The sequence below is a fragment of the Rhipicephalus microplus genome, chromosome 7, assembly GCF_043290135.1.
Source record: "Rhipicephalus microplus isolate Deutch F79 chromosome 7, USDA_Rmic, whole genome shotgun sequence".
NCBI classification, from domain to species: domain Eukaryota; kingdom Metazoa; phylum Arthropoda; class Arachnida; order Ixodida; family Ixodidae; genus Rhipicephalus; species Rhipicephalus microplus.
The window spans coordinates 87,085,682-87,157,770 of NC_134706.1; the positions used below are offsets into that span (position 1 = coordinate 87,085,682).

General features: G+C 45.8%; 1 protein-coding gene across 4 annotated transcripts; it reads left to right on the forward strand.

Moving 5' to 3' along the window:
• The first annotated feature begins 9,116 nt into the window (after window positions 1–9,116).
• On the forward strand, window positions 9,117–44,179 carry LOC119179149 (protein argonaute-2-like). 4 transcript variants are annotated; one of them, XM_075869426.1, is made up of 7 exons: window positions 9,160–9,291; window positions 11,319–11,484; window positions 15,213–15,424; window positions 27,793–27,899; window positions 37,826–39,780; window positions 42,588–42,717; window positions 43,343–44,179. In XM_075869426.1, exons 3-7 carry the CDS (start codon window positions 15,301–15,303, stop codon window positions 43,997–43,999), a joined length of 2,973 nt encoding a protein of 990 aa, XP_075725541.1. In that variant the 5' UTR covers window positions 9,160–9,291; window positions 11,319–11,484; window positions 15,213–15,300; the 3' UTR covers window positions 44,000–44,179. The 4 variants fall into 4 exon arrangements, with proteins under 4 accessions (XP_037287327.2, XP_075725541.1, XP_075725543.1 ...); XM_075869428.1 differs by lacking the exon at window positions 15,213–15,424; XM_075869427.1 differs by lacking the exon at window positions 11,319–11,484 and having other exon boundaries at window positions 9,182–9,291.
• Window positions 44,180–72,089: the final 27,910 nt, after the last annotated feature.

Below are 72,089 nucleotides of genomic sequence, written 5' to 3' on the forward strand. Positions count from 1 at the left end.
GCGCAAGCCAGGCGTTTTTTTATAAGCACCAAATTCAAGGCAAATTTTATTGCAGCTCAAGTCACTGATACTCGTCTTTGTAGGTTATTTAATCAGAAACAAGCATTTTTTTATTTATTATTAACGTGCGTGGGTTTCCTTCCTCCTCAATTCAAATGAGTGCGCGCGTGCCACTCCTCTAGTCCGTCGGTGGAGGTAGCTACATCCTACTACTACTACTACTACTACTACTACTACTACATTACGGAAGCACGACCCACGGCTTAAGGAGCTTCGCCCCTAAAAACTTTATTAGCAGGTGTGTTTGGACCCCCCGGAGTATCTGGACTACTGGGCAGTCCCACACCATGTCTACACGGCCATGCCTCTCACCGCGATGACATCAGCTGCCCGAGTCACCGCAGCAAGCTGAAACGCCGGGTCCTCAGACGAGAGGAGGACTTACCAGTCCTTCCATCTAGAGATGGTCAGGCTGTCCCGGCGGGGGAGGATCAGCAGGGCAGCCGAATAGGATGTGGGAAAGGGTGGCGTGAGGTTTGCCGCAGAGGGAACATTCAGGGAAAGTGCCACAGTAGCGGGACAGCTGCTGAGGGGAAGAAAGAGTGTCAGTCTGGAGACGTCTCCATAGGATTTGTTGGTAGTGCGTAAGAGGGGTATTTGGAGGAGGATACGTCTGGTGGTTCAAACGGGGTATTTGCGTGAGCTCTGCAAAAGTGTGTAGCTGCTCCTTTGACAAGCCCGAATCGAGGTTTTCCTCAGCCAGGCAAATCAACCCTCGGGTCAATTTATCGGCTGCCTCGTTTCCGGTGGGTTCCCCGAATGAGCCGGCATCCACTGGAGCTCTACCATTTGCGGTAAACTTTTTGTGGGGGTTTTCAACGACCACCAGGCTTGAGGGTGTATCCTTCCCCCTGGCAGCTTTTGTACAGCAGCTTTTGAATCAATAAAGACGCACTGTGCATCGGATTGTGCAAGGGCTAAGGCGATGGTGGTCTCCTCTGCCTCCTCAGCGTTACAGCTTGAGGAAAGGCGTGGAATCAGGGGATGGGGTAGAGTTGCGTTGTAGGCAACTGCTACAGCTTCCGGTGCTGTACAAGTGCTGTCTGCCCAAATGGCATCCTGAGCTTGTCTGTAACTTAGTGAAGGCCTTTTGCGCGGGCTCCACGGCGAGCGATGCGATGCTGGGGGTGAACACTGCGAGGCAAGCGTTCGACTATTATAGAGGCATCAATATGTCGAGGAATGGTCAGATAGGTTGGTTGATTAGCGGGTATGTTTATGCGAAGGCAGGAGAGAATATGGCGGCCAGGGGCACTAGTGGAAAGTCTTACATACTGTGCCTGAAGATGTACCTCAGCTAGCTCACAAAGGGTGTCTTGCGTGCCCATTTTTGCGGAATAGAAAAAATTGCTCTGTGCAGTGGATCTCGCGATGAAGCTGCTCTATAATTACCAAACGAACATATAGGGAGCCCTCTCAATCTGCCAATAGAACAGACTTGTTCTACATCGAGCATAAAAAGTATTTCCGGAAGTGCTCTGAATCTGACAATGGATGACACCATGAGCTGAAATGCTCCTTATTTTATTAGAATAGCCACTTCATCCGACATTTTGCAGTGTAGCGCTATTCAGCTCTTGCATAAAACCTGTGAGCCTCTAGTATTTTTAAAACAACCAAGAAATTGTCGATGCTTCTATTACGCTCAAGGGCCGAGTGCCAACCCCCTCATGATTGTATACCGGTACTTGCAAGTAAAACTCTACAAAATATCCATCTTATGCTCATTTATTATTATTATTATTATTATTATTATTATTATTATTATTATTATTATTATTATTATTATTATTATTATTATTATTATTATTATTATTATTATTATTATTATTATTATTATTATTATTTGTAGTAGTAGTAGTAGCAGTAGTAGTAGTAGTAGTAGTAGTAGTAGTAGTATTCACGAGTGGAACACAACGGGACTAGATTGTTAATAGGTACTTTAAAATTCTATGGCATGGATTCGCCCAACTTGCGAATGACATTGTGGAATCCATGCCGTAAGGGGCCAAGAGACGTTTGGCAGATCCCACGTACCTCGGGAATCGACGTTATGCGAAGAATGCGGAGGGAAGCTGACCGTGTTGTAATTCTTTTATCTAGCGACACGTTATGAAATGACCCTAAATATATGTCAAATGTTGCATGCGCATGCATATGTTGAACAATTGCAGATGTTTATATAACAAGTGAGCAAGCGCAGACCGGTTGTTTGAACTTGCGCGACAGTGTCAACGGGAACATCAGTATTAGCAACACTACAAGTGATAGGCTGATATGAAGCGCTAGTGCTCGCGATAATGGTAGCCCTTGGCACTGCTACATAAATCAACTTCAGCGGATGGCACCTAACTACAATTGTCGTTAACCCGATATGACGGCTGTACAATACGGGTACATGTGTATTTTTCTAAAGCTGCATACCCAACACAGCAAGCATAATTGACGTTTCACGAACGTTACGGTCTGTTTGAAAAGCAGTTCCGAGACCTGGCATGGCTCTATGGTAAAATACTTGATTGCCACGCAGAATGCGGGGGTTCAATTCCTGCTGAGACAATGACACTTATCCTTTGCATTCGTCGAGACAACGATGCCAATGTCAGCTTTTTCTCTACACTCACGCGTTAAAATTACTACGTGTGTTCTCGCCGTTCCTGGGTAGATACTAAGTGTCGATCACCTGAGGCACGTACCCACATAAAAGTGGCACATACCCACCCGCGCGTATGTGCCACTGTTTGGCGGGAAGTGTATGACGACGTACGCGACGGGATTGTGACATTATTCCTGTCTTGACCAGTGCGTCATACTCGTCAAACCATCTTACCCTCCCATACAAATTTTGGTTCATGCGATATTAAGAGGATGGTCACGAGACCACCCAGACGTAAGTGGTGAGATAGATGAACCAGGTACGCAGATAGACGCCAAAATTGCTTGCAGTACGCAAACTTAAAAAAAAAATGCTTCGCATTTAGGAGCAATCCACGGTTTTATGCGGCTAACAAAAAAAGAACGGTATGACGTCTGGCACAGTGAATTGAATCAAAGCAACACAATTTTGAAGTTTATTTTTTTTATTGAGAACCATACAACAGTAAAGGTCTTCGCTCATTTTTTTAAGTGAGCATTACCACTGTTCGCAGCGCAAGCAACCAAAATATGAACGAAAACCCGGGAAATTTGTCGGAATGCAAGCATCTCGTTTGCTACGCTGTACAAAACAAATTGAGCAACAGCAAAATCGTATTTTGTTTGAGAATCCCATAATCGTAAAAGAAACCCATAAAATGATTTCTCGCGTTTCCATGAGGGGGTAATTATTTTTCAGAATATGAAATAAAATCATGTCAAGTGTAGAACTATACGAATACTCACTTGAGAAAGTTTGAAATGCTTATGAAAACATCTTAAAAGCAATCTTCAATTATACGCAGGACAGTTATAGCAGTAATAGTAAATAGGGTGCCGTTTTGCCCAACGTAGTAATCACGTGCGCTTAAGTTATGCAAATGTCTGTGAGTCTGGAACTGCATTTTTGTTGGGTTGTTTCGTTCGGTTATTTCTGTTTGAATTCGACCCACCGATGCTTAATTATTTTCCGGTCTGTCCTTTTACGTGAACCACGTGCACAAATTGTTCCCTAGTATTCGAAACTTACTGTACAATATGTGTCCTGGATGTGGGCCTGATTCAGTGTTTGTGTAAGATATACAGATGCTCTAAAGTACGGCTATCAATGCCGTTCGGATGGTTCATGCAGCCGTCCAGAAAGTAAGAGTGACGAATTTTCTGCCAACTGGGCCATTCTTCATCCTGTGCTCTGCCACATCCCATGTAGTGCAGTTAATTACAGTGATCTGGGTCAGCAGTAACAAATGGCGCCATTGTTTCAAGATTTATTGCCGCCATCGTTTTTGCGAGCCTACTCCCACAATACTCGTTCTTTTAATTTAAGCAATCAGTGAAAATAGAGTCGGGTGTTTTTGAGGTTTATAAGCTCACACATGCAACAATGTGTATGTGAAATATGCATGTTCTTTCCACAAGCGGTGCAGATTTGTAGCAATACAAACAATTGTTTGATGTTGCCATATACTTTGGTTTAACTAAACTCGGAAAGACACAAAGTAACGATATTTTTCGCAATACAGTTTTAAATGATGTACGAGCTCGAGGTATCCAAGGGAATACTTTTTCGTATGAATGTATTAACGACTAAACTGCTAACGAACTGCTAGATGTGTGAATGATCAGGAACAGTTGCAATCACACGAAATCCCGCACTTTGAGGATGACGTGCAAGACATGAAATCAGGTCTCGCAATAAAATCCTGCACACGCAGTTTTCGAAATCTAAAATAAACGCTACTGTAATATTAGGAAATGAGGTAACTTGCGTCAGTAAACCGACAATGTGGCTCTTTGCACCATATGCGGTATGCGGCTTCATTTATACCTTCGTTTGCTAAAACTGCGCTTGTTTCAGCTTATTAACTAAAGCGTGTTTCTCTTCCATGCTTTGTTTTTTTTTTTTTTTAAGTTACGACTCGCGTTTTCATCGTCTTTCTGTAGCGATCAAGTTTTCAGTTCTGTTTACTGTCCAAGTTTTGCGGCCTATGCAAATCAGTTTTTTGTTGTTTTTTTTTTGCAATTTTCTGGGCGTCACCGTTACCATTTGCAGACATCTTGTGATTCACAGCAATATTTCAGACATTTACAATTTTCTGTTTAACAATGCCCTGCAAAAAAAATAAACAGAATAAAAGCTCTTCACAGATAGAGTACACTATAGTTTAGGAAATTGCATTCGCTATTGTCCGAACGTCCTCTGATAAGAGCACGCGGCCGGGAAGCAGAAAGTACCGTGCACTATTGTGTAATAGCCACAGTTTCTTTTTTACTCTATGCGGAGTGAAACTCGTGGATGCAGTCCTTTGACGGAGAAAAGTACACAGTGTTTTTGTTTCGTACATACTTTCAGTGCTACCTGCATTATTTTATTCGCTCGGTTGCAAGAGTATGATTTCTTGCCCTCCCGCATTTCGTTCTCTTTCCTCGTCGCACTTTCTTCGAGACGAGGTTTGTTCTATAGAACTTCGAAATTCTCGTAACCCTGGAGCTTAATCTCTCCTATTAGCTATTAACGGACTTTTAATCAATAAGAAAAGAAAACACAATATATACTTGTCACAACACCTCATTATCACTGCAGGTTAGCGGAACAGCTTAGCATACTCATTTACATCAAAAATGATAAAACCGTAAACAGAAACGCTGCACTGTCCCATCTTGTTTAGCAAGTAGATTTTGTTGTCATTCAGCGACACAGTTCGGTGACTAGCACACATGCCTTGAAGACTAGCCATATACCATGCTTCCACGATCTCTCTTGTTTTCTGATCAGGGCGAACGTATAGAACATCAGTCTGATAGAATGAAGGACTGATCAAGGAATACTGGAATGAAGGAATACTGGAAGACCAACGCGCACATAGTATTGCTACAAGTTTTTCAAATGTGGCCACTGCTATGTCGATCGAACTAGCTGATTCTTGAATATAAGGTCAAAAAAACACTCGACCAATTTGAACGTAAGGCCGGGAACACATGTAGTAATACATTATGTGCGTTATTCTTCAAATTAGTGCAGTCCTTCGTTCAATCACACTGTAGTTCTGTATCATCACCCTAGTCAGACAACAAGAAAGGTTGTAGAAGCGTGGCATATCTATAGACTTCAATACATGTGTGTCAGTCGCCCATTCGTATCACCGAATGATAACGAAATCGACCTGCTAAACCAGATGCGACAGTGCAACGCTAATGGTGAAAGTTTTATATTCATGTAAATGAATATACTATGCCGTTCTGCTCGTGCGCAGTGATCATGAGGGGCTGTAACGAGTATACATATATTGTGTTTTCTTATTGTATAAAGGTCAGTTGATAGTCTGCGCTGGTTCTTGTGAACCTTTCGTTTGTGCCTTCGTGTTTTGTTTCATGATCCTGCTTTCATTATCCTGCTTTCAAAAGTTTCATTAACGTGCTTTCGCTTTGGCTTTGCTGTGAGTGCCACGCAGGCTTGGAATTTTCTTTCAGCCTTAAGTTTTTCTCGTTCTATATTTTTTTTTTCGTTCGAGCTTCTTTCTGTTCTTTAAAATCATTTCAGCTAAACCACAGGTCAGCTCTTTGCGCGTCGTTTTCTCGCCAGGTGCGGGAAAACATAATTCCACAACTCCACAAAATAATATGAACGTGCCTGGTTTGTGGAAAGCCTGCGCCATCTGTTTGGCGGAATCGAAAGAGAGCACTCGAAGCATGCAGAAGCGGCAAATAGGGAGCGCTTCAGATTACAAGGAAAAACGTATGGATGGAAGTTGAAATTATCTTTACAAGACGCAATACCGTACCGCAAAGAATGTTAACGTTCCCTTTTAGTATTTTTTCTGCGTTTCATTCACAATATTCGATAGTAGTGACCTCACTCTTTTGATTTGTGCTGCTTTGCACTTTGTGGATCGCTCGAGAAAGCGGCGCCACAGACAGGAACACGTTTTTCATTCCATTTCGTTTTATTTTTTAATTGCAAAAATGACATAGTACGTTGCTCGGCATAGTTTATATATTTGCTATGCCATTTGCATCTTTGTATCTCTTAAAATATCCTTGGGCCGGAGGCCCTATACACAAGGAGGTGGATAGCAACACTGTTTCGTGCCACACACGTACGCGTGTTAAATCAACGAAAACCAGCACCTCATCAAACCAAGGATTCTATAGAGAACGTTGATTTACTACTTCTAATGTGTTGTACCAATGGTTGTACTAATTGGGACATAGATGTGAAAAATGCAAAAAGGACGAAAAGACAAGTTGCCGCTGGCAAGAATCGAACCCACCACTGCAGACTGCCCGTTCTTTCCTTACAGCTTGATACCATACATGTCGGCGTTATGCCACATGTGTTTAGATTTTCATTTTATAGCCATCTTTGATTGTACTGCCACGCGGTAGAGTCATATTCCAGTTATCTCTTTTTACACAATTAGTGAAACGACGGAACTTCAAAATTTTCAAAGAATGGTACCGTATTATTCAGAAAAAAAAAAAAAGAGTGCGAACTGATCGAAAAGAAATATTGGTAAGTGTGGTACATTTGTTCTTTCGCTATTGTTTTTTCTTACGGTTGCGAAATTTTGAATCCAGACGTTACCGGCTGCAATGCATGAATTGTAACGTATATGTGTCGTGATGTAACTGAATGACGTGATTCCTCTTGCAGAAGATACCGTTAAGATTTAATTATTGAGATATCACTCACTCAGCAAGGGCTTATTCCAATTTTTCATGTGAATGGTGTGCGCTTCTGCGAGTAAATAGATTGCTAGAGAAGAAATATTCTACTGAATGCCACTGGTGATATTTCACAAAGCCTGCTAAGCACAAAAAAATCACTGCATATCCACGGAGTGAATGATGATGAGTGGGGCGAAGCGTCCATCCATCCGCCCGTCCGTACGTCCATCCGTCCGTCCGTCTGTCCGTCTGTCTGTCTGTCTGTCTGTCTGTCTGTCTGTCTGTCTGTCTGTCTGTCTGTCTGTCTGTCTGTCTGTCTGTCTGTCTGTCTGTCTGTCTGTCTGTCCGTCTGTCCGTCCGTCCTTCCATCTGTTATACAAAATCGTCAGCTATACGAAAACCACTAACGCCGTTTAGAGATAATATTTCCATGGGCATATACACGCATCGCCATCTAGTGAGCGATTATTGAAAATAACTAGAAGTGGCTATTACAACAACATACTACTACGAAGGACATTACCCACATCCTAATGAGCATTGCCCCAAAAACAAAACATGTAATAAAGCACGCACGGCAAGCCAAAGCAACTAAATTTGGGTCACCCAGCGTGCTGCTCACTACATTCTGCGCATGCCGTATGCTCGTCACACCACTCGTATTCAAGTTTTCTATTATTAAACCTATTATAATCACGTCCCCTCTAGATTATCAAATAATTTTGTTGTAACGTGTTCTTCTTCACGCAGTCAGGCGTGTAAAGTGTAGGTTTTCGTACACATTGATATTGCGACGAGAAAAGAACCTTGCGTTACTGCGAATAGTCAACCGAAATCAACAGAAGGACGAAAGAAAAACAAGTATTTTCTAACCTTTGTTGTTGTTGCTGTTGTTATTGTGGCATTTGCTTTCTGAACCATGACTTTAAAGAGGCACTAAAGAGGAAACATGGAGGACCCTTATAGCTTGGCTTTAGGAGTTTGACGCGATAGAGATAGCAACACGCACACTAATTCACTCGCACACAACTTCATCGGATCAGCTCGAATTTTCGCTCACGGCCAAATCCTGCCTTCTCGCTCACCACCAACTCCGGCTCCGGAAATCCAGCGAAACGAACTCTTACACGCTGTCACGTTAAAAAACAATCATATAAGTGAATCGCTCTCGCACAATTACAATATCACCACACTTCCTGTGAAAAGACGATGGCTAAGCGAGAAAACAGGCAAAACTAAAATGTCAGTGGCGTAATGACCTTGAAATTCCCCCACCACACGTCACGACGTAATAGGTTTCGACGGTGTCTACTAGGTACCACGTAATACCTAAGCAGTAAAAGTTCAATGCATTGTCCTCTGAGAAGGCAATATACTTACCATACCTAGTTTCAGCAAATTTCGTTGCACCGACGTTTCCAATATATGAAAAGTACGCTCTCAAATTCGTGGAACTCCGTTCGACAATTTTGTAACGAAGTTTCTAAATCAAAATCGGGCTTTGATTTTTCCTTTGCTATCAAATGTATGGTGGTGAAATTATTGGCGTTGGAGTTCTCAGAGTAAGATTTGTCGATCTAAAGCAATTCGTTTCTTCACATTGGTGTCCCTTCAATACGAGCTCAGTTTTCGTCCCGCTTGGAAACGGCGAACAAGAGCGGAAGTGTTTTCTCCGGGAGCGCAATGCAAACGTGGCGCCATCTATCTCGCGCAGCAACAGCTCACGCGGAGTACGACAACCCCACCCGTCGTCATCGGCGGAGTCAGCAACGGCGCAGGCGGTCGCGGCGAGTGTAAGAGGAGGCCGCAGACAAGCACAGCTGCTGCAATCAGCAGCCGCTTAGAGCAGCATGGCAGCGCGCGGTCCCGGTCGGGGCGGCGGCGTCGGGCGAGGCGGAGGTCCCAGACGTGGAAGGGGCCGCGCTAGAGGTGAGACTTCTTTCCAACCAGATCACTACACAGGCATCCGATCACACGACGAGGCACATGTATCGTGCGATGACGTGGCGTGTACGGTCTATTCAGTGCAGCTCGTTCATCGTAGCCACAACTGCAGTGCAGCTGGAAAAGTTGGCAGATCCCACCTACTGTGTTAATCGATGATGTGCGAAGCACGAATGAGGAAGGCTCACACATGTCACCTAAAATGAGCACAACGTTACGAGGCGGACGTAAAGTATGCCTTACATGGTCATGTCATGATTTATGTTTGGGTGTATCATTTGCTTTCGTCGTCTATCCACGTCACGTGATACCAAATTTAGTAGCACGTGACATGATATGTGGAGCTAGCTAAACGGCCGCGAGCACGCTATGAGCGCAGCATGTAGTCATGTTTTACATCACACGCATGTCATGATTAACACGTTTGGACGTGTCATTTACTTTCGTCGTCTATTCACGACACCTGGCACCAAATTTGGTATATGTGGAGCTAGCGAAACGGCTGCGAGCGCGCTATGAGCGTGGCATGTGATGTTTTACATGACACGCATGTCATGATTATCATACTTGGACGTGTCATTTACCTTCGTTCACGTCACGTAATACCAAATTTAGTATATGCGGAGCTAGCGAAACGGCTGCGAGCGCACCATGAGCGTGGCGTGTAGTCATGACCAGTCATAACCTGAAAATCAAGACACGCATGTCATGATTTTCACGTTAGGGTCTGGTGTCATACCATACCATTTTTGCAAAATTTGGTGTGAACGAAACCATGTAAATTTGGTGTGAACGAAACCAGCTCGTGCCATGTACTGCGCAATGGAAGCCGATATTATTCAAGAAAACGTGTCGGAAATGCATTGAAAAGACACCTCGCCCCTTCCTGTCCCCTCTGTGTAACAGCCAGTTATTCTACCTACAAATTATGCGTGGAATGCCGAAAAAGTGAGCAAAAAATTTGACTCACGCAGTCTCTACAAGCACTTTAAATAAAGGTTAAACTATAAACAACATAACCAAAATTTTTATTATATGAGCAACAACGATCACAACATTGTAATATGATCGGAACCCTCATGTGTGACTATAGTGTAGAGCACTCAGCAGGTGTCGAACACCGGCTGAAATGTGTTGAACAATAGCATTTTACCTGGTTCGGCCTTTAGGAACTACAAAAGAAACGCTTGCTACTTGAATCGTTCGAGTTAAATGTTGACGCTTTACTGTGTTAAGCAAAGCGCCTGTATTGCGTGTCCGCTTCTTGCGAGTTCATTCATCGCTATTTTTCTCGTCATCAGTGTGTACCAACAAGCCCGAACTTCAAAAATGCTTTCTCAATAATCCCCAATCTAAGATAACACTAGGTGTCATTACTCTACCGTATATAACCAATAACGCTATGAAACAATACGTTATTGAGATAGATAATACTATAAAATCTAAATCCAAATACGAGGCCGTAAAACGATCACTTAATCTTAGATCCGCTAGGCCGTAAGCATTTGAGGACTCCGAAATACCGCGCTATCAATGGCCTCATCGAGGCAACTTATTGGTTGCGGCTCGATGATAACGCGCTGATAAGGGAGATTACGCCAGCATTATTACGCCAACGCGATTACGCCAACGTGGTAAAACGACGAGGCTGGAACCCTCGAACTGCTCCACGACTGAGCTATTCATATTTTGCCTTACCAAGAGATGCACTGCCAAAAATTGCGTGTATTTACGGACAGAAAAGCGGACATAGTGTCCAGGAAATAAACACACTCCGGCCCTTCGCCAATATCAAGGATACAGCGCACGTGATGTTTCGCTGAATAGTCCAAAAAACAAGCGGCTCCTCCGTCAACAATAAACTAGACGAAAGTATTCATTTGCAATACGGATGACCTCCAGAAGTTTATACTAATATGGCCGTCGCATACCATCATTGCATCCATCGCGGCGACGTGTTCTGCAGCGCTTTCATTCTACGAAACTGTATTTGCTCCCCAACGGTGGTTTAGGCGGGCATCGCGGAAAGAGGAACCATTCGACCGTGGCGCCATCGTCACTCATCTGTCGGTAGTCACTACTCTAGTCACTATCTCGACTACCCTCCTCGAAGGCAGGACGTACACACGGAAGGGGACCCGGCTGGCGTTGCTTTTTTATCTGTTCTGCATCTTGGAGGTGAGTGCCTCACTTCTCATTTACTCACCGTTTGGGTTACAGCTCGTGCCAAAAGCACAACAACCGCACTCCACGGTTACCTAACACACACTGCCTTTATTTTACAGTCGCCTTGAAATCCTAGATGCCAGAGTGGCGCCCCCTGGCATCCTCACATCGCCAATATGCTCACAGCTCGTGCCAATAATGATCTGTGTCATGTAGTACCTACGCAATATCTCAGATTAGGCCGCTTCGAATAAAGTCGAGGCCATAAACGCAGCGCTCCTTTGTCGATGTCGTTTTCGCGCGGCTTGTATCATGCATGCTTTTTCTGAGATGGAGTGCGTACTGAGAGCAGAAAATACAGCATTTACGGAAATCGCGGATTGATTGCGTTGGTCGTGTTTACATTTCGAGCGTGACATTTTAATGGCGCTCTGATTACTTTCCACGGCAGTTGCAATGCTCTATGCCGACAGTGGTCGGGCTTGTCAGGACTGTAGTGCAGCCGTGTAATGTGTGCGCCTCCCTTTATGCTGGCGGCGTTAGGTGAGCCTCTGTTTACGGTGCCAGTACGCCGCTGCGCAGTAAGGCGAGAGGATATCTACCGTGAAATCTCGGCGCGCTGCAGCCTACCGGCGTGTTCTCCCCGTCGGGCCGAAGTTCATCTCCTCTGAGTCGTCTAATAAAAGGTGGCTGAAGGGAGGTAGCACCGAGGTGCGAGCAGCCACGGAGAACTTTTATCTAAAGAAATCTAAAACAGCATGCGAATTCGACCCGAAAGCTAGAAACCACGACTCATAAAACGCGTTCTAAAAAATAATAAAAAATGGCAGTGGCTTGGCTCAGCTATGCCAGGATATACGTAGTGTTAGAAAAGGTTCAGCTGATTATTCTTAGCTTTCCAGATATCACGCTTACAGCTGTTCCTATGACACACACACGGTAAACGCATTATGTGGCACATGTATATTTATTTTGCCGGGCAACTACTTAGGGATCCGATGAGTTAAGCTTCTTCGCTCTACTGCACCGTTGAGCGGCATTTGCACTCTCCTTCTCCATGGCTATACCACAGTGGCAAACACCAGTCAGAGGCGCTATCAAGCGGCTCCAGCGCAGTGTCAGATGGCAACTGCACAGGGAAGGCGCGCGCGTCGGCGTCCGTATGTCTACCAAGGCTATGACGGCCCTCCACTGGAAAGCACACACCGGCAGCGGCCGAGTGCGAGGGAGTTGCCGGCTCCGGTGCGTGACACCACTGATCGTCTGCGCAGCGCATCGAATTGCGCGCACACCGGCGGCGGCGGTGTATCATTGCGCATGCGCAGACCACTGCCACGCGAAATTGGCTCAGCGAGGCCAGTGTGGCTAACGCTACAAAAGAATCTGCGCTTCGCCTGCCGCGGTGGTATAGTGGTTACGGTGGTCGGCTGCTGACCCGAAGGCCACGTGTTCGATGCCGGCCGTGGTAGTCGCGTTGTGATGGACGGGTAGTGGTAGAGGCCCGTGTACTGTGCAATGCCAGTGCACTTTAAAGATGACCACATGGTAAAAATTTCCGGGCCCCTCTAGCACGGCGTCCTTCATAATGACGATATCATTTTAGGACGTAAAACCCCAGGAATATTTTTTAAAAATGCTAATCTCCAATTTGGTTAATACAAAATTTTCTGTGTACAGCAATCGTAGAATCGTAGTGAATGAAGAATATGATCCATATGAATTTTTTTTTCATACAGAATACATGAGTAAACGAGACATCCAAACCTTACTAGGGTGCATTTAACCTCATGCAGCTATCTTCTGACAGTTCGAATAGTGTGCTTATGCAACACTGGTAAGTGACACCTATGCATGCAAGAACTTATTACCTGTGCGATAAGGTTTGGAAGGGGAAAGAACACCACAATTAAGAACAGGATATATTGAATATATTGAAATCAGAACAAAAAAGGATATGTTTTTGTAATGAACCAATAGAGCTGTATCAAAGTGACAATTCCTGCTATTAAAGTGACAATGCGATGCTACCTCCCATTGAGTATTTGCAGCAATGTTTAGATGCACAGATGAAAAAAAAAGGAATACGAAGACACTGCTAACTACTGGCGTTTATTAAAGCCTTTGCAGATTATATGCCTGGTGTTATCTCCAGTTAAAGACTGCTGGTCAAAGATTGGAAAAGTGAAAAAAAAACATTCAAACCATAGTGGGGCACTTACATGAAGGTAGTTGATTCTATCAAGGTGAAGCTTCATTGAAAAGTTGTGTTCTTTTTCTTCAGTTCTGTTCCAAGTTTGCAGAGTGGGCGCTACTTAATATCTTTTATGTCACTTCCACCTTGAGAGGACGGAGTTATTACCTTAATGTTCTTAATGAAATAGAATCAATTCATTTTTAACTTGGAAACAGAGTTGATACCTTAATATTATGACTGAAATAGAATCAATTATTTTTTTCAATTGGAAACAAATCATACAACTTATTTCAGCAGAAGCTTTTAGATTCACAAAAGCTTTGCTTTTTTACACACTCTCAAGTCTATGTACTTTCGTCATTACTAGCTTATAAATAGTAAAATGGTTTACATGATGGGTTGCAATAGTGCCAACTTTTGTATACTAAAGCGGAAACCTCTTATTCTTTTTAGAAAGAACTGAAATATTACAGGGCAAGTAATTGCTTCAGGTGATTAGTGTCAAGATGTTTTTGAAGCCCATATACACTTACTTTTATATTTTGTTGCATATATTTGATTAGACACTCTTGTTATAAATATACTGTTTTTCAAGTTCTGTTAGTGTTATACCTGGGATATAATTATTATTCACAGTGCAGCAGAGGGCACAGAAATAAATAAAAATTGTGTTTTTTAAACATGCTCATGGACTAAATTCAAATACAATACAGTGAATCTGATAATTTGTGAAGATCGATTTCATGTGACAGATCCAATGGCAAGCTGTCTTGGCTGCATTTTTTTTACTCCTTGAGTCAATTGTTACTAAGTTGATATATATTAATATGTAAATTTGTGAGCTGTCAGCATATCAAGGGCTTACGAGATATGTCAATCGGACCGATGCCTAAGGAGTAGCTGATGGTACAATATTATGCCTGCACTCACATCTGGGCTTTTAAGAGCACAGACTTCCGGTTTATCAAAATCAGGTGCATGCCACGGTGCCATGATGTGCATATCATAATTTATGCCAGGTAAAACAGCGCTTCATTGTAGCTTGTTGAGTCATATATGAGCACATATATATTGTTTATTACATTGTTTTAAACAAGGATAGCCAACATTGCAAACACACTCGTCATTGCTTCAATAGGATGCCTGATGAATCTTTTCTGGAGCATTTACAACCACTAGTGTGGTTATGTACACCACCTGAAATTCCAAGGTTCAAATGCAGCCGCAACTGATATTTACTGCATCTTTTCATTGAAATTTTTCACTTGTTGTGAAGCTGCCATTATTGGCAACAGATGTACTGTTGTACTGTCTCCTTAATGCTTACTCAGAGATTTCCAAAGTGCATTCTTGCTGTTGCTGAGTTACCATAGGCAGGGAATCACATGTGGCTCATACCCACATCCCACAGACAGTAGTGTGCAGGTATGCACACATGTCACGGATGAAAAAGGTTTGACATCGTGTTAGACAAGCATGTCATGTTATTTATGTCACGAGGTCATGACACAGCAGTTACAATGTCGCACTATTTATTCTCTTATAGGCGCTGCTTCTATTGTTCTTCGGCCAGCTGTCACCTCTCATGCTAGCACCACTATGATTGTTCATGCCACAAGCACCTTGGTGACCTGATGTTGCATGAATTTGTGTCACCATATCACCAGCAAATTATCGAGCGCCATCATTTTTGCTGCATCCTCCACTGCCAATTCTGGACGGTTCAGTGTTCAGTCCCGCAGCATGGAACAGTGACAGGTGATAAAGCAGCTCATAAGCACACCCATATTTTTGTTGCATGAGGCTATAGCACTACAGTCAAGATTTTATACTCATCTTTAATGTTCTTTCACGTTAGTGAATGTGAAACAAACCTGTACCATGTACGTGATGTTTACTTTGTTGTCATTATTGAGTTTAAAATTTTCTTTAGACATCGCACATTTAAAGCATAACCTTCAAAAGCTGACCTTAAAGACCCGCATTTTTGCATTGAATTTTACACTAGCAACCTCGAGCCGTAGTGAGTGCTTACATTCAGTGCTGGCAACCTAGTAAGAGTATTGTAAACATCGCTGCACATTTTTACTGTGTTCGACAGCATACCAAATTAGTCAGCTAGAGCACAAAAAGTCATAACACCACCCATTAAGGCATCCAAATTTTCGTTCGAAATTTTACATTACTTCAGTGGGTTGAGCGGCAGTGCCATGAAGGAGTTTGGATAAAAAGTCAGCGACTATACCTTGATTTTGAGAGCACATGCTTAGGCCACTTTTCAACTAGTAAGATCAGACCCATCATTCCCAACTTGTATAACAATTAAGAAGTTTAATCTGTGACGAGTAGCAGCTTTCCTGTTGCAAAGCAAAGCCTCTAGCTGAAATTTCGTAACATCATTTTCAAATATGATTGTGGCTTTCGTAAGTCTTTTCATGTGACCCTAGACTTGGTGGCCTTTTTGACTGTATACTTTTGTTACTTGACATATGCTTTCAGGTTGAGACATTGTTTCCATATTTTTCTACAGCTCTTGATAGGGCTTCTCACTACATATTTTATTAACACAGCAAAACATTCCTCCGAATGTGCTCACTTGGGTTAAAGACTCTCTTTTGTGCAGACCTCTGTTTAGATCTGTTAATAATGACTTTTCTTCTGCTTATGGGACATCTGCTGTATCCCAAGGAAGTGTACTCAGCGGAGGCCTGTAGCCAGAAGGGTGCCCAAGGAGTTTGTCCTCCCTCCCCCCGAATTCGCATGTTGTGGGTTGTCCTACTGAGCATAAGCAATGAAGAAAGTCATTTTCCATGGCCATCAACATGTGCCCCCCACCTAAAAACATTCCTGGCTACGGGGCTGTCTCTTTATGAGCTCGTTATTTCTTCTTGTTCATTATTTGTTTGTTTTTACCTCGCATTGTCTACATGTGTATGAAATACAGTGTTTCAAAAAATGTGTCCAATATTCTTTAAAATTAGAGAAATGAGGTACTTGAGTGCTAGTTATGGCATTGCCCTTCCTGTGAAAAAAGGAATCTTCAGATAGGCACAAACATTAATTGCGGTAGTAATTATGGTAATTAAGACAATTACCTTTTTACCTGTGATAGTAGCTGGTCAAATCGGATGGGCAAATTCAAGTCCTTTCTACAAAAAGTCTATAGCCACTTCGAAATTTAGAAAAAGCAGCCACTGATAATCACCATGGAGTGTTGCAATCTGCCTAATTTAGCTGTGACGAAATGAAAACCAATGCACCAGACAGCACATCTACCATTCATTTCGACAGCACCCTCAGTGTTTCTCTAGCCGTTATCAACCGTCAATTTAGACATTTTGCTTTATGTCTGCTTATCGACGCTCACTTAGTCTTCTCCCCCAATGCAAGATAAACAGTGTCGCCATGGAGGGCATTGTCGAAGTGAATGGTAGATGCACTGTTAGGTGCGTTGCTTTCGGTTTCGCCAGCTGATTGAGCAGAATGTATTGTTCTGCGGTGATTACCTGTGGCCACTTTTCCTAAATTTTAGACTGGCTATGGATTATTTGTAGGAAGTGGTTATATTCGCCCATTCCACCCGACTGGCTATTAGCACTGGTTAAATAGATAATTGTGTTACTTTATAGACTTACTGCCGTAATTAATGTTTGTACCTATCTGAAGATGCCTTCTGCCATAGGAAGGCAAGGCCGCATGTAGCATGCAAATGCCTCTTTTCTCTAATTTTTAAAAACATTTGACACATTTCTTGAGTGATCTGTTGATGTTATCTCTAATGAGTCATTCAATGCCAAATCATCCAACGTTTTTTCGACCATCATGAATGTGGCTGATAAAACTTCCACATATTTCTTGAAGTGCGAAACTCGTCCTGGTCATTTATTTTTGTTGCCAGAAATTTTCCCGCCCTATTTATGAGAGCCTATTGTTTGGTGCCAAGTAAGGTAAGAGGTGTCAAACAATTTTTTTCAAAGGAAGTTTTTGGAATGCACTCGATAAAAGACATTTCTGGCAAGGTAATAAAGTTAATTAACTTTAAAATAATGACTTAATTATGTACATCGATTCTTTGAGGGCTTTTCACATGAGCAATATTGAATAAAGTAGCCACATTTGGGATTTTTTTCGAGAACATCATAAGTTCCAAGGACACAAATAAAATATGTGCTGGTGGCCTGTCAACATGCTACAAATTAAAAATAAATTAGGCACTAATGTTATAGCGATACTCTGTAAAAATTGTGAGTGTCACTTTGTTTGAAAAACCTCTGTATTCAGCATCAAAAACTTGCCGTGGTGGTCGGACTACAAATATGCACAAAATTTCATTTTGAAGCTCTATGGACAAGCTAATTAAAGGTGGAATTACTAGAGAGTAGTATTTTTAAACTTGAAAAATAATTTTCTTGAAATATGTATCTGCAGCAGCTTTTCGCCTGCGTAACTGAAACGACATGACGCACTCGCAAGGGCAATCTTCTGAAAATTCCTATTGACCTGGAATACAGAGAGCGAATTTGGTGCTTTCTACAGAGTAATTGAAGTAGGAATAGGGTTATCATCTGCATTCCATTGCCAACGGAGGGGTGCTACAAGGACTGGGTTCAGTGTGATGAGTTCCAGCTGAGCCATGCAGGTTTATAGATATAAAGTCAGACATCCTGCTTTTCTGGGGAGTTCTTCAAATGCAGTAGGTGTGTTTTATACACTTAATAAAAATATTTGCTCATACTCAGTACATATGTCTTATAGCATGCTAGTAGCATTGATGCAGTACACTGATAAATGCTATCGTAAAACAACCGCTTCTTATTTTTCCGGCTTTCTGGAGAGCACCCTGCTCCCTGACACCCAAAGCCTATTATATGAATACAGAATCGAAAAAAAAAAACTTTAAGTTAACAACTGGCAGCCAAGGCGATAGTCTCATTTATGTTGTGCGTAACGGATAATTGTGTACTGTACTTTTTAACGGCTTGATGGCTCATCTGGGAGTCATCACCAGTGGCATAGCCAGGAAGGCAAGAGGAGCTGCTTAACCCCCCCCCCCCCCCCAGCACAGTCCAGGTATTTTTTATCCTAAAGCCGTGGATTGTCCATTTACTGTGACTAGTTCATGACTGCCTAGTTTATTGATGAATCAGCAGAAGGCGCTAGTGCGAGTGACAGACAGACAGACGGACAGACAGATTCACGGTTACCAATAAAACCCTCTAAATCTTTGCCCCACACATCATCATTCACTTCGTAGATATGCTGTGATTTCTTTAGTTCTGCATGTGCATACCTACATGCACACATACAAACACACAAGAATTCACATAAAGTATGACCGAAGTCCCCTTCTCCTCACATACCACCCCCACGCGAAAACTATCTTTTTGCTACGCTACGGGTCTCCACACTCTAGCGACATTCATTGTAGCGCAACTCTGTTGGCAAGTAAGTGCAGATGAAAGCCCCATTCTAATTTCAATTGCTCCGCATCAAGCTTGCTGTGTGTACCTCAGGTCTGTGGAAGTCTGTTGGAGATTGCCCTTGTGAGTGCTTCATGCCACTTGAGTTAAGTAGGGGTAAAGCTGGTGGAGATACATAATTTCAAAAAAATACTTCTCAAATTTAAAAAATAATACCCTTTAGGAACTTCACCTATATCGAGGTACTACATAGAGCTTCAAAATGAAATGTTGCTCATATTTTTTGTCCGACCACCAAGCAAGCTCTTTTGATGTTGAATACAGAGCTTTTCCCAAAAAAAAAGAGTCATTCACGACTTTTTAGACTATCTGCGAAACTTCGGTGCGTAAATTATTTTTCATTAGTAGCATGTCAAAAACGTCACCAGCACATATCTTATTTGTGTCCTTGGAATTTGCCATGTTACCAGAAAAAAATCTCAAACCTGGCAACATTGTTGAATATTTCTCGTTGGAAAAGCTCTCGAAGAATTGATATACATAAGTAAGTTATTATGCTGGAAATGCCCTTTATTGAGTGAATTCCAAAACAACTTTTGAAAAAAATTGTTGTTTGACGACTTTTAGCTCTGTCGGCGCCATACTACACACTCTCATAACTAGGGAGCAAAATTTTTGGCAATGGAATTAAATGACCAAGACGAGTTTCAAACTTCGAGAAACGTGAAAGTTTTTTTCCGCCATATGCGTGATAGTAAAAAAAAAGATGGGTGATTTTGCATGGCATAACCCTAATCCTTGTATTGTTTAATACATTGAATTACTCATCTGCCCCTTTTGCCTCAACTAATATTCTTAGCCAATATTTTGGTGTGTTTATGAAGTTGTTTGTGCTTTCAGCCATTTCATTCTGTGTTATATGTATTAGTATTTATTATGTGTGATCATTTATTTTTGTGCTGCAAGCCAGTGCCTCTAAAAAGGCATATCGTTCTCGCACTGTTTTTTGCTCTGTACTCGCCTGGTGAGGTTGTGCTGACAGAATGATTTTCCTCTTTTTTAGAAAAGAAGTCTGCACAATACTGTTACAATAGGAAAACTACACAGGTGTTTGGGTATTTGAAAGTTATGATATTCCTTCTTCGTATTTTGAATTCCAGATACAAAGCCCCCAAAGCAAAATTAAATTTTTTACAAATTTTTTCGCGCAATTTGTAACATGTCTGAGCTGTATTTCGTTTTATGATCATGGGAAAATAAAATTCGATTTCAATGAACAGGAAACTTGTCCTTGTTGGTTTTTAGACATTTGAATTTACTTCGTGATTTTTTTATCATGTTCAGGTGCAGTAAAATGATCTGAGGTAATGCTGCCACAGGATTAGTTGGAATAGTGGCTTGGGAAATTTTGAATGACCTTGTACTCACAGAAGAAAGATCTGCTGATGATTACGATCTGCTGATTGCATTGCGGAGATATCCGTGATAGTTGAATGGGTTGTACATTCTATGTGTTCTACGTGTTCTCTGGTGTACTATTTTCTTTTTACGGAAGTAGTTGGCAGCATGTTACCTACGCCGTTTTACGTAATCAAGGGAAAATATTTTTTGCAGTGTGGCATCATATCACTTTGTCATCTCTCACTGACTGTAAACAGATAAGTAATACAAAACAAGCACGAAGGTTAACTAGACTACGTCCCCTTTGCCATCCTACATGAGGGGAGAGGTGAATAATAGAGTAAAAAAAGAGAGAGAGAATGCACGATATACAAAGTAGAATGAGATTCACATTGCACACTACACACACAGTACAGGGTTTCACATGCAGTCGCTCAGTGATGTTGCCTTCAGGAATCGTAGAAGGGCTCGTGTGGATTTCTAGGCTCCTTTACTTGAAGACCATGCCCGCAAGATCGTTTCCTGAGTAAAGGAACTAACTGTCAACTTTAAGTGGCTGTGGTGATGACTCCAAGCCGGGCAACGCGTTATCGACATCCGTCTCGTCTTATCAGCACCGCCAGCCACTTCTCGCTTTGTCAACATTAAAAAGCCTGCTATCGGGATTGTCATTGGATACGCGCAACGATCTCTCTCTCTCTCTCTTCTGGACAGTTAGCATTGCTTGGTGAGGATGAAGCTCTTTATTATTCATTCGAAAGGTCTTTCTGTTTGCAGTTTGCAGTCATATATGCTATACCGATACCTCTTATCCACGCCAGTAACGGCGAGCTATTTACCGTGGCATCGAAATACACGCAGCTATACGTTATTCGCACATGACTACGCTTACTCTGCTACACTCGGCTACACGTTATTCTGTATTGGTGGTTGCGCGCTCGTGTCCAAGTGCACGCAGCGGTGCTTTCCTATGCGGCGCTTGAGTTGATTGTCAGCGAATGAGAGGTGTTGCTTGCAGCCCAAAGATGATATGTACGTTCTGGGCTGCCACATTTATGCAACAGGCCCGTGCGATAGAAATGGAGGCACTCTGTACCTCCATAGAACACGTTTTATGTTCTCATATCATCGCCAGGTCAGCTCTTTATCAACTGGACGGAGAGAGTGGACATTTCAACCCTTGATATCACTACATATAGGCTCGCCACAAGAGTTCTGTTTTTCTGTCATCTTCCCACAGCTCTCCTTTTAGCTTCCGACTTGTCCGTACGGCAGCTTCGTCATTGAAGCTCCCCATTGCCGCAATGGGGTAGTTTGCTAATCTAATCACCGAACTTGTCATAGAAAGACCGTTTGGTTGTTTCTTGACTGAAGCATAAAAATTAATTTTAGTTGGAACACCACGTGGTGTAAATCATGTCTTCATGTGGAACAAAGTGATAATTTCCTGAAATTCCTGATTATTTTCTGCTGTGTGTTTAGAACAAATGTTCGACGATATTTAGTACGATGTTCACTTCTGTGGGAGAGGTTTGAGCAGACAACTAATTGATTTTGACTGTAAGCTCGAAAATTTATACACTTGAGGTGTCCAAAAGAATCTTCAACTTCAAGTGTACCTGTCGTAGTCACTATTATATTTATTCAGACATTCATATAAGGCGCACTAATGAAATGAAAATATGCTAGCATAGAACATCGCAGAAAAACTTCCGGAGACGTATATGATAAAAAGTTGTGGCAATATCATTGGACTTCAAGCATTTTACACAAACACCTTTGCATAATATGCAAATGAAATTTGGCATGGAAACAAACAATATTTTAGAATAATATTCCCTGCAAACAACACCGAGACGATATTCAGGGAAAGTCGGGAGGCTCAGACGGGACATGATTTTTTGTATTGAAGATAATTTTTCTGTCCAACCGCTTCACCTTATTCAATGCTATAAATCAGTGCCATATTTTTTTAGACTGTTGCCAAAATGGCTGAGATAATTGGCATGGAATGATCCCAGGAGGATGTTCTACAATGTATTATAGCATTCACTGTTTTTGCGCTACCGTTTTAGATATTCCGGTGATATTTGACAGATAGATGCACATCCAGAACATGTGTGCTGTGAAAATATTCTTCAAACGATATATCCTACCGCCTTGGCTTGAAATAATGGGTTTCAACCAGCTTCAATCATTATAACTTCTTTCTCGCACTCTCCTTTAGGTTTGTGACGAACACTGGTAACTATTTCCACGTCTGATAGCTCTGGGTAAATACTGAAGTCCACGTGGGTCGTTTAATCTTCCGCGAGGCCGCTTTGCTTGTAGGGAAGGACTTCTCTTTGCCATCCTGACCTGCCTTTGCACGTTCCTTTTTGGGGGTAGCAGTTTTCATTTGGGTGTGTATTCCATTCCACATTCTCCTCATACACAATTCTCATCCTCACAATTCCGATTATCGCTGAGATGTCGCGCCATCTTTATCCAACTGCCCAACATAGCGTACTGTTAAGCCATTCTGATCGTTGAAGAAGGGCAACGAGAACATAGCATCGGATAGAATAGAATATCACTCCAGTCCTTCTTTCCTGCCGAACATTCACTGCGCCGTGAAGACCACAGAATTGTAGCCGTTGCCTTAATATATATATATATATATATATATATATATATATATATATATATATATATATATATATATATATATATATATATATATTATAGTGATTAAGAGCGGCAACGATGCTTGCGCGCGGCCAGAGGGACGAGAAGGAAGACGAGGTCAGGTAAAGAACAGTGACCCTACCTAACGCCTGCTTCCTCGCTCATTGGCCACACTTTCCTATTCCCCACATTATTGAAACTGGAAAACAGAGGTAAACATGAAATCGGCAATTGAAACTAATTAATCAAATCACAATATTACGATAGAATATGATGAAATTTCCGCCCACAATCTAAGTTCTAATCTAAGAGTTTCTTCAATAACAGGTAAGACGATTACATAGTTCATGTAGAAACAAAGAACATAATAGCCACAGACGTGTCTGTGAATAATGATAAGGCTATAGTAGGAATTGCCTCTGATTACCTCGGTCGGTCATTCTCAGCAAGACTGCCAGACTTAACCCCGGTTTTCGAAGCTGAGCTTTTGTCTAATATTTTGGCGCTTCGAAAACTGCCTTCAAATTAAGCCAGTGCAGCCAGCAATACAGATTTTTTTCGTTGTGTTCCGCTCTCGCAGCTTCGGAACAGTCAAGATCCCTATTGACATTGCGCACATTAGTTCCTCGTCAACTGAAACTCCGGTAGTTAGTATAGGTATAGATCCCGGGCCACTGTGGCATACACTTGAATGAAATGGCCGATTCATTAGTCCGAGATTCGCTTGATAGTCCACTGATCTCGGTACTTCCAAAACTGGAATACATATTATCGATTAGATATAGAAAATTAGCTATTTACACAGATATTATGGACATTATTACTAAATGGACGGACCATCTGCACCTGAGATATCTCCTGATACCTGAGTGGAGTCAATCTAGAAAATTAAAAGTTATTTTAACCAAACTTCGATGTCGTGTCCCCCCATTAAACTTTTATTTACACAGAGCTGGTCTTGCGATACCTCCCCTGTGCCCATTCTGCGAAGAAACGGAAACAATTGAGCAGCACTTTATATCACGTCGGAACTATTCTATAATTAGGAAAAGAAGTTTACTTGTTTTGTTTTACACAGTAGGTTTAAATTTAACTGCAGATAATGTCCTCAGTTTCGGCGCCTCCGGCTTGGAACATTGCCACAGAAACGTGTTTGATGCGGTATGCATTTTTATTCAAGAATTTAAACGCATGTCAATGTAACGCCTGCCTAAATATATTCTTCGGGAATTCTCGTAATAGGATCGATAACGAGAATGAAAGTCACACATTCATACAATTTCGGTCGGGTGAGGTAAACTCAACTGTCTGGTCTACTCAATGTTTCAGTCTTGTGATAAAATGTTAGCTCTTTTTGGGTGCACGTTAAAGAACCCCAGGTGGTCTAAATTCCCGGAGCCCTTCACTACGGCGTCTCTCATAATCACATGGTGGTTTTGGGACGTTAAACCCCACATATCAATCAATCAAAATGTCAGCTCTTTTTTTGTATTGATTCATCTTCATTTTATTATTACTCCATTTTCAAGAGATAATTTGCTGTTCTTTTTCTTTGTTCTTTTATAATATGCTAAAAATCAGTGAATCACATACAGAATGCTACATGGTTTCATGGGCAATCCCCCAGAAAGGGTATGTGCTGGTGCTTATAGGTAACAAACAAAGAAACGAACAGCCGGCCCAGCGAACGGGCGTTGTCTCTTTGTCTCAATCACTACAATGGCGCAGTCGATGACAACGACGTACTACTTCTTCGATTCATCGTCCGTGGCACCCGCCAGCGTGCATCCGTGGTAAGCCCAGCTTGAGGACGTCGTCAAGGCCTCCTCGGCACCTGCTCACCTGCCGCCACTACCACCACCGTTCGGGGACGGTGTCTCGGCCTCCTCGGCGTTTCCTCACCACTATTGCCGTACCCGTCGACGTCAAAGAACGCCGTCCACGCGTCCTTGACTACGTACCCAGCCGCCGTGAGCACGGAGGCCACCGCGCACTCCGCGATCACCACCCAGGGCTGGTCGGCTGCCTCGGCAGGCAATTGTGCAGAATTATCGCGCATGCTGACGGAACTGTCGTGTCAACTTCACCGAGTGTCGTCGCTTAACTCTGGTTCCTTGCCTGCCGCTTCAGCGTCGTCTATTGTTTGGGCAGTCCCGGTGTTTCGCGCCATCCAGGACGACGTATTCCTGTGGACCATTGATTCTCTCGGCACCCTCCTCGCCAATCCGGAGTATCTCAAGTGGATAATTGCCATTGACAACCTTCGCGATTCCCCCAGGGCATGGGCAGGGCATGCTTACGAGCGCATCAGGCAGCAATCCTGGACTGTAGGATGCGCCAGGCTGAGAAATATCTTTTGCCCTCTTTCACATACGTGTGACCTTATCTCCCCAGACACCATTTCTACCGCGGATAAGGGCTTTGAGGCACATCACATCGACGTTGCCGTCCACCAACTTGCCCTCCCTCGGAGATCGAGCTCACGAAGCGCCGCGCCCCCCTGTGCCCACTCCACGGACAGCTTCCCGGAGTGCGTTGCGGCAATCGTCGACACGAGCTGCACAGTGTACTCCTGCGTGCAGACGTCCGACTCCGCGTTCATGCCTTCCGCACAATTACTTTTGGCGGCGCTTAACACTGTCTATAAACCACAGCAGCCGGCGAGCCAGCCTACAAGCGGGTCAGCATCAGAGTGCTTGAATCCGTGTAAGAAAAGACAGGCAAAAAAAAACGTCATGCCTACACTGTCTCAGCAGTGGGTGCTGCGTTTTATTTGAGGTAGGGAAGGTGTATCACGTGGAACGTGTAAGAAAGATAGAAAAAGTACCCACGTGAAATAACCTTGTCATTCAGCATCAAAGGTAGCCGTTATTCTGAAACGAGGTCTTGGCGTTTAAAGCTCGTCTTGATCGAGAACTACTTAAAATCTACTTGAACTACTTGAACTACGAGAACCACTTTGTCCTTATGGTTTGTTTATTTGTGATAGCGAGATCTGGATGAAATTTTCTTCATATGCACGGCAGCGCACACGCTTGTTCGCGCGCGCGCCGGCTTGCGATCACGAGTGCGCACATGTTTACGCGTGTCATCCTGAAAGCGCGATCGTGTTCTGGTGTGACCTGTTTAGCGTTCCTTTCCCGAGAAGTGCGCCTTTTGTGCGCGCATGTCTCGCCCCGTGTTCTACAGCAAAAGTCGAGATCACAACTCGGCTCACGCGCAGAGCCATGGTTGTCAGCCGCCGGTAGCCGTAACCACATCGCGCGAAATTAGAAAAAAGAAGGTTAGTACCAAGGGCTCGAACCCAGGTGCGCTGGGTGCGAGCCTGCTGCAACAGCATTCAACCACTGAGCCATGCCACGGCTCCCTCAAAACCAGCCGCAGACGAGGCACAAGTCACAACGGCCGGTTCGGCCCGCAGTCAGGAGCCACCTGATCACCTGCCACTTTCGCAGTCATTGGCAGAGTGCGTAGACACTCGTCACTTGGCAAGTGCCGTCTCCCTAAAAACGTCTCAAGTGCCTACTACGCCTGCGGATGATGTCATGCCGGTGCAGCTCACAGTTGCATCTGAAACGAGGCAACTGGCCAGGCCGGTTTCATTGCACGTGTCACATTGGTAAGGGCCACCATCGCAACGACCAGTACATCAGCGATGCCACGGAAGCGTGAATAGATATATATATATATATATATATATATATATACATATATATATATATATATATATATATATATATATATATATATATATATATATATATATATATATTAATATATATATATATATATATATATATATATATATATATATATATATATATATATATATATATATATATATATATATATATATATATGTGTGTGTGTATATATATTCCAGCGGTAGCTGGTATATCACAACAAGAACGCCGCGGAGTAGTTATCCGTCACCGTCGGTGCCCTTAACCACTCTCGCACGAAATAAGCAAAAAAGTGTCTAATACAGGGTTCTAACCTGGGTCTGCTCCGTAATAGCCCAGTCTTCTACCTCCTAGCCATGCCGATGCTCGAAACTACTGTGCACAAGCACCTATACAAGCTTTACGTCGGGAAAGAAACGCGTTTACATGCGCAATATATTGGTATAAGAGTAAAATAACGACTAAAGACGTCGCACATTGCGAATTGTGTTAGTAGTGAGTCGCCGAACGCTTCCTGTCTTTTGCAAAGGGCTAGTCAAAATCTTTCATCGTCATCGGTCACCGAATCATTCAATGTAGTGGGTACCTTGCAAGCAAACTCGTACTGTGGCCGCAAGATAGTTTGCAACGGGTTAAAGAAATGGCGCTCTTCCACCTTTCGCTGTGACTGTGCTGAGCTTTCCGCGCAGGTCTGAAACACAACTGTCCTAGCTGTTCAATAACGTTTAGTTCTGTTTGTTTTGTTTTTTTTTGCTTTATTTGGCTTCGAAAGAATATTCCAGTCATGCACTTCCGCACACTCGAGGTCATTGGGCAATTATTCTCATTCGCTCTGTGCCGCTAATTGAGAAATTATTATACTCCACTGGAGTTCTTAAAGACGTTACTGCCAATAATTAGTATGATGGTTGCAACTAATTATCTTGTTGTTTACTTATTTTTTGTGCGCTTTCAGATGGCCAACATGAGCCTCCGCCAGCTTCTCAGCCAGGGAGACAGGAGGAAGCGTCTTTTATTGAAGCCATGCGTCGGAGGGCTGCTAAAGCTGAACAACCAATACAGGTAAAACAGGCAGACAACGCAGCCACACCTTATCGATGTGGGAGTGGAGTGCGGAAGGAAAGCCATACGCTTTCATGTAACGCAGGCTGCCTAAACTGAATATTTATTGCCTAGTCTTGCCAGATGCTCCAAGATGGTCTGGGTAGGCATCAGGCCTGTCTCGAGCTCTTATGATGTCTGGCCTGTTGTCAAGATAGCCGTTCATAATGGGGTAGGCCAATTAAATCTCTCCCTGGCAAGGAAATCATGTGGTATTTGTTTTTATAGGAGGTTACATGTCTTCAAACTACGTATGGATGGCTGGATAGAAAAAACTTTATTGATTGTCCAGCAGATTAATGGCCCATAGGGCTAATATTTTACTGCGCAACGGGTTAGATACGGATAGGGAGGGGACATTTGCACATGCGCACAGTTTTGATGAGTCAATGTTCTCTCTACATGTTCTTTCCTTTCGAACCCAGGTCCCCTTCCAAATGAATTCCAGTTACGAGTTCAGCGCTGCGTCCCTTGTCTGTTCGTATCAAACCCTTGGCGCTGTAAAATATTCTACGGCGATGTCTCCTTTTCTGTATAGCGTATCACATTCGAGCACAGTTTTGTTTATGTGTGACGAACTAAAAGTGATCTTTTCTGTAACAAAATGTCTATGCTCATCGTCTGCCCACGCAGTGAGTCACCAGCGGAACTTGAGATATTGAACTTTTTGTATCGATGTTGCCTTCGGTGAGAAGTATTTTAGGAAGTTGCAAATTTAGTTCGTATAACCGCTATGGCAAAAAAGAATGTAAATTTTGTCTAAAAAACTCCCAAGCATTTCTCCGAGGGTGAACATGGTTAAGTGCGAATGCACGGGGTGATGCTATGAGGGATATTTATTAATTCGTACTATTATATTTAATAATCACACATGGTGCCTTTATGGTGTAATGGTTCCTGGGAATCGCAATTTGATCACACAGGGGAGTTTACGTTAACTCACTGGCGAATGCCAACGGATTTTAACTTTACTCTCCCTCACGACCCGCTCTCGACGGGAGACTGAGAGAAAAGGCGGGCGCGTGAGAGAGAGGGGTGCGCGCGCAGCTGCAGCGAGCGAGGAGAGCGGAGGAGCGAGCGAAGGGGGAGGGGGTATAAGGCGCGTTACTGACACCGATATCAGCGTCGCGTCCGTGGCTTATTCGGTAGAGCGTCGCGCTGCGGCCCGCCAAGTCCTCTTTCTTTTAAAGATAGAGAGAAGACTGCGGACGCCGCCGACGGCGGTGGATGGTTTGGGGTCGCTTATAAAGTGTATTCACACTTAAAAGTGCAAGGCCTTTAACCGCGACATGCCAAAGAATAAAGAATACAGACGTCGCCATATACTGCAGCCACTCGCTCCACTGGGAAGCCATCTTTTACTATGGCGCCCCTAGTAGACGCTTCTAGCTCTCTGTCAAAGTGAGGTGGCAGTTTTGTGAAAAGAAAACCTATCGAGGGACTATATTTATCTGCTAAGATCTAGTGGCCACATAACATTTTCGAAGTCACTGTTCTTGAATGCGACTGCACATTAGCGTTGTTACTCCTTTAAAACAGGGGCAAGTGCATAGTGCATAGTGCTCTTTTGTAGCGGCCGCTTATCAGCACGCTTACATGCCATCATCGACCAGAAAAGGAAGCAACGTTATATGCCCTTCAGTTCGGTGACGTCCGCGGATATCCATCGGCTTTGCGACAGAGTTTCAAAACAAAAAAATGCTATATCAATCAAAATACTATTCATAAATTTTTTAAATGCTGTATTGACTTTCTTACATCACTAGCCAGTAACTTTTCTAACTCTTGTACGACTAGGCATAGCGCCGCTTGAAATAAGCTATTAAATGACACCAAAATATCTTATTGAATTCTTTAGAATTCTTGTTTTATTTTTGAGAAGATGGTGAATTACGAGCCTGGTGCCCATTTGCCAATGCTCTCATATGCCTCCGTCTATGAAAATTGGTTACGAATGCCGTTTTCATGCATTTCATAAATCCTCTCCGGAACTATTGGGCACCAGTTTCCATGAAAAAACACTCCAGCTATCTCATTCCGGTTACCCAACTCATTTACTAGTTAATGTCGCTAATGGCATCCAGTAAAACATTTCGGCAAAACAGTTTCATGCGGCGAAAGGTGTCACTGGCCCACAGAACCTTGCAGCTATTCCTGAAATTCGTGGTTTACCATCGACTAAATAATTAACATTGGGCAAAAGGGGAATGTCAAAGTAGTTTTTTTTCGGCTCCTGACAAACATCAAGAACTGGGGAACAAGAACCTCAGTGCCGTGCAGAACCCACTGTGCAAAAAAAAAAATGCCGCCATATCCACGAAGTGAATGATGATGAGTGGGCGAAGCTCCGGAGGTAAACCTGGTAAACCATGAATCCTCCGTACATTTTGCCCACTCGATTTTATTGCAACGCTCCCCCTAGCGTACGTCGCCGCACTATATCGAACGATGACACGCGCCATACGTGGCATCATTCCTATTTTATAACACCTCGCATCTTTCATAATCAACTACACGTACCGCCGTCTAGTTTATAACATCTTGCATCTTTTGGACGGACGGACGGATGGACGGATGGATGGATGGACGGACGGACGGACGGATGGATGGATGGACGGACGGACGGACGGACGGACGGACGGACGGATGGATGGATGGATGGATGGATGGATGGACGGACGGATGGACGGACGGACGGATGGACGGACGGACGGATGGATGGATGGATGGATGGATGGATGGATGGATGGATGGATGGATGGATGGATGGACGGATGGATATGGCTGTACCCTTTAGATCGGGCGGTGGCTAGCGTAATACTTAGAACTGAACGAGAGGTGGCTACATACAGGGGACGCACAGCCCACGCCTTAAGGAGCTTCGCTCCTAAAAAATAATAAAGAGACGTTTGCCGATTGTGCTGAAGTAGTTGTGTACAGCTTATCTTCTCGTGGGGCAGAACTTAGGTAGCATGAAGTATGACGAGCGTAAACGATCGCCTCAGGGAACATTCTGGAGGAGACGTGCTGAAGGTTCGACGATATACATTACAGAAATGTGATGGCACTGATGGTTTTGATATTATTTTCAATTCTGATCTGGGTGTAGATGTTCATGTGAAAAAGAACTGCGTACCGATATATAAAAAGTGCACCATTGTCATAAGAAGCTGAATTAAATTCTCGTGGGAAGTTCTCGAAGCTGATAAGGTCAATAGTTAGGGTGATAAATGTGCCTTAAGCGGTTGATCGCTCCATCTCCCAAAACGTTATGCCGCCTGCAAATCCAGTAATTGTATCGTATTCTACCTCCAGCGCCATCGTCATGTAATGTCACTCGTGCTCTTAATATTGCCACGAACGAAATGACAGACAGCCACGAATCGACGTCTTGCTCGCCCCCAGACCAGGAAGCAGTGTTCTCTTCTTTCTCTACTTCCAAGCGATTTCACGCTACAGTTTATAACTCATACCCATTACCTGTGACATTATTCCCTCTCCTCGAAAAGCATCGTCTCGATGCTGATGATGAGCGTTGAAAAAAATGAGAACGAAAAGATGCTACCATGGATTCTAACAACAGCGTCGTAAGGCGAAAAAAATGGGCTGGTGTCATAGACGTACTCAATAAGGAAAGGAGTTAGGACACAAGACAATCAAAAAGAAACAAAAGTGACAAAAATTGTCATTGCATGGTAATTCATTGATTGATATGTGGGGTTTAACGTCCCAAAACCACTATATGATTATGAGAGACGCCGTAGTGGAGGGCTCCGAAAATTTAGACCACCTGGGGTTCTTTAACGTGCACCCAAATCTGAGCACACGGGCCTACAACATTTCCGCCTCCATCGGAAATGCAGCCGCCGCAGCCGGGATTCGAACCCGCGACCTGCGGGTCAGCAGCCGAGTACCTTAGCCACTAGACCACCGCGGTGGGGCGGCATGGTAAGTCAGTCCACGTTCGATTGATGACGCGAGAAATATGGCTTGAGCCTTGACACATGCACCACATCACTTTGTGGAAACCGACGGGAACGTCTTGAGGTGCTCTCAGGGAGAACTTCGTATGTAACGTCACTGAGTCGGCGTAGAACTTTGTACGGGCCGAAGTAGCGCCGCAGCAACTTTTCAGAGTGACCACGCTGTCGGATGGGGGTCCACACCCAAACCTCATCGCCTGGTTGGAAGGTAAGCTCTCGGTGTGCAAGGTTGTAGCGGCGTGCGTCGGCAGTTTGGCGAGCCTGAATACGGCGTCGGGCGAGTTGACGGGCCTTCTCGGCGCGTTGAGCGAACAAGGCAGCGTCCGCGTTGAACATGCCCAGGTTGTTGGGAAGGAGCATTGCGTCGATCATTGTAGTGAGCTCTCGACCATGAACTAAGCGAAATGGGGTGAAACCTGTACTCTCTTGGACTGCTGTATTGTAAGCAAAAGTTACGCAAGGGAGTATATCATCCCAGTTCTTGTGGTCAACGGCCACATACATTCACAGCATATCTGCAATGGTCTTGTTCAACCGTTCAGTGAGTCCGTTTGTTTGGGGGTGATAACCCGTGTTTTTCCGATGTTCTGTACCACTTAGTCTCAGCACTTCTTGAAGCATCTTTGCGGTAAAAGCTGTACCACGATCAGTAATTATCACAGCTGGCGCTCCGTGACGAAGTACAATCCTGGTGACGAAAAACTGGGCAATTTCGGCTGCGGTAGCTTCGGGCAGGGCCTTTGTTTTTCTGTAACGCGTTAAGTAATCGGTGGCAACCACAATCTACCGGTTTTCAGACGATGACATGGGAAACGATCAGAGCAAGACAATGCCGATTTGACGGAAGGGTGTTTTCGGCATGGCGATAAGCTGTAGTAGTCCTGCTGGTTGGACAGGTGGAGCCTTACGACGTTGCAAGTCGCGGCATGCGCGGACGTGCTGCTTGACTGGCTTCGCGAGGTGTGGCCAGTAGTATGAGCGGCGAATTCTTCCCAAGGTGCGCGTGTAGCCAAGGTGTTCGGATGATGGTTCGTCGTGATAAGCATGTAAAATATCGTCCCGAAGCGAGGTCGGCGCAACCAGTAGGTAAGTAGCCTGAGTATGGTCGAATTTTTTCTTATAGAGGACTCCATCCCTGATGCAGAACGAGGCCAGCGAACGTGCGAAGTTTCGAGAAAGACTGCTTTTTCGGCCTTCGAGGTAGTCAATCAGCGGGCTTAGCTCCATGTCGTCGCGTTGCTATTGAGCTAAGTCGGTTGCTGATACAGAGGAAAGGAATGTATCGTCCACTTCAACGTCCGCGTTCGTACTTCCAATTGGCGCACGTGAGAGACAGTCAGCGTCGGTGTGTTCGTGTCCTGACTTGTGAATGACTGTAACGTCAAATTCTTGCAGCCGAAGGATCCACCGTGCTAGACGACCGGAAGGATATTTGAGGTTGGCGAGCCAGCATAAAGAATGGTGGTCGCTAACTACCCTGAATGGTCGACCGTACCAATAAGGCCGAAACTTTGTTATAGCCCTAACAATGGCTAAGCATCCTTTTTCTGTTGCAGAGTAGTTTTTTCTGTGGATGATAGTGTTCGACTTGCATAGGCAATCACGTGCTCTACGCCATTTTGCCATTGAACCAATACAGCTCCAAGTCCGACGTGTCTGGCATCCGTGTGTAGCTCTGTGGCAGCGTTGTCGTCAAAGTGACCGAGTGCAGGTGGGGCTTGGAGATGGTTTCGTAGCGTGTGAAAGGCGTGATGCTGATCATGACCCCAAACAAACGGTACGCCGTCTTTTGTAAATTCATTTAGCGGTTCAGCGATTTTAGAAGAGCCTTTGATGAAGCGTCTGTAATATGCGCACAGTCCCAGAAATCGGCGGAGATCGCGCTTGTTCGTTGGGACAGGAAATGCGGCAACAGCTTTCGTTTTCTCGGGGTCTGGGTGTATACCGGCGTATACCAAGAAACTTCAGTTCTTCGAAAAGAAAGTGGCATTTCTCAGGTTTCGGAGAAAGTCCAGTTGTTCGATTCGCCTGAAAAACTGTCTGTAAGCGCTGGACGTGCTGCTCAAACGTGTCCGAGAAGACGACCACATCGTCAAGGTAGACAAGACACGATTGCCATTCTAGCCCAGAAAGAACTGTGTCCATCATTTCTTGTAATGTAGCTGGCGCCGAGCATAAGGCAAAGGGAAGGACCTTGAACTTGTAGAGTCCGTCAGGAGTAATGAAGGCGGTCTTTTCGCGGTCGCGGCCGTCAACAGATATTTGCCAATAGCTGCTGCGTAGATCCATGAAAAAAAAAAAGAAACGAGCGTTGCGAATGTGGTCCAGTGAGTCATCTATTCCTGGTAAAGGATACACGTCTTTCTTCGTCATCTTATTCAACTTTGTTAGTCGACGCAAAATCGCAGGGTACCATCTTTTTTTTCTTTACTAACACAACAGGGGATGCCCAGGGACTGGTGGATGGCTGGATGACATCGTCCTTGAGCATCTGCTGGACCTGTTGGCGTATAGCGTCTTGTTCTTTTTGCGAGACTCTGTAGGCGTGCTGTCGAATGGGTCTCTTGGTAGGCTCGGGGATGATACGATGCTTGGCAAGCGGTGTTTGGTTCATTTTCGAAGTCGTATCGAAGCAGTCCCGAAATGAGTCGAGTAGCTTCAAAAGACTTTCCCTTTGTGCGGACGGTACACCCTGGTTTACGTTGAGAGTGCTTGCGAATGTCATGGCGAAATGGTCGCATGACGAAAGGGCATATAATGTTGAGGGACCAGGGACGCCGGAAATATCCTCAAGGTATGCGATCGCAGTGTGTATGGTAAGATATCAATACTCCTCGGTGAAACTCGTGACTAATAGGTAAGCCTGCTTCCTCCTGGGCTGAATAATACCTCGGGCAACGCAGATTTCTTGTGCAAAAAGTAGGGACAAATTTCCTTCCGCAATTACAGCATCGGGGACGCTTTGGTCACATTTTACGCTGATAAAGATACTGCTGCGGGGAGGCAGAGTAACAGATTCAGATTCGGAGGATACACGCAGGGCAGCCTTCGATAAGTGGGTGTTTTTCGGTTCAGGATGAAACGGGTCCTCGAATGACACCTGCAAGTCTCGTAGGTCAATAATTGCGCCGTGTTCACGAAGAAAGTCCAGTCCCAGAATGAGTGGACGGGAGCACACAGGTAATACGAGGAAAGACCCTGTGAACGTCGAAGCACGGACTCGAACACGGGCTGTGCACATTCGAGTCGGCGTGACAAGGTGGCCCACTTCCGTGCGCAACGGGGGTCCTTGCCAAGGGGTAGTTACCTTCCTCACTTTGGATGTCAGGACGCTGCTCATAACCGAATAATCGGCGCCGGTGTCGTCGAGGGCAGTGACGACGTTATTATTGTCGTGTACGGTGATGTCGGCGGAAACAGTCTTATGACTTTCGGAAACGACTGGAAAGTCAGAACGGTCTTCGTCGGGTCCTTGCGTCGAGGGAGGCTCTTTGACAGTTCGTTGGGACGCGGCTTCATCCCCAGGAACCGCGGTTTCTAGTTTCCCCTGTGGAGACTCAATGTCCGGCCTCTGAAAGGAGCATAAGATGACGAGGGAATGCTACGTGACGTGGAGCGGAGAGGGGATGGTGATCGTGATTGGGGGCGTTGACCAAGGCGAGGAGCTTGCTGGCCCGTAAGGTACGCTTCGATGTCGCGGGGACGCTCACCGTAACGCGGGCACCGAGCATCATGGTGAAAGCCACGGAGACCAAGTTGGCGGTACTGGCAATTGCGGTAGATGTGACCCGCTTCGCCACAGTGGTAGCAGAGTGGACGGTTATCTGACGTACGCCACAAGCTGGCCTTTGTGGCGTTCTGTCGCGATCCAGACGGATGATAAGTGGGTGCACTCGGAAACCTTGAGGCGGTTGGCGGAGTCGAAGAGGTGCCCTCGAATTGACGGCTAGCCTGATCTATTGTCCGCATAGTGGGATCTGGAGCATGTGGTGCAGGAGATCGCAGGGCCACCGCATGTCAGCACAGGGGCCTCAGGCCTTGTTGGCGCGAGTGGCGTGACCACCTGTCGGATGTCCTTTTGGATTAAGTCTGCGAGAGCATTTACGGGTGGTTGGGGTCCCGCTTCTTGGAGTTGGCGTAGCTCGTCCCGTGCGACGCTTCTTATGAACTCTGCGAGGGCATGCCTTTCGCTGTCAGCCCCGATAGAGCATGCAGCAGTGGTGACGTCGTGGCGTTCATACTGTGACGACCGATGCTGGCGAGTACGCTCTATTGTGGTTGCCTCATTTATGAACTCAGCCACAGTCATCGGTGGATTGCGCACGAGTCCGGCGAAGAGCTGCTCTTTTACCCTACGCATTAAATGCCGCTTCTTGGAGTTGGCGTAGCTCGTCCCGTGCGACGCTTCTTATGAACTCTGCGAGGGCATGCCTTTCGCTGTCAGCCCCGATAGAGCATGCAGCAGTGGTGACGTCGTGGCGTTCATACTGTGACGACCGATGCTGGCGAGTACGCTCTATTGTGGTTGCCTCATTTATGAACTCAGCCACAGTCATCGGTGGATTGCGCACGAGTCCGGCGAAGAGCTGCTCTTTTACCCTACGCATTAAATGCTGCACCTTATTTTCCTCGAACATTGCAGGGTCGGCAGGCTTGAAGAGTCGAAGCATGTCCTCGACAAACATCGAAACCCTTTCGTTAGGTCATGGGTTCCAAGACGAGATGGCCTGCTCCGCTCTCTCTTTCCTTTTGGCGCTGCGGTATGCATCACGAAACTGTTGGCTGAACTCTTGCCACGTCGCAAAGGAACGCTCGTGATTCTCATACGACGTTTGGCAAAGTCTTCCAACGCAAAGTAAACTCTCCGCAGCTTGCGAGCTTCACCCCATTCGTTGATGTTGGCCACTCGATCGAAGTGGTCAAGCCAGTCATCAACATCCTCATAAATGTCTCCATGAAATGAGTGTGGTGTTTGCGGCGCATGAAAATATGCGGGAGAAAAGAATAGACGTCATTCGTCTGACTCGCCTGCTTGGTAGTCGAGGTTGCCATCTCATCTTGAGAGAGAGGACCGTATTCGGGAGATATTCCTCGCAGGCGGCGACTGCTTCTTGCCGTGGGAGCTGTAGCTGTGTGTCGGCTGATAATCTGGAGCCGAGGCGCATTTACCCCGCCCCCTCCACCAGTGCCACGAACGAAACAACAGACAGCCACGAATCGACATCTCGCTAGCCCCCCCGGCCAGGAAGCAATGTTCTCTTCTTTCTCTACTTCCAAGCGATTTCACGCTACAGTTGATAGCTCATACCCATTACCTGGGACAATATACTGTATTCTTCTGATATCAATAAAGAGCAGTTAGCGTTCCTTTTGGTACTTGTTTACTTACCTTCCTTTTGGGGTATATTGGTATCCCCCGATGGGAAGGTATATAGCAGCTGCATTTCATGTTTTTGATAATTAGTCATGCTTTTGATAATTATGATGCCTGACGTGTTCTTTTTATGTCCTCGTCTGCTTGTGTGTTTACAATTTATTGGTCATGTCTTCCGAACGCGTCGCCACTCCCACTATGATGAACCCTGCTCGTGTACATGCATTAGTTGCCTTAGGCCAGTTTAAAACGAATTCTAGAAAGGCCGCTTTATTCCTGCTATTTCGTGTGTGGGGGGGGGGGGGGGTGTACGCGCGTGCACTGGTGTGACGGCGGCAACGCGAAGTCAGAAGGTGGCTCTCATTGGTTGTGTGTGAATTATTTTTGCTAACTTTGCTTTAGATGCATGAAATTAGTTTTTCGTGTAGAGGCTATCCTGCTCGCCGTTTATTTTTTCCAGACATTTACTAGCGAATTGCTGCTTATTTTTCGGCTCATTTAAAAGCATGACAAGTGAACTTTTTACTCAGGCGCGACCACAGCGAGGCGGCGCTGGTCGTGGACATGTCAGAAGCACAGCACCCCCTCCTGTCGCGGAGCAAGTGGCACGCGAGCCTCAGCGACAGCACGTGGTACCTGGACCTTCTCGGCAGCCTATGGACATGGGCGCTCTCGAGGAAACTTTGCACGCTGCTCCAGAAAAGGCCGTAGTCCCACGGCAGACAACATTTCCTGTACGGCCAGATAAGCATGGAAAGTTGGGACGCCCGATTGAACTTCTGGCAAACCACTTTGCGATTCAATTGCCAGACGGGGACGTTTATCACTACGACGTGACAATCATTCCTCCTTCCAAAAAGGAAGAGGCCAAGGCTCCCGACAAGAAAAAAATTCGGTGTCTTAGCACTCGCATCAACCGGCTGGTCATTGAAAGTTTGGTGGCAAAGTATCGCGGCGAGCTTAACAAGTGCCTTCCTGCATATGACGGGCGAAAAAATTTGTACACACGAAGGATGCTGCCATTCAAGGAGAGGACATTCAACGTACCCTTCACGGAAGACGAGCGTGAACAAACGTACATTGTTCACATTCAATACGCAGCGACAGTGAACTTAGACGCGCTGCACGCGGTTTATGAACGACGAGTGCGTGTAGTGCCGCAAGAAGTGATCCAGGCATTGGACATAATCATGAGGCACGGTCCTTGCATAACGCTAACACCTGTGGGACGGTCAATGTACAAAGTGCCTCCTCCAAATGTGAATAGTTCCATTGGAGGAGGACACGAGGTGTGGTTCGGTTTTCACACCAGCGTGCGTGCGGCTCAGTGGAAACCCCTGCTCAACGTGGACCGCTCTGCGACGGCCTTCTACGAAGCCATTCCCGTGATCGATTTCATGTGCAAACTGCTGTCCGGAAGTCAGCGTCCGCTGCGTCCAGAGAACATCCGATGCCTCAGCTCGTCGCAGTGTGTGCACCTCTCTAAGGAGCTCAAAGGCATACGTGTCAGAGTGGTGCACCTGAAATACCCTCGAAAGTATCGTGTCGGAAAGGTCACGCAGCTATCAGCACAGGATCTGAGATTCGCACTCGAAGACGGAAGCAAGGTTTCAGTGGCGGAGTACTTTCGAAAGAACTATCCAAACTTCATCCGTTACCCTAACTTGCCTTGCATTCAACCAGACACAAATAGACCCATCTATTTACCGCTTGAAGTCTGCCACATCGTGGAGGGACAACCTTACAGGAAAAAATTGAGCGGCTCGATGACCACGGAAGTGATACGGCGCACCGCACAACCACCCGAGCAACGCTTTCAGGCTATCACACAGTCAGTTCATGACTTGGTGCAAAGGAGCGCGCCATGCCTGAACGAGTTTGGTATCAAAGTGAGCACCGACCCGACGCGCCTCAACGGCCGTGTTCTGGATGCGCCATCTCTGATGTTTGGTGACGCGCAGCCGCCAGTGCGACCGAGATATGGTTCCTGGGACATGAGAAACAGTAAACTCTTTGATGCGAAACCCATTGAAAACTGGGCCCTTCTCGGTGTGAATTGCCGGCCCCATCCACGAAACGTTGAGAATCTCGAAGGCGTGCTTAAGAGAATTGGCGGTAATATGGGTATGAGAGTAAGTCGGCCGTTATGCGTGGACAGCTGTGACAGCAGGGACATCTCCCAAGTTCTTGAGCGATTGAAGTCCAGAGGCATTGTGCTGGTCGTCGTCATACTCGTACAGCAGGCGTCCTACGCGGCCGTCAAAGAGGCGGCTGAAGTCAAGCTGGGCATCCTCACCCAGTGTATGAAAGAATTCAATTTCACGACGAAGTGCACGGATTCATTGATAGCCAATCTGTGTTTGAAGATCAATGCTAAACTTGGTGGCACGAATAACAGTTTCGTGGAGAGAGAGAGGCCAAGTGTCCTCTGCGAGCCCGTAATCATCATCGGCGCCGATGTGAGTCATCCAGCACCAGGTGATAAGTAAGTAAATGAACGTTGTTCGTAATGCAGTATCCACCTAAAGAGTGCAGATTAGCTGCTACATTTTAAATGCTCCTAATCAGATGTAGTTGCACGCATCAAGTAAAACATTTTAAAGTGCGATTCTCACATTTAGTGCGACCTAAAATTATCCACCAGTGTCGCAGTTAGCCAAACTGGCGTTGTAGGACCAGGTGCTCACTCTCATTAAAGCAAATACAGAAAACATCGCACGTTTGTAACCGAGAAAGACGCAAATGAAAAACAATTGTGTAGGGTTCGTCATAAAACTGAGACGTTACATCCTCTCAATTATTAGTTATCACAATCGCTACCTCCCTAGAAAAGCGTACTCCTTATCGTATAGCGTAATTGTGGCTTGATCAATAGGACAACGTTTCTTGTTTCTAATCTGTCACCATTCCACTATCTCGCGACTAACGTCCTTCTTAGGGTGAAAATAATTTCTTTTTTCTTAAACACGCGAGAAAATATTAAGTTTTTGAATAAGCAGGCATATTAGCGCCAAAAAATAATCTGTCCTATGAAATGCAACAAAATTAACAGCTTTTACAATGAACATCTACACTAGAGCTGCTTGATACTTATATAGCTGCGTCGTTTTCTGTTAGCTGATTTTTGACGCATCTTTCGGATTGGCCGACGTGCATTTCAACAGAATACTACGCGTTTATAGAAGCATCGAGCAATACTCACCGAGCTGCTCATGACAAAAACTGTTGATGTTACTCTGAGTTTCATGAAATTGAACTCATTTTTCGGCATAAAAATCAAGTCACTAATGACATGACCTATCCATAACACGTATGAGGACATCACTTAATTAGTAGTCAAGCCTTGATTACGCTGCATGGTATGCTTTAATAGAGTCGCAGTAACTGTAACAAATTACTTAATACCGCTGTTTGTCCAGCTACATGGATAGCGCCACCTTCGTATTAAAATCAGGATGCCAAGTTCCTTGAACTGCAGGAAAGGGCGTAGAAGGTGTGGTCTGCCCTTAACGTAATGTATACAATTATTCCTGCTGGGACGTTTGCGGTTGGGCACAGATCATCTCTCCAGTAACCGGGCGCAGTGTGCACACGAGGGTAGCGTAGCTCGGAGGCCATCATATCTCCAGGTTTCAAGCGTAATTGTCAGCTTGGCAACTCCATTACAATAGGGAGCCCCCTAGAAGTGATCTCCTCATTCATGCATATTATTTGCCAATTTATTCAAGCTTATACGCGCGCATTTATCGCGTCGCTATTGTTATGCCGTCTACAACTTAATTTGTTGGCATTCATTCTGTAACACAACTAATTATTGGCTTCATTGCCTTCTCGGCCTTATCTTATTCTGCTCAAAGCGAGCAGAAATGTTGGTCGCGGCCACTTGGTGTTGAATCTTAGCGCTATGCGTAACATTTTTTCATTCCACCTTTCGACGCTAAATGACAAACTTTCAAGGTTCTCTGTTCGCAACAAAGGCGTTAGGCATACGTTTCCACAAAATATGTAATTTATTCGAATTCACTTAAGCAGACGCCAAGAACAGGCGCAACCATCTCGTGCTTGGCGTGTCGTCGTCATCGTCGTCTCTTGGTCAGATTCGTGGCCCTGTTTGGTCAGAACCAGAACAAGGCCAAGCCTTCACAATAGTATAGTGCGCGCCATCCAGTTATCACAATTGACAGGCGCGCGCATCCTATTCGACACCTCTGTGCATGTATACGTACCGGTTCATGGTGCTAAGTGGACGGCACGCACCGTACCACAAAGAAGGCTTGAAGCCGTTCGCGTTTAATTTGACGCAGATAGTAGATGGGCTTTATAAGGTAAAGATCCACTAAGCTCTCGCTACAGTGAAGATAGTCAGGTCTATTAAGTTTCACGGTAAAAAAAAGTCACAGCTTTGCCGCAAAGGCGAAGCACTGAACGCTGTAGCAATAAATTGGAAGATCGCGCGCAGAAAGGCCCGCAGATCGAAACGTGTCCCGCGTTTCTCACGCGCAAATGACCCACGAAACATGCTCCCAGGTACAGATGAACGCGAATTAGCGTCTCAGTTGTAACTTCGCTGTATCTGAAAAGCGCGCTCTTTTCGCAAACGTTGACTGCGCCACGATTGCAGTGACCTTTGTGCGGCCTGTAAAAAACAGAATCGCTCCGGCAAAAACCGAAAGCCAGCCAAGACGAACGGTCCTCCTTACCGGGAGATAAGGGCGCGCGAGTGAGCATCGAGCCCCTTCTCTTTGCGGGGCAAAGTGCGCGTGAGAGATGAGAGCATGGCCGCCGCGTCATGACGACGTTGCTACGCGCGCTCATTGCGTCATCTTTGTGGTAATGCTGAAAACATGATAGCCCCCCCTCCGAGATGCCCGTCAGCAGCGGTAAGTTCTAGATATAGATAGCTTGCCGTTTGAACGCTTAAGGACGTGTTCCTCAGTGGTTAACGCCTCGCACTCACGCTTCAGAGGACCCAAGTTCGATTCCGCGCGCTGGAGTCTTTTTTTTATTTTTTGCTTGAATTTTCTTACATATAGACACGTATACATATACGGTGAGTGACGGCGACGCCCACGTCGACGCCAGCGGCAAAATCCAGCCGGGAATATTTACATAACTGCTATCGCAGTAATAGCTCTCGTGGTCCTAGCGTATTCAAAATTACAAGAATTGACCACACTAACAAATCTTCGAAAAATTAAAGCACCATTCCTTGTAGAGTATTTGTTGTATTTAGCGAAGTGCTGGAGTATTAGATTACATGGACAACAGGTGGTTTTCTAATATTGCCAACAGGGTTAAACCATCCATCGCTGCGTGTGTCGCGAGCATGGACTCCATCCCGTCTCGCTACCGGGCTTCTATTCGTGTCCAGATCCAGCAGCAACAAGCAGTCGCCCGAGTGGAAATCATCGAAGACTTGAAGGTCAGAGCGTATACATAGTTTTCGTCAAGTCTGAAAAAAAGTTAATTGGAATCGACCGAATCCGTCGGTGTCCATTGAAATTTCTGGGAACAATAATCTTTCAGTGATGCTGGGGGACGTGTCACCGACAAACTGGTGTATAAAAAGGCAAAGACTAGATTGCATAGGAATAATTCTTCATACGCTGACATAACCATCAAGTGATGTAACAGCCTACGTCACGTGACCTCTGTCACTGGCAAGCAAAAAAAGTGAGGGTTGTAGTATTAGCGATTGCATCGAAAATATGCATTTTTTGCGCTGGAAAGAATACTATTTGAATGGACGTAATATTCGTAGTACTTCTTTCTATAGTGTTCTTGTTCGCTCATTTAACCATGATAACTAACAATTTTGAAGCAAAGTACTGGTACTGGCTAGTTAATACTTGCCATTCAACTTGTGTACAGCGCCGTACAAGACAAATGGACGAAAACCAGCACTCGTCTTTGCCTGTTCTTTGTGTTTTCGTTTTGTTCTGCTCTTACGCAAGTTCAAAACCGTCTTGAACAGAAAATAGTATTTGCCCCGAAACGGCACTTTCTAGCGTGATTAATTCATTAATAAATCTCCATATTTTTCACAGATGATGGTTCAAGAGCTGCTCATGGCTTTTTATCGGGAGACCAGACATAAGCCAGGCAAGATCATCTTCTACCGAGACGGAGTCAGCGAGGGCCAGTTTGGATTCGTGCGGGACCAAGAACTGTCGGCCATCAGGGAGGCCTGCCTCATGCTCAGCCGCGATGGCTCGTACAAGCCTGCAGTTACGTTTATCGTAGTCCAGAAACGTCACCACACTCGGTTTATGCCAGTCAACCCAAAAGATGGCGTGGGTAGGCCGCTAAACATTCCTCCCGGCACGACCGTGGACACGGTGGTGACCCACCCGGTCGACTTCGACTTCTTCCTCTGCAGTCATGCCGGGATACAGGGAACGAGCAGGCCCGCGCATTACTACGTCGTCTACGACGACACAAATTTTACTTCCGACGAGCTGCAGAAGCTCAGCTACTACCTCTGCCACACATACGCTCGCTGCACCAAAAGTGTGAGCATTCCAGCGCCGGTGTACTACGCCCACCTAGCTGCCTTCCGCGCCAAGGAGCACATTGCTAGCGCTTGCAATGTCTCGAGTGGCAGCAGCTTTAGTTCAGAAGGAGGAGACAGTGCCACCACCGATGATTACGTGCGTGCGGTCAGCGTGTGCCAGGATCTGCAAAATACCATGTACTTCGTCTGAAGGTGCCGCCATTGGGAAGCAACTGGACTCATTAGGCTTGGACATGGCGTTGCTTAAAGGTGCACTAAAAGCATATATTAAGTCAACGTTTATAGCTTAAATAGCGGCACAGAAACCTCGTAGTGTTACTTTTGTGCCAAGGAAGGGCCTATTTTGAAATAAAATTACGTTTTAGTGGTCCACGTTGGGTTTTCGCACTTCAAGTTACCCGCCACAAGAAGCGGAGTGACCGGGCCGACTCACGTCACTGTTGCCGTACAACACGTTGCCCGGTTTCACTGTGCTAGTAGCAGCAGACCGAAGGCAGCGGGAGCCGCAGCAGCAGCAACGGCCATTGATCAATTTCCCACCATTCTCTCCAAGATTGTAGACGTTTTTTGGTTCAACTGCGCCCCGCTAGATAACACCACCTGTCCAGTGTAACTACGCGAAAATTGAATTTTTTAAGCACTGGAGCCGTTCCCCACAGTAACGTCCGGCGGTTCTTTTTTCTAAGAATCAAACAGAAACAAACAAGCAGCACTTTATTGCGTCTCTTGATGCACGGAAGTTTTATTTAGCGCAGCTAGATTGATTACTAGCGAATAATTGTAGGTGATCCATCTGATGTCATCAGGATCATTTTGAGAATGTCCTACTGCGACGCATGTGTTCTTGTGCATTTACCTTGATTTCTCGGAAAGTAGGGCGCTTTTTTTGATAATATTTTTGTTTTATATGTTGTCATACAATTGATCTTTCACTCTGATGTAAATTGTTATTTGACTTGAGTGTCCCTTTAATGCATAACTCACTGAGTGCGCACGTCCACGCTTTGAAACGGGACGGAAGGCAGGTGCCTCGCCGCATTAAACTTCTACCAGGTCAGCACAAATGTAAGCTCATTATTCAGATAATAAGGGGGTTTCTTTATAGACATATTTACTTTCGCAACCTAAAATGGTCACAACCAACAAAATGAGTGAGAGACAAAGAAAATGAATTGGAGATCTTTAAGGGGGTTTCTATGAGATGAAAAATTCTTGAACATCGGGTGCCACTGGAACCAACGTTTTGACAAGCGGACTTATCGTCAAGGCTGCAACAGAAGAAGACACGTTCGCTTGCCTGAGTGTTGTCTTCATCGATATCCCTTGTTCAAATTTTTTTTCATTGCTTCAAACTTTCATCTGCTTCTGAAGTTCTGCCTTTACTCCTCGATCTCACCAGGACTGGCCTTGCGCCAACGGACCTCCAGCTTGACTATAATATTCGTAGCAGAGGCTTCTAAAAGGTAAGAGGCGACTTGAAACGGGCATGAAGACGTTTTCTTACGTGTTTGCCTAAAGTGCGGTGTACTCAAGAAGCTGTTTACGAACAAACCGTGAACTGCTGTCACACCGGTCCCGTTACTTAGGGAGGCGATCGCCGTGCTAATTCCAAGGGTCGAAGTATCGGCCCCCCGAACCGCACCACGAAAGCGTGGACAATTTAGAAGTGGTCCTTTTTGGCGCGCCAGCGGACGCCGGCTGTAGCCCAAAGAACAAGTCAGAGCCGAGAGTTGATAAACAAACAAAATTATATTCTCAATAATGGCAGATCAGAAACAATACACAAACATGCACACCCCACAATAGTTGCATACAATATGTCACCAAACAAACGACGTACTACACAGTACAATCAACCACACTTGAAACAACGGACACAGACAACAATACGCACTACAATGCAGTCGCATGCATTGAACAACCAAGACACTTAAAGACTAAAGAGATATAAAACCTATTCAGTCCAAAGTTCTTGGAACGAAAGTCTGGATGATACTCTTCCGAGAATCACTCACTCAAAGTCCAGCGTTGTTGTCGTTCCGCGCCCTCGAAGTTTCTCTTCCAGGAAACCTCCCGTCTTCAATTGGCCACTCTTCAAACTTCAACGTCTTCGCCGGAACACGTCGGCTTCACACCCGCAGCTGTTGCCACGGGTCTTCGCTCGATAGCGGTAAACACACGCTCTTGCCTGTAGCCCGAGCCTTCACCCCTCAGGTGGAAATCCTCTTCATCTCCGGCTTCGTCCCTACGGACCAAAACCTTCGCCGACTACACGGCGGAATCCCTACGCGCTCTGGCGTTAACTTCCGTCTCCTCCTGCTTTCTCGTCTCGGCTGCTCGATTAAATACCTTCCGCGCCACCTTCCAGAAAGTTCTCCTCATTTCGTCGGCGCGATGCGCAACGAAGGCTGGGGAGAGGCGTGAGACGGTTCGACTGCCCTCCGCGTCGGATGACTCATCTCGGCGTGGCCACGCCTCCTTCGTTCTAGAAAAATCGCGGGCTTGCTCGGCCGCTGTTGTGGGGTGAGGAGGTTCGTCGATGAAGCCACGCTTCTGCGGGGAGAGCGCGCGCCCGGGGAGCCTTGGCCGTTTGTTTTCTTTTTCTTTCCCTTTTTTTTCTTTTGACTTCGCGGCGTTTCTTCCGCGCGTTACCGCAAGAATTTGCGGCGCGCCTATTTTTAGCGCTCGTTCTGTGACACTGCCCCCCACTTTAACAATATTATCTCATAATATTCAAAACCACACAAACGAGCGCGAACAGTCACCACACACTCTCACAGACTGTAACATAGTCCATCGCTCATGACACGTCACATTCACAATAGATCACTAAATACAATTGTACATTGTAATTCAATTACACAGCACATGAAATATACCCACAGGCATATGAGTACAACACTCCACCACAAATTCCCAATATACAAATGGACAAAGTTCTCTCACTACAACAATGGTACAATACTATACATCACATCACAGCACAACACTTCGACACTTGTGACACAGGATACCACAACATTAACACAACATATGGCACTCAACACTGCCAAACACATTCTGCTTTGACCTCAGCACTTATCCTGTGTACTTTGAGCGGCGCTTGCGCCCTTTCTTGCGGTGCTCGCTCGATCTCTTCTTGTGTTTCCACGTTCCTTTTCGGCGAGCCCTTTCCAACGACGATATCTGAGGCGTTGTCTCAGCCATCGTTGTCTCTTCCGACACCGTTAACGCGTCATTACATTCGACGGGTCCTGTCTGTTTATTTACCCGCTTGATCATGCCTCTACATTTTGCCCGGCTGGCCAACTCCGTCTCCTTTACACTGTCGGTCGGTTGAGGTCGTGCCGACGTAAGTCCGGTTGCTCGGCCCGCGAACTTATTCGACACGATCGTCTTCTCCTTCGCTGTCTCTTGCGCCGCGGCTTCGCCTCGGGCTCTAGTGAGATCCGTCACGGGATGCTCCTCCACTGTATCTCGCGGCCGCTGTGTTGGCGAGGGCTCTATCTTCGGGTCTTCTCCCAAACATTCTGGATCACTTGGCCCTCGCGCCCCGTCGATGTTTCCGATGACAAGGTCATACAGGGGGGTCGTCATGCATAAAGCAGTAACCTTCCCGCTGAAGTACGGGGTTTCAACCTCAATTTCTGCTTCGGGAAGTAGCCGAACTGTACGGTCAATTAGGCAAACCGGTTTCGTTCTGCCTGTCAACTCACTTTCCCGTACCAAATTTTTCCGCACGATAACAGTGGAACTGCCGGTATCTCTTAACACCGTAATCTGTTTGCCCGCAACTTTTCCAGGCAGCGTTGGCATTCCTTTCGTAACACCGGTTGGCTGTTTTGACATTACAGCACCCACAATAGGAATTTTCTCCCCATTCTTCAACTCTACGAATCCATCGGTGACGGCATTATCATCAGATTTCGGTGCCGCTTGCACACAAGATACCTGGTGAGTTTGACTCGCTCCGTTTTGACATGCATCTGCTTTGTGCCCAGTCTGACCACACTTAAAACATTTTACAACCGCAGGGCTAGTAAAGATCGTTCGACAGTTTTTCGCGCGATGACCCACTCGGTTGCACAGAAAACATCGCGGAATGCTCTCTGGTGCACGCTTCTTTTCTTCGGGAGCCAATTTCTTCGAATCATCGGGACAATCCTTCTTGACCTTGGCCAAATTAGTTCCACCTTGCGCTTCCAAGAATTGATCAGCCAATTCAAGCATTCCTTCAAGTGACTCAGCCTTCCTCTCTTTCAAGTACAGCGACAGGCTTGGGTGGCAACTAGTAAGAAATTGTTCTCTAATTAGGAGCTCTCTAAGCTCATCGTAGTCCTGCGCTGTCCCTGAAAGTTCAATCCATCTGTCGAAATAATGACAAAGTCGGGCGGCATACTGCGTAGCCGTCTCACCATCCGCTGGCTTTCCTGTCCTAAATCTGTCTCGGAATCCTTCCACGGTAAATCTAAATCGCTTCAGCAAAGCAGCTTTCACCTTTGCATAGTTGGCTGCATCGGTCGGCGTCAGCCTACCGTACACACTGAGCGCTTCACCACTCAAGCAAGTACTCAAAACAGTTGCCCATTGATGTTCCGGCCAATTCTGGCTCTTCGCAATCGTCTCAAATCGGTGAAGGTACGCGTCAAGGTCGTCCCTCCTTTCATCAAACGCTACGAGCAGCTTGCTTGGGTTCAAGCAGAAGCCGTGATCTTCCCGTTCGCTGCTTTCAACTCTAGCTTGGACGGGAGTTTCGCTTCGCTGTTGCAAACGGAGCCGCTCGAGTTCCATCTCGTGCTGCCGCTGCCGTTCCCTTTCAGCCATCTCCGCTTCTCTTTCTTCTCTCGCCCTTTTGGCTGCCAACTTTTCTCTCTCCAGCTCAACTTCAATTGCTGCTCTCTTTCTTCCTTCAGCTGTCGCTCTTTTGCCTCTCTTTCTTCTTTCAGCTGTCGCTCCTTTGCTTCTCTTTCTTCTCTCGCCCTTTCAGCAGCCAACTTTTCTTTCTCCAATTCCAACTTCAATTGTTGCTCTCTTTCTTCCTTCTCTCTCGCAGCTGCCAACCTCTCTCTCTCCAACTCAGCTGCTTTTTCTTCCTTGGCTCTCTCAGCTGCCAACCTCTCTCTTTCCACCGCCTCTTTCTCCTTCTGGCTTACCCACTTCCGTAGTTCGGCGCCGGAAAGACCCATCTTATCACCAAGAGCGACTAACTTTTCGAGATCCATTGTGTCTCGCAACTCGCAACTAAAACCTTGCCGCGTGCAAAAAGTATCTGGCTAAATCAGTCTATCGGAACACTCCCCTGCACTCGTTAACGAGAACACTGAACAACACACAAAATCGTTCCGATAGCACTATCAACAACTCGAGGCTCTTTCTCACTACTTTGGACACACTGTGCACCGAAAGGTCCTGTCGCGGACGCCAGATTAATTGTCACACCTGTCCCGTTACTTAGGGAGGCGATCGCCGTGCTAATTCCAAGGGTCGAAGTATCGGCCCCCCGAACCGCACCACGAAAGCGTGGACAATTTAGAAGTGGTCCTTTTTGGCGCGCCAGCGGACGCCGGCTGTGGCCCAAAGAACAAGTCAGAGCCGAGAGTTGATAAACAAACAAAATTATATTCTCAATAATGGCAGATCAGAAACAATACACAAACATGCACACTCCACAATAGTTGCATACAATATGTCACCAAACAAACGACGTACTACACAGTACAATCAACCACACTTGAAACAACGGACACAGACAACAATACGCACTACAATGCAGTCGCATGCATTGAACAACCAAGACACTTAAAGACTAAAGAGATATAAAACCTATTCAGTCCAAAGTTCTTGGAACGAAAGTCTGGATGATACTCTTCCGAGAATCACTCACTCAAAGTCCAGCGTTGTTGTCGTTCCGCGCCCTCGAAGTTTCTCTTCCAGGAAACCTCCCGTCTTCAATTGGCCACTCTTCAAACTTCAACGTCTTCGCCGGAACACGTCGGCTTCACACCCGCAGCTGTTGCCACGGGTCATCGCTCGATAGCGGTAAACACACGCTCTTGCCTGTAGCCCGAGCCTTCACCCCTCAGGTGGAAATCCTCTTCATCTCCGGCTTCGTCCCTACGGACCAAAACCTTCGCCGACTACACGGCGGAATCCCTACGCGCTCTGGCGTTAACTTCCGTCTCCTCCTGCTTTCTCGTCTCGGCTGCTCGATTAAATACCTTCCGCGCCACCTTCCAGAAAGTTCTACTCATTTCGTCAGCGCGATGCGCAACGAAGGCTGGGGAGAGGCGTGAGACGGTTCGACTGCCCTCCGCGTCGGATGACTCATCTCGGCGTGGCCACGCCTCCTTCGTTCTAGAAAAATCGCGGGCTTGCTCGGCCGCCGTTGTGGGGTGAGGAGGTTCGTCGATGAAGCCACGCTTCTGCGGGGAGAGCGCGTGCCCGGGGAGCCTTGGCCGTTTGCTTTCTTTTTCTTTCCCTTTTTTTTTCTTTTGACTTCGCGGCGTTTCTTCCGCGCGTTACCGCAAGAATTTGCGGCGCGCCTATTTTTAGCGCTCGTTCTGTGACAACTGCCACATGGGATGAACTTCATTTTCCGAAAACGCAATCGTTGGTTCATTCTCACCTTTAGCCGCGTCAGCCCCTATAGCATTTAATATAATAATATCTGGGGTTCGACGTCACTAAACCACGATTTGATTATGAGGGACGCCGAAGTGGAGGAATCCAGTAATTTTCGCCATCAGGTGTTTCGACCAAAGTGAGAACAGTGGAGCAACTTTTGTGGTCACATTTACGTTGTTTGCCTCTTCTATTAAATACCGCAGTTCAAAGTTGTATTTTATCCAAAATAAACGCATATTTTTGTTTGTTTGACACGTTTTCAAGTCCTCGCCTACTTCTTGTCACTCCATGAGACCTTTTTTCAGATTAAAGTGCGACTATAACATGGATTAGGAAGCTTTGGGCGTTGAACCTGCCGCTAAAGGAACCAGTATAAACGACGTGTCAGCTGGTAGTGAAAGCCTTCTGTTTTAAATTTACAACCATTTTATTGATTACCGAGCTCGTTTCAATCTGCAAAAGATGCTGTGCAAGCTCAGTTCTTTACGCGGTCGGGTCGATGCCAGGAACATGCTGTGGTTGTAGACCTCGCTCGTCACTGTTACCCGTTAGTAGCTATTGATCTGCTGTCATTTCGGCGCCTGCTGAGCAAGTATCTGGTGCTTGCTTGCTCACGCTGGCCGCGTTTATAGAAGGGACTGCGATAGTTGTGTTAACTCGGCCGCTCGTCTTCTTTATTTGCCGTGGTGCCGTAAGCCGTCCTTCCATGTGCACCTTCGCTTTGCCAAAGGTGCTATCGCAACCCACCTTCCGGAGTATATTAACTTGTGGGCCCACGACAGGGCTGTCTTGCGGTCAAAAAATGCAGGCAGCGATTGCTTCATTTTAGCTGTTGGCAGTCACACATTCGACATGTAGGGCATATGAATTGATACTGTGTTCTCGGTGGTTAACTCTTATTTTTCGTGGGTGGCTAAGATACTCTCCAGCAAGGACTTTGATGACAAGATGTATGGGTCTTGAAGAGCAATGCTGTAAAAGGTGAGTAAAGCTATAACACTGTTGGACGCGAGTATGCACAAACGGTGACGCATGGTCACGGATCTCGATCCCGACGACAAATGTCTATCAGCTTGACTTATTCTTTGTGGTAGCTGAACTAGTTAGCCCACACCTAGACGTGGCATAGTATGAATCCCGTGCAAAAATGGCATCAGCAAACGCGTCAGGAACACTGGTACTCAATATTTACTGATTCAAGATGTCTCATAATACAAACGTGGAGGCGTGCGTTTTCTATAAGGGCATAATCTACGCCTACACTCATGCATATAGACGAATTCCACCGAACATAAGTCACGAAAGTTCGGTGGTGCTGTCGTCGGGCGTGTGGTTTCGCTTGGTAGGCAAAAAACGCTCTGCCTACCACAGTTACTGCAGGGTTTTTTTGACGGTGCACGTAGTGTTCTCAGTCAAACAACGAGAAAAAAACTGTATGCCGATGATCTGTGTTGCGGCAGGATGTGCTGAAAGGCATAAGAAATGCAGCATAACTTTTTATTGGTCTCCACTTAACGAGGACCGTTGCAAGAAATGAGCTGCAGCCGTGAAACGGGCAAACTGGTCCCCGACGGGGGCTCATCGGTTGTGTGCCAAACAGAATGTGATGGCGAGTCGCGTCTCACAACATCGTTTTGTTTGTAGGCGCCCATAGCAGCCCTCAGCGCTTATGGCGTCTCTCGCTGAGCCCTAGCGGTCAGGAGACGGGCCATGACCACAGCGCAACCCACGTGCTGCGATAGCCGACCTTGTCAGGGTACGTCCGCTTTGCGTGTTGTGATCCAAGTTTTTGCACCGAAGGGTAGCCCCTATGTTGGGTCTCCCGGGCTTGTATGCCGGGAGGTAGACCACGTCTGTTTGGCGCCGAGCGGCGGCCCCCTTGCCAGGGTATGGCAGTCTGCCCGAAACAAAACTTCCCCCTTACATTACCCTGGGCGGAGGACATGCCGGGACAGACGTATGGATGATTATGGGTTGATGAGTTACGTGACACTCTGAGACAAAGTGCCTCCGGGCGCCACGCGTCTCCTACGCATGGTGCAGGACATGGAGTCGGGCTTTCCCGCCGGAATATGTGAGCGGAAGTTGCATGTGGACGTCGCTATAATTTTACCCATAATGCCAACGCCCGCCTGCTTGTGTTTAATTGATTGTTATGTGGGGTTTAACGTCCCAACCACCATATGATTATGAGAGACGCCGTAGTAGAGGGCTTCGGAATTTTCGACCACCTGGGGTTCTTTAACGTGCACCAAATCAGAGCACACGGGCCTACAACATTACCGCCTCCATCGGAAATGCAGCCGCCGCAGCCGGGACTTGATCCCGCAACCTGCCGGTCAGCAGCTGAGTACCTTAGCCACTAGACCACCGCGGCGGGGCTACCTGTGCTTACAAACATGGAATGGATCTATACCACACAGTGCTTCCGGAATGCGAGAGCCAGAGCTCGTAGCCGAAGGAGTGGAGGCGTTCTGTTAACCGCTGGCGTCTGTTTCTCAACACCGATATTCACTGGTCGAAATCATTGTATGTTTCTTAGCTGGTGCTATTTTAGCCGGACTCTAAGCCGGTGCTCGAAGTAGTTGGCGGAGGTCAAACGCCATTAGTGCATCTGAAATCGACACTGCTCTACCAATGAATCATCCCACTAACACAACGCGAAATGTAAGGCCTACACTGCGTCCTCACCGAACCGGATCATGGTGAACGGCGCATTCTACTGTCCATAGTTTTCTAAAATAATGCATTGAAAACTTCCGCTTCATTGAAAACGCTGAAACTAGCGAAGTGCTCTCTCTCGGCACTCGGTAATATCACGATGCAGTACATTGCTAATCTCATGATGCAGTAGATTGATTTAGCGTGTTTCAGCGTTGACACCGCCACGCCATGATCAATGTGTGAGAAAGGCGAGAGATAAGGCACGCTTGTAAAGCCTCATGAATGTCCATCGGTGGCTCAGTAGGGAAAGCACTGGGCAGCTGTCTTTACGGACCGAGAGGTGAGCCAGATTCCTAGGTCATGCATACGAATTCAACTTGAAAGTGTAAAGTACTTATTTAGAATGGCTTGTTGTCCATTCACTCTCTGTGGTATCACTCTCTGTGTGAGCGGTATTACGCTCACAATGAAACGCTCATTGTAGGCCTGAAACAAGGATATCGATGCTGAAAACCGGGTCACGAAAAACGAACAAACTTGAAAATAATATAATGACAAGAAATAGCATAGATGTGAGTGGCACAACTAACTTAATATTGCGAAAAACGTTTCGGGAGCATGCGGCTGATTCCGGCGCCACGCAAAGAGGGCGCCACCAGTCCTCCCATTCTTCCTCACACCAGCACTTCTCTAGCGCCTAATCAACGAGCGCCATTTGGCAACAGCTCCTGGAAAGACAACGTCAACGCCTCTATATGCCAAGGCTCAGCGAACAATCACTGCTAGACAAGCTTGAAGGTTCTACTGATATTAGCTTGTGCCTCGCCTAGGGAAGGCTCATTGAGGGGCTGCAAAACGTAAGCAGTGAAAACAGAAGCTCAGAATACCGTGGCTTGTCAGCGCAGGCAAACGAATCTTAATCTCGACACGAAGCGAGCACAAGTGGAACGTCTACATTGTCAGACTATCCAGCCGAGGTGCGTGAAAAGGCAGCTGTCGCGTAACGTCAATAGCTCCAGACCAACCAAATCGCCTCTCCCGTGCGTGGAAATGCCACCACAGTAAAACAGGATCTAATTGAAATTACGCTATACCCCGTGACGTTAAAACTACATGATACAATAATATTCACATTGCAGTAACAGAAGTCGGAGCACCAATAATAATTGCAACAAAACCACAACAACAGTGCGACGGGAATCGCTGGATGTACGCGCTAAGCACATTAGTGTAGCACAGAATATTTTTCTTCTGGTTGTAATCTGTCATCTCTTTGTCTATATCTTACTGACGTCACTTTCGCGACTGAACTGAAACCAGTGAGCTTATGGTGGATACCTTATTGAAACACCTCATGTTAGAACTTTTTAGCGAGGTGAGATTCGAACACGCTTACCCATATGCACAATATGAAGATGAGCGCCTTTTTCACACTGCCCTCCAGGTGGTTTTTCACAGCAGAGCTTCTTATGCACGCTGTAAAAAGCTTGGTGCCTGCAGAAAACCACAGTTCTTGAGTAAGTATCACTACCGAGTACACCAGGTACGAGCGTTAGTCTGAAACTCTGCAGAAAAGATCTGAAGAAAGAGCCTACGGCCACACTGAAAAAGCAAGCTAAGGAACCATAGAGAAAATATAAAGAAATGAAAGAAATAAAAATATAAAAATGTAGAAATATCAAACTATACACAAAGAGAAAATTAAAGAAGAACAAAGAGAAAGATGTCGAAAACAAGGGAAAAAGACAAAGGTATAAAAAGCAACATAGAAAAAACGTAATGAGAGAGATAAGCATATAGAAAAGAGATATAGAAAACAGCGGGCACAATGAACAGACACAAGAAACAGAGAGAAAGAGAAAAGGGGATGAAAAATACACTTGTGTTGTTTCACAAACTGATAAAAAACGCCATATATTAGAACGATGCTGGAATAGCTTCCTTGTTACAGCACGAACAAACAGATGACGAAAGCAGAGAAAGCATCAAAAGATATTGGTCGCGTATTTGCGTGCTTCGCAGCAAACGTCGTCGAAACACGATGGTCTTCGATTTGGAGGCGCTGCGTGAGTTGTGGATGTCATCTGGCAGTGACGTCACGAAACTGGAGCTTCTACAGAATCCGGAACCAATAGCAAGTGTCACCCATGTCATTGGCAGAGCGCTTTTTTGTGCATAGCGCTGCGGATAAAATACGTTATTCGTGTAGAATGTATAATTACGTAGGAACTTTAGAACTACGAATCTATGCATTTCCTAGTAAAGGAACATACCTCCTAACACTTACGTATCGATGTTGCGTCTCATAAATGCGTAATATTTGCTTTTTGATCGACAGTGCCCGCAAGTTTGTACGCAGCCACCAAATCAAGATCACTGGGCGCTGTAAACTCTGAATTACTTTGGGTGACAGACAGCCAGACAGACCAAAATATCTCTGTTGAAGTATTCTTAAACGGACTATCACCTTTAAATTAAATCAAGCAACGAAGGCCATTAAGATTCGCTGTACCTGCAAGTTTGGGATCACTAGTTTGAAGCTACCATAATTTTGATGCAATAGCGTTAACGAACTCAATTTATTTGTTGTGAGCGAAATATGATGATGATTTTCGCGATAGAAAAATTGACAAAGACGCAAATAAAACGAAGTACACTTATTTTGGGTTCTCGAACCTAGGCCATTTACTTCTTAAGCATACGTATTATCACAGAGCCTCGTCATTTTTCGAAGCGGCTTTGGAAAGAGAATAAATGCCATGTGGTAAAAGTAGTCTTCGTAACACATATAATAGAGCGTGACAGAATCCTAATATCGCACCTAGTGTCAAGGAAGTGAATAGCGTGTCGAGTGGGTGGTTTTAAGCTGCCAATCCATTACAAAGTATGCAGCTTCGCAAGTTCACGTGACACCTTACGGAGGAGCGGTGGGTTTCTGAGCAGACGGAAAAACTATGTCACAGTGCGCACTAAGCAACTCTGCATTTAGTAGACGTTCTTTGATACTTTCAAACTGCGAGCGTGCGCACACAAAAGCTCCTGTCCTTACGACGTAGTTGAACTTGAAGGCAATGAGTAAGGAAACCGATTATGCAACGCGTTCTACTTTTGAAAGCAAAACTCAAGCTTCCTCCAAGTTTTAGGGATGGAGATCCTTATAGTCTAACCTTGTGACTAGTCACGCGTAATCGAGAGAAAAAGAGACGAGAAACAAAAGAAGGCAAAAGCAATGGAGGACCATTTCTCGTCTCATTTCTAACATGGCGTTACTCTGCCCCTACTCTTTGAAGTGCCGCTATTCTCCTATTGGCTGCTGCGTGCGCTTTGCCAACGAGTGCCTCTCTAAGTCTCCTGGATAGTCAGCATGCGTGGCGGATCATTGGTGGAGCATGAACGGAGCACAGCAGCGGGTGCGTTAAGACGCTTACTTTCGGCTTCCTTGGCTCGCGTCTCGTCGGTGTTACCCGCGCGCCGTCTGCGTTCTCGAATGCGATCAGCCGCATGCACGGACGGATGGAAGCATGCACGGACGGACGGACGCATCGTCAGATCAACAGACGGACGATGCACCCCACTCATCGTCAATCATTCCGTGGATATGCTGTGATTTGTTTTTGCCTCTTTTGCGGAATAGTATTACAAATGTGCATAAGAATGCGCATCGAAAAACCCCAAGTAGTATGAAACCGAAGTGCAATCACATAGCCACAATAAACGCGCAAGCATTCGTAAGAGAACAGCCGAGGGTCAACATCAAGTATTGTAAAAATTGGCAGATACCACGTACAGTGGGAATCGATAATATGCGAGGCACAAATCAGGAAGGTTGATATGTCACTTTAAAAGCAGCACAACGTTACGAGTCGCACGTAACTTATGCCCTACATGACACGCATGCCATAGTAATTATCATGTTCGGACGTGTCATTTACCTTCGTCGTCTATTGACGTCACGTGATACCAAATTTGGAATTTGGTATATATATATATATATATATATATATATATATATATATATATATATATATATATATATATATATATATATATATATATATACCAACATATATATATATATATATATATATATATATATATATATATATATATATATATATATATATATATATATATATATATATATATATATATATATATATATATATATACCTTTTCGGCCTATAGTCTGGCCTTCATCAGGGTGAACGCCAGACTCTAGGCCGAAACGTCGAAATAAGCCATGTTGTGACCGCTCATGGAGGATCTACTTGACTACTTGCAATGCTACGGCCACTCAACCACCAGGTAAAAGTCGTAGGTGGCTAGATAGATAGATACGCTCAAAGTAGCTGAAGTTCACTAAGAAATGCTGCGTATTTCAAACGCGTGAGGCATTGCATATATATATATATATATATATATATATATATATATATATATATATATATATATATATATATATATATATATATATATATGTGTGTGTGTGTGTGTGTGTGTGTGTGTGTGTGTGTGTGTGTGTGTGTGTGTGTGTGTGTGTGTGTGTGTGTGTGTGTGTGTGTGTGTGTGTGTGTGTGTGTGTGTGTGTGTATTATGATGTTTGGATGTCATGTAATACCAAAATTGGGGTACATGTGCAACAAACGAAACGACCATGAGCATGCTATAAGCGTAGCATGTAGTATGTTTTAAGAGACACGCATATCATAATTATCACACATATAAAAATGTACGTGTCACTTACCGTCGTCCTCTATTCACGTAACGTAACACCAAATTTCATATATGTGAAAGGGACCCACAACTGACCAGAACTGGTGATTAGATTCTGGGGAAAAGGAAAAGAGCGTGAATAATGGTGACAGGTGACAGCCTACGTCTCGTGATCTGAGAAGGATTTGTAATTTTAAACCGTGTTCAAACGCAACCAAAACCCGCATGTCGCGCCCCTAGCGCAAGAGCTGTGAACCACAATTACGAAGTCGTAATAACTTTGCTTTGATTGTTAAGAGCAACTTCGAATACGTACGTCATTGTTCGTTTTCATTTCTTTCTATGTGACTTAAAGGGTCAAAGAAGTACAGCATAAAAATTTGGCCCTGTATCTGCTTGTTAATCTGCAAATGTCGTCGAAAGACGATAGTCCTGAGTCTGGAGAGAATGAACAAAACGTTTATTTGATGTTCTGCGCAAGAAAATTGGTGAATGCTATTCTGGAGGCGCTGCGTTAGAGAGCCTCGAGCGTGCAGCGGAGGCGAACGAGTGCACCAAGTCACGTCACACGTGAGACATGAGCGCTATCTGGCAGTTATGTTGGACAACAAAACGAGCGGCTTTGAGACGGGCGTGCGCGCCCGCCTCAGATAAGATGTAGAACGCAAGGCGAAGGGTAGGTGCCACCACTGTGTCGTCTTAGCAAAGCGTTGGAAACACTTCCCTTTTCGTGCAAGTGTTGCATGGTCATCGCCGCGTGATGAACGCTACGGTCCTTAAAATAACCTATGTATGCCTTTTCTGGTAAAAGATGCAGATAAAGAATATATACGTTTTTATGGTGCCTCAGATATGCGCGAAATCGCTTTCTAATTGAATATCACACAAGTATGAACTCTGACAGACAGACAGACAGACAGACAGACAGACAGACAGACAGACCAAAATTTTTGCGTCGAAGGTCTTCAAGAAATACTATCGTCTTTAAAAGTTGCACTGCTTTGGTGCCGCGCGGCGTTTTCAGAGACAAGAACGATGACAAAGTCGTCGTCTATAACTATCGTCATGTCATACCAACTTGCCCAAACCGCCACACTTCCATAACAGCTCGGTTTTCGCTGCGTTGGGCGCTTTGGAAGAAGCACACGAGCTTGTGAATGCGATCACTGCGGAATGCGAAATGCCGTCGATCTACTGCTTTGTGGAAAATTGCTGCCACTTCATGCCTGCTGCTGGTGGTGGCGATGGTGGCACTCCATCGGATTCGTCGCTACCGCTGTCATCCGTCAAAGCATGCCGCTCTGGCACTACTTGATAGGGGTCCTAATTTTGCACTCACGTGCGAGCCAAAATTCGTTCCTCTAACTTGCTCAAGTTGTCAAGCGATGACATATCGAAGCCGTCCAACTGCAACTGCACGTGATACTACTATGAGTGAATTGGCGATCACGTGTAAACACTGCGCTTCATTTTTGAAGACTTGGCTTGACTCGACTTGGCTGAAGTCAATAAAGTGACTTGTGCACGGCCAAAATTACTTGCACAAGAAGCCCCGGGAAAGTGCTGTATCTCTTGTAAAATAATTCAGCACGGTAGAAAGCAGTGGTAGCGGGACTGCAGGATTGACAAACACAACTTTACGCGTTTGTACTTAGGGCTTCACTTTTCCTCACTGATGGCGTTAGACTGGCTTATAATCACTATCGCGATCACATCCCCTGTTTGCAACATGCCTCCTTAAGACTGCATAATTGCCACGAGACGAAAAATTTTAATTATAAATGTTCTAAGGTGTTTTCCGCGTTACCATTCCGTGATTACAAGCACTGACCGGTAAGCTTTCCGTCGCACTCAACAAAACCAGTGCCATAAATGTTGGTTGTGGGTCCCTTGAAGCTAGCGAAACGGCCGTGAGCGCATCATGAGTAAAGCGTGTAGTCACGTTGTTAAATGACACGCATGTCATAATTATCATTTTTGGACGTCTAAGTTAACTTCGTTGTCCATCCGCGTTACGTAATACGAAATTTGGTATATGTGAAACTAGCGAAACGGCTGTGAGCGCATCATGAGCGTGGCATATATTCATGTTATTACATGACACGCATGTCATGACTATCATGTTTGCACGTGTCATTTACCTTCGTCGTCCATTCACGTAAAGTAACACCAAATTTCGTACATGTGAAGCAAGCGAAACAGCCGTGAGCGCATCATGAGCGTAGCATGTAGTCATATATACACGCATATTATGTTTATCATGTTTGCACCAGTCTCATACCTTAGTCACTCATTCACGTCACGTAATACCAAATTTGGTATAAGCGAAGCAAGCGAAACGGCCGCGAGTGCATCGTGAGCGTGGCATGTAGTCATGCTGTTACATGGCACGCAAGTCATAATTATCATATTTGGACGTGTCATTTTACTTGGTCATCCGTTCGCGTCACCTAATACCAAATTTGGTATATGGGATGCTAGTGAAATAGCCGCGAGCGCATAATGAGCATGGCATAAATACATGTTACATGACACGCATGTCATGATTTCCACGTTAAGGTATGCCACTTGTGTTCGTCCTGCAGTCATGTCATACCACACCAGTTTTGCAACATGTCATGTGAACTAAACCACCGGAAGAGCAGCAAGACCGTGAAATGTAATTCATGACATTCGTGGTATGACTAGTCATTTATACTTGCCATACCAATTTTGGTATCGATACCATTATCGAAACGGCCAGAGGAGCTAAAGTCGCAGACAGACAGACAGACAGACAGACAGACAGACAGACAGACAGACAGATAGATAGATAGATAGATAGATAGATAGATAGATAGATAGATAGATAGATAGATAGATAGATAGATAGATAGATAGATAGATAGATAGATAGATAGATAGATAGATAGATAGATAGATAGATAGATAGATAGATAGATAGATAGATAGATAGATAGATAGATAGATAGATAGATAGATAGATAGATAGATAGGCAGACAGGCAGACAGACAGACAGACAGACAGACAGACAGACAGACAGACAGATAGATAGATAGATAGATAGATAGATAGATAGATAGATAGATAGATAGATAGATAGATAGATAGATAGATAGATAGATAGATAGATAGATAGATAGATAGATAAATAGACAGATAGATAGATAGATAGATAGATAGATAGATAGATAGATAGATAGATAGATAGATAGATAGATAGATAGATAGATAGATAGATAGATAGATAGATAGATAGATAGATAGATAGATAGATAGATAGATAGATAGATAGATAGATAGATAGATAGATAGATAGATAGATAGATAGATAGATAGATACGCTTAATGTCACCAAAGTTCGCTAATAAATGCTTCGCATTTAAAACAGTGAAAGCTGTTCATATCATGCAATAAAAGAGAGATCATGCGGCCAAGCACCTCATCCAAACGGGGTACCAGTCCTGCATAATCTCTATAAAATCCCGTAGCATACGTCATCAAACCCTTCCTTCAGACACGTGTGGCACATACCCGCATACCACGGGTCATGGTATGCAGGCACATGCCACAGGTGACAATTTGCATTACCCAAGAACGCCGAGAACACACATTGGCATTTTAAATGTGAGAGCGTTAAAGAAACGCCAGGCCTGCGTTGGATGCCCAGCACAGTCACAGCGAATACTGGAGGAGCGGCCTTCCAGAGAACTTCGGGGGTGAAGCTTCTTAAGGCGAGGGTCGGTCGTCACCTGTATATGCATGTATGTAGCAACCACATCACAGCATATCCACGGAGTGAATGATGATGAGTGGGGCGAAGCTTCGGAGAGTTTTTCGGCATACCATGAACAATCCTCTGGTCGTGTCCATCCGTCATCTGTCTGTCTGTTTGACGCATTGACAGATGAATGCGCGGACGGATTCATGGACGGACGAACGAGCGGATGCACGGACACACGCCCTGATGGACTGATAGACGCATGGACAGACGAATGGACGCGCGGATGGAAGCATGGACGGGCTGACGGACGCTTCACCACACTCATCATAATTCACTCCGTGGATATGCTGCGATTTTTTAAACGCTACTTGGGTAACTGCTACAAGCTCCCTTGCAGGGTACCCAGTGCGTCATAAATCATCATACATTTCGTGTATTGGGGAGCCATCCACCGTGCCATCCTACGTCATTCCTCGGAGAAGCGGTGTACCCGCTACACACTTGCGACGAATTTGGTGCAATGTCTTGATGTTGTGGCTGACGGCTATGGAGAATTATGCCTAGCGCTATTGTAATGATTTGTATCATTAGTCAACCCACTCGTTCCGCGAATTGCATTGTGGGAAGCCTGCCTGTTTCTTTGCTGCTATAACGAGCGCTTTATTACACTCAATAACGCGATTCCTTTCCCGACATCAAGCCTGCATAGGATCAGTCTGGAAAGGAGTTCCAAGCACTCGTGCCGCCCAGTGGTGAAATACTGGTGTGGCACGCGGGTTCATGGGTTTATATCGCGCATTGTGTCATTGGTCTTCTTATTTACTTCAGTTTTTTTTTCTCATTTCGCGCAATAGTGATTACGGACACCAGCGGCAGCGGCGGACACTTAAGACACCCCGCGCGACCCTTGTGATCTCATAACAGCTTTCGGTCTAAAATCTGTGAATTACCTATCAGGTCATCGGCAGCATTGACCTGATAGGTGCAAAGAATATATAGCAGGATCTTAGTAGCGATCGAAACCAGGCATTCTACGAGGCAATCAAGTACTCTATCACGGAGCCACGATACGTCTTAACATTGCTTTGGAAAAACATCGTACGCAGGTGTAATGTTGATGAAACGTCACTTGAGGTTGTAGTGCTTCCTATCTGATTTGATGAACATCACATTTGTACTCCTGTAATGCAGGCGTCTCGTCGGGATAACTTCAGTGGTATGATAAAGTGCCATCCTCTGATGTTGGTCTACATAGCATAAGCGAGGACTACCATGCCCGCAAGCACAAGCGCTACATACAAGCTTGCCGCTTCTGGTGTTGGTAATACCCATGTGGCTGTTGGGATCAATGAGCAACTGTAAACAACTGGTTTTACAAAACTTATGCGACTGTTCAACAAATACCTAAGCGTACATTAGTAAATATCTGCAGCGTCATTTCGTAAGGTTTCGGTCAATAAAAAAATTATACCACCGTTACCTCACCTCCACATGGTTCACATAAACTCTAGTCCCATGGTATGTGGGAGCATCGTATGTGGAAACGTTCACGAGCATGCAGAACATCGTAAGATGGATGTTGCTATGACACTTTCAGCCAGATATGCTTTCGTGTGTTAACGTTGAAAGTAAATAGGAAATTGGCATATCCGCTCTGATGAACGTGTTTAACTCCAACCAGTGTTTCATATTTGGTGAAACACGTTCCTTATATTAATAGAGGCGTTTCTCCGAAACTCATCAGAAATTACCTCCAACTCAGTCATTCAACAAACTTTATTTGGGTCTTAAGGAGCTGCAGAGTCGCCGTGGCGAGCCGCGCCCACGTTGCAGCCGGAATACCATGGTCCTCCGCTCATTTGCGAGCCCTTTGGACAGCCCTTAGTTGTTTATGGAGATAGCCACTCCTGAGGGCTCTCTCCCAAAACTCTTGTTTATTAAGAGAGGCATTTTGTAACGCTGAACAACTCAGCATTGTACTATACGTTCCTTCCACTACAGAAAGCGTTAATTCCTTCAGAGTGCACGCAGCAAGCTTTCAGGATACTATCTATTTGCTTCTCTATGCATTCTTGCTTTCTCTATGCATGCTTGACCATAAAAAACTCACGGGATCCTTCCATCAGGCCCGCACAAATCAGGTGGGGGAACACAACGAATCAATGGGGATCAACGGAATTGTTGGGGCTGTATTATCACATCAGTTGCTCAACACCTTGTTTTATGTGAGCAGATGTGCCTTGCACTTGGTCATATGTATATGCATTCGAGTTTATTACATTAGATGCGAAGCAGCTTGTTGACTATCTTGTGTAACTTGGTCCGTCCGTGTCTCCGTGCCAACGCGCCGCAGCACGCTCCCCTCGCCATGGCTGTTGGGGCGGTGCCAAGTAGGTCACACCTACCCTCGCAGTGCGCGTTGACGTCACTATTTCCTTTGCCTGCTGCACCCTCGCCACATGTCACCTCGCTCGTTTCACCCTCTCCGCCGCTCGCAACACTTGAGCGCAAATTGAGTGAACACTCTTTCGGCTGCTTTATCTGCGATGGAGAGGAAAGCAAAGCTCCTTCACCCGCTGAAACATGCGCCGAAGTGATTTGGCCTAACCCGGCCGTCGTCAGTGTGGCGAGGGTTATCAGACTCAATCACGTTCACGACTGACGACGTCGCGCATGCAACCCCGACGAGGCGTGAGTCAAGGAAGCCCAACGCAAGCTTCGGCTGTGGGAGACCAACGACACCAACGAGGTGCAGATCAAGCACGTCGATCGCGTTCGAGAATCGAGACGGCGCACGGGTGACACCGACGAGACGCGAGCCAATGAAGCCGAGCGGTAGCACCGACAGCGGAAGGCCAACGCCGGCGAATCCTCGACGTCGACGTCGTCGGCAACGTCTCGCAAGCGCCGCGCACCCTCCACCGCATCGATGTGCGCAACGCTGTTCCTTCGCATTCCGACAGGTTCCCTTTAGGCATATATTAAATTTTATATTACGTGCATTATATGCTTTTCGTCATATTACAAAATTTATATTCAGTGCATGTCAAGCCATGAAATGCGATTTTATGCCACTTCATTACAGCTACTTCTAAAATATACATTCTGGTATAGTGCAGGTTCATTATGACACGTATAAGTGCTTACATGAACATGCTTTGCGGTGCAGCTGTTAAGCTTTTCGCCATACCGATCAGGGAGGTTGTGTGCTACCAGGTGAGGAGCTCACAATCCTTGACGCCGTGGCAAGCAGACCATGTTGGCTGCAGAAAGCATTCGAAGAGTGGCGGGGCAGAATCAATACTTCGACTGAGAGAAAAAGCAGGTGGCTTTCGCGTTCAAGTCATATAGGATGACTGCACAAGGCACCCTGTGAGTTTGTTTTTTCAGGACATTCATTGGTTAACAAATAGAAACTCGTCACAGGGCTACTTCGTGGTACATTCGTACCTAATATATTGGCGCATCACATTTAATGGGGACAAAACAGTGAAGTATATGACGGAACAGTTCCCGTTTTGTCATGTCCTCGCTTCATGTCCCATCATGTCTTGTCCTCGCTAGATGTAGCGCTGCAGCTTATTAGAAACGTTGGCAAGGGCTAACGTAAACGTAGGCATATGTCGTGCCTTCTTTTTTAACGCGATTGCTTCGGAGAAGTAGGAATAGAGGTTGCCGCTGCAACCTCGCCGTGAGAGTTGATGGCCGATATTGCATGATCATTTCTGTTCTAGTAATTGGCAGCATCAATACGGAGCCCATCCCTCCGTCAAGTTGTAGCACCAATCTTCACACCCGCGCATCGGGACCTCACCGGAAACGTGGCGGCTCATGTCAATGCTCGAGGATTTAAGTCGTGGGCGCGAGCGTCTGATGTGTCGCAACTCACTACGGAAAAGGCGCTGTTTACAGCTGGGGATTGCCCTATTTCGTTTCACGACATTTGCACGCACCAACAAGGAGAACGCTTCACCATCGCGCAACTCATGTATCTATCCCCGCGTAGGTGCGAAATTTGGTGGCGACAGCTGCAGCTCTCGCACCTTTCCTTCGCCTTACCTTTTACACTGCATTAATTAGTTGTGTTACCCTTTTCCTCCTTGTGAATTCTGCACCTCTTCCACAGCAGTCTTAAACCATACCATGCAGTGCCGCCCTCAGCACCCTCTTCCTTCTTTACTAAAACGTCTAATTTCTTGGGAGGAGCGGTTGGAGGTTGCCTGTTGCTTGCACAGCTAGCACGAGGCCGGGCATTCAGGAGGCCATCCTGCAGTGACCTGAGATTTTAGTGTAGAGAAGGACTACTTCAAGTAGTTCCTCCCCCCATCGCCTGTCTCATTGCCTCCTTTCCTTTAGAACCGGACAAATACTGTTGTTCATTCATTCAATCACTCATTGAAGCATTCATTCATCCATTCATTTATTCTTTAATTTATTAAAGCGGCTCCTACCACTCCGATTTCATTCCGGTGGACTTCAAGCTATATATCAAATAAAAATGGGCATTGACCAAAGTTTACTATTGTAGGCTTCGGGATTTTTGTCTGAAGTAGCAGTGCACGAGGTGAAACCTTTGAATCGTGCAACACGAAAGACAACAAATCTCGCAGAACGGCGTTCGCTGGACTAGTTTTTGAAACAAACCGAGGGTAAACAAGGGCCCGCTAAGAATCGCGCTGTACACAAGGGTCAGAAATTGCAGTGCCAAAGTGGCTGCAAAGCTAGATAAAACGAGGTGTCGACACCGAATCGTAACGCTTTAATGCAAAACACTTTTTCTTGTAAGTTCTACAGCAATTTCGGTGGCAAATTCGTGCCTATCACGCGAACAGCGTGGCACACTTTTGAATAGAATCTTGTTTCAGGGTTGACATGGAGCTGCGCCAAATTGGACCAGCTTACGGAATAGAAACGTCTTCACCAACTAGCGCGCATGGGAAAGCGATTCAGTGAGCACTTTTTGCTGTTCACTATACACGCCGAAACATAAATCATCTTCGCTGATGTGGTGACTGCACGCAAATCTCGTAGCCGGCGGCCGCTTACATTCTCTGAGCGTCAACATCCAAGCTACAAGGTTATACAGAGACAGGTCACACAGGTTATACAAGTGAAAGATAACGCGGGACTCCTTTGCGTACGCTCTGCGCTACTGCATCGAGCACTGGGATACTGCATAAAACAACTTCAAGGACAACGACTGTAGATCGCAGTGCTTTCAAGTGTTTTCAAGCCTACAGCCAAAACGGGAAAACTTTTAAGGTATAACCAGGAATATGGAGGAGGTGGCATCGTATACAACTGAATTTCGAGAGCGTTGGTGCTACCGAGGTAGACGACGGCCGCTCCTCCTGTTTAGCCCTCCACAAAGACGGCGGCACCAGCTTTTCCAGTGCTGAAATTGTACCCAGCACGCCATAGACTATTGCCATAACTGTTGCTTACGAAAACTTATTCGGCAGCGTGAGGACGGCTTTGTCGCTGAAGGAAGTACGTGCTGTAGCCGATGGAAGCAAAGAATGAATATAAGGCCTTGAATCTTAACCTAACACAAGCATCCGTAGAGCCACTTCAACGGATGAAACTGCTTCTAAAATGACCGTGTACAAGTATTAGATGAATTCATCGACAATGGTGGCCACAGAGTTGGCCCTGTGTCGATAGGCGAGCCACCCTTTGCCGCGGGCACCGGGACGGAAGAAAGGCAGCCGCCTCACTTTGTGGCCATAAGTAGCAGCGCGACGATGCCCTGCTGGTCTTCGTGTACTGGGCGGTGAGTGGTTGCAATCACTCGACGGAACAGTTTTGTCGCCGGGGCCGGCGCGGAAATGAGACACGTGGCTTATTTCTGCCCCGGGAAAAACCACATGAGTTTCCGCCGAAGACGGATGTCGGACCATCACGCTGTGTGTCTCTGACTGATTGGCCATCGATGCTCAAATTAGCACCAGATGTCGAGGCACATGCCTTCAGAGGCGCCCGGCCTGCGAACGCCGTTCGATAGCATGGGTGATCAACCCAAGCGGCGACATAACTGACTCATCACACTCCACTTGCTGGAAGCAAGATTCGCCGGATTGAACGTCAAATAGTGGACATATATGTAATGGCGAAATACACTCGTCGAATAAGAGCAAGTTTTCTTGCTCCAAAGCTGACAATCCACGTTTCGCTGGTAGATTCAGAGCAAGTTCGCATTTTCCCCTCGTAGATTCGGAGCAATTCACTCCGTGACCGAGCTTTCCACGTGCTCTGTCTTGCAGAGACGGATTTCGCCGGAACTCCGAGAATGCGTTGCCTTCATTTCCGGTACAGCCGGGCAGCTGGGTTGCCCTCAGCGTTTTTTGAGGCGGTCTAGTAACCCTGTGCTCTTGTTTACATTCCTAGAATTGGAAAGTGGTAGCCCTGCTTTCCGCAAGACTGCGTGGTCACAGATGCGTGCTTTGCAGTGTCGACACAGTTGTGATTAAAACGCCGAGAGCAGAAAAGAAAATCGTTTCCGTTACCGGTTTAATGACGTATGCGTACAAAACTTTCGGAGAGACCTCAAGCGGGGCATTCACGTGGTCCACTCGCAGTTCATGTTTGGTACACTTCGAGTGCTCGCTCCAAGATTTTGGCGGCCACTCCGGATCTACCAGTAGAATTCGCCATCAGACAGCGTCGCCGGATCAGACAGCATCACCAGAACCATACACGTTTGGGCTGCTTATGTGTGTATATTGGGGGCGGTGCGGCATAATGACTCTCGGGAGGGCTGTGAGACTTGTTATTGAACAGTGAGTATGGGCCCATTCTCTGATCTAGGAATCTGGAGAAAAGACACTTTTAGGGTCAGCCTGGCAGACTGCTTGGAGGGCTTTTTCGATGTAGAGTTTCGGGCCCGAGAGCTCTTGCTATGTACATAACGTAAATAACCCCTCTGTTAAGTTGCCCTACCTCCTGCCTCGGCATCTTCATCCCGGATCTCCAGTGCCTGCAAAGGCCGGACGTAACAGCCCTCAGATTTCATTTCATTGTAATAAAAATGAAGAGCACGCCTGGAACTGGGCAAGCTGCAGTCAATGGTTGCGCTTAATACATACGTGCAGCATACCACCGTAGCGCACACTTCGTGGCGGTAAAACTGACGTCTTTACTCCAGCGTTAGCAGTGACCAGATGTAGGAAGCTGAGTTAAAGCACCGACGGCGGAAGTCCAACGCCGGCGAATCTTCGTCGTCTTCGTCGTCGGCAACGTCTCGAAAACGCCGCGAGCCCACCGCCAAATCACCGTACGCAACGCTGCTGCTTCGCATCCCATCACGGTTCTCGTTGTGAAGATGTTAATTTCTATATTACATACATTATATGCTTCTGGTCGTATTGCTTGTGAAAGAACAGTGTGGCACAATGCTGTGTAGTCTCGAGCTGACTATTCATCCATCTATTTCTTACTCCTCTTGTTTTCTATCTCTTTCCTTACTATTATTCTCCCTTTCACCCACCCCAAGTGTAGGGTAGCCAACCGAGCCAAGCTTGGTTAACCGCCCTGCCTTTCCTCTCTATTTATCTCTCTCTATCTTCTGGTCGTATTACAGTATTTACATTCAGTGCATGTCAAGTTATGAAAGATTTCTGCGATTTTATGCCACTTTGTTATTGCTACTTCCAAAGCATACATTCGAACATAGTGCAGCTTCATCATCACATGCATAAGATTGTGTACATGAACATGCAATGCAGTGCAGCTGTTAAGCTTTTCGTCATACCAATCACGGAGGTCGTGCGCTACCAGGTGAGGTGCCCACAATCCTGGACGCAGTTCCAGACCATGTTGGCTCCAAAAAGCCTTCGGAGAGTGACAGGGCAGGATGAATACTTTGAATGAGAGTAAAAAGCAGATATCTTTCGCATTCTAGTCCTCTTAGGTGACAGCACAAGGCACAGCGCGAGTTTTCTATTTTTTTCGGGCATTCGTTAGTTAACAAATCAAAACTCGTCAAGGGGCTATTTCGTGGTACATTCGTACCTAATATGTTGTTAGCGGCACATTTAACGAAGACAAATCAGTGAAGTGTATGACAAAACAGCGCCCGTCTTGTCATGTCCTCGCTTCATGTCCCGTCATGTCTTGCCCTCGCTAGATGTAGTGCTAGAATTGTTGGCCATGGCTAAGGTAAACAAAAGCACATGTCACGCTTTGTTTTTTTTTTTAACGTGAATGCTCTGAAGAAAAGGCAGGAATGGAGGTGGCTACAGCCACGTGCATATAACAGTTGATGGCCGATATTGCATAATCATTCCTGTTCCAGTAATTGGCAGCACCAATACGGAGCCCATCACTCCGTCAAATTGCAGCACCGATCTCGACACCCGCGTATCGGGACCTCACCGTAACCGAGGTGCCTCATGTCATTGCCCGAGGATTTACATCGCGGGCGCACGCGTACGATGTGTCGGCACTCGGTACGGAAAAGGCGCTGTTTACAGTGGGCGATCGCCCTATTTCGTTTCAGGACGTTTGCACACACCTCCGACGAGAACGCTAAACCTTCGCGCCACTGTGTACCAATCCCCGCCAAGGTGCGGAATTTGGTGGTGACAGCTACAGCTCTCGCACCTTTCCTTCCCCTTACCTTCTACGCAGCATTAACTCGTTCTGTTACCCTTCTCCTTCTTGTGAATTCAGCCCCTTTTCCACGGCAGACTTAAACCATATCTTGTGGTGCCCCCCTCAGCACCCTCTTCCTCCTTTTCTAAAACGCCTAATTTTTTGGTAATTTTTTGGGAGGAGCAGTGGGAGGCTGCCTTGCGCAGCTCGAGGCTGGGCATTCAGGAGGCCATCCTGGAGTGACTTGAGATCGTGGAGAAGGTCTGCTTCAAGTAGTTCCTCCCCACTATCGCCTGTCTCATTGCCTCCTTCCCTTTAAAAAGTGACAAATACAGTTGTTCATTCATTGATCCACTTGTTGAAGAATTCATTTGTTGATTGATTCATTGATTCATTCGTTCATTAAAGCTGCTCCTACCACTCCGATATCATTCTAGTGGACTTCAAGCTATATATCAAATCAAAACGGACATTGGCCAAAGCTTAAGATTGTAGGCTTCGGGATTTTTGTTAGAAGTAGCAGTGCACGAGGTGAAACCGTTGCATCGTGCAACACTAAACGCAAAAAATCTTGCAAAATAGCGTTCGCTGGACTAGTTTTTCAAATAAACAGAGGATAAACAAGGGTCCGCTATGAATCGCGCGGTACACAAGGCTCAGAAATCGCAGTGCGCGAAGTGGCTGCAAAGCTAGATAGAACATGTTGTCGAGACCGAATCGTAACGCTTTAATGCACAACACTTTATTTTTAATTCTACAGCAATGTCAGTGACAAAAGCACACCTATAACGCGAATGGCGTGGCGCCTTTTCGAATGAAATATTATTTCACGAGTGACATGGAGGTGCTCTAAATAGGACCAGCTCGCGGAATAAAAACGTCTTAGCTAACTAGCGTGCATGGGCGAGAGATTCAGTGAGCGCTTTTTTCTATTCACTATACCCGCCGAAACACAAGTCATCCTCGCTGATGTGGTGACTGAACGCAAATCTTGTAGCCGATGGCCGCCCACATTCTCTGAGCGTCAACATACAAGCTTCAAGCTTATGCAGATGAAGGATGACACAGGACTGCTTTGTGTCCTGCGCTACTGCATCGAGTACAGTGATACCGCATAAAACAACTTCAAGGACAACGACTGCATATTGCAGTTCTTTCAATCGTTTTCAAGCCTACAGCCTAAGCGGGAAAACTTCTAAGGTATAACCAGGAATATGGAGGAGGTGGCATCGTGTACAAGTCAATTTTCAGGGCGTCGGTTGTACCGAGGTAGACGACGGCCGCACATCCCGTTTAGCCCTCCACACAGACGGTGAAACCAGCTTTTCCAGTGCTAGAAATTGCACCCAACACGCCATAGATTATTCCCTTAACCGTTGCTTACGAAAACTCATTCGGCAGCGTCAGGACGGCTTTGTCACTGAAGGAAGTACGTGCTGTAGCCGATGGAAGCCAAGAATGAATATAAAGGCTTGAATCTGAACCCAACACAAGCATCTGCAGAGTCGCTTCAACGCTTGAAATAGCTTCTAAAATGACCGTGTAGAAGTATTAGATAAATGCATCGACAGTGGTGGCCACAGAGTTGGCCCTGTTGCGATCAACGAGCCACCTTTGCCGTGGGCACCGGTACGGAAGAAAGGCAGCCGCCACACTTTGTGGCCATAAGTAGCAGCCCGAAGACGCCCTGCCGATTTTCATGTACTGGGCGGTGCGTGGTTGCAATTACTCGACGGAGCCCTACTGTCGCTGGGGCCCACGCGGAAATGAGACACGTGGCTTATTTGTGCCCCGGGAAAAACCACAACGCTGAGTTTCCGCCGAAGACGGATGTCGGACCACCACGCTGTGTGTCTCTGACTGATTGGCCACCGACGCTCAAATCAGCGCCAGATGTCCAGGCTCGGGCCTTCAGAGGCGCCTGGCCTGCGACCACCGTTCGATAGCATGGATGGTCGGCCC

Coding starts and splice junctions, on each gene's coding strand:
- LOC119179149 (XM_075869426.1), top strand. CDS start 15,301: ATGTTGCATGAATTTGTGTCACCATATCACCAGCAAATTATCGAGCGC. Junction 15,425..27,792: donor GCAGCATGGAACAGTGACAG/GTGATAAAGCAG, acceptor GTGCGCTTTCAG/ATGGCCAACATGAGCCTCCG. Junction 27,900..37,825: donor AAGCTGAACAACCAATACAG/GTAAAACAGGCA, acceptor CTTTTTACTCAG/GCGCGACCACAGCGAGGCGG.